Here is a 72,089-nt window from a genome sequence, read left to right on the forward strand (position 1 = left end):
TTTGCATGTACAGCTCCAATTTTCCCAATACCATTGATTAAAGAGACTGTCTTTACCCCATTATATGCTTTTACCTCCTTTGTCAAATATGAATTGACCAAAAGGCATAGATTTATTCCTGGGTTCTTTGTTCTGTTCTATTGATCTGTATACCTGTTGTTATGCCAGTACCAAGCTGTTATGATTATAATGTCCTTGTAGTATAACTTGATATCAGGAAGTGTGATACCTCCCACTTTATTGTTCATTTTCAAAATTGCTGAGGCTATTTGCGTTTTTTTTTTTTTTGATTCTATATAAATTTTTATAATGTTTGTTCTATATCCTTTAAGTATGCTATTGGTATTTTAATAGGAATTGCATTGAATTTATAGATTGCTTTGGGAAGTATAGAAATTGTAATGATGTTTATTCTTCCTATCCATGAACATGGTGTATACTTCCACTTGTTTGTATTTTTCTTGCTTTCTTTTTTTTTAATTATTTTTATTTATTTATTCATTTTAGAGGAGAGAGAAAGAGAGAGAGAGAGAGAGAGAGAGAGAGAGAGAAGGGGGGAGGAGCAGGAAGCCTCAACTCCCACATGTGCCCTGACAGGGCAAGCCCAGGGTTTTGAACCAGCAACCTCAGTATTCCAGGTCGATGCTTTATCCACTGTGCCACCACAGGTCAGGCCTTGCTTTCTTTTTTCAATGTCTCATAATTTTCCAAGTACAAGTCTTTTACCTCCTTGGTTGAATTTACTCCTAGGTACTTAATTTTTTTTTTCTGCAATAGTGAAGGAGATTGTTTCCTCAATTTGTCTTTTTGACAGTTTATTGTTTGTGTATAAAAATGCCAATAATTTCTGAATATTAATTTTATAGCCTGCCACCTTCCCTAATTCATTTATCAGGTCTAGTGGTTTTTTGACTGAGACTTTAGGATTTTCTATGTAAAGTATCATGTCATCAGCAAACAATGATTGTTTTACTTCTTCTTTTCCAATTTCAGTGCTTTTTCTTTTTTCTTTTTGTCTGATTGCTATGACTAGGACTTCCAGAACTATGTTGAATAAGAGCGGTGAAAAAGGACACCCCTGCCTTGTTCCTGATCTTAAGGCAATTGCTTTTAATTTTTGCCCATTGAGTATGATGTTGGCTGAAAGTTTGTCATAGATGGCTTTTATTATGTTGAGGTATGTTCCCTGTATTCCCACTTTGCTAATAGTTTTGATCATAAATGAGTGCTGGATTTTATCAAATGCTTTTTCTGCATCTAGTGATATAATCATGTGATGTTTATCTTTCCTTTTGTTTATGTGATGAATCACATTTATTGATATGCAAATATTGTACCAGCCTTGCCTCCCTGGAATAAATCCCATTTGATCGTAATGTATGATTTTTTAGATGTATTACAGGATCTGGTTTGCTAATATTTTGTTGATAATTTCAGCATCTATATTTATCAGAAATACTGGCTTATAGGGTTTTTTTTTTCTTTCTTTTTTTTTATTAAATTTAATGCAGTGACATTGATAAATCAGGGTACATATGTTGAGAGAAAATATCTCTAGATTATTTTGACATTTGATTGTGCTGTATACTCCTCCCGCAAAGTTAAATTGTCTTCTGTTACCTTCTATCTGGTTTTCTTTGTGCCCCTCCCCTCCCCTAACCCCTCTCTCCTTCTTCACCCCACCCCCCGTCCCTCAACCCCCCGCCCCTGTTGCCATCACATTCTTGTTCATGTCTCTGAGTCTCATTTTTATGTCCCTTCTATGTATGGATTCATCTCAGTTTTTTTTTTCTGATTTACTTATTTCACTCCGTATAATGTTATCAAGGTCCATCCATGTTATTGTAAATGATCCGATGTCATCATTTCTTATGGCTGAGTAGTATTCCATAGTATATATGTACCAAAGTTTTTTAATCCACTCATCCTCTGACGGACACTTGGGCTGTTTCCAGATCTTCGCTATTGTGAACAATGCTGCCACAAACATGGGGGTGCATTTCTCCTTTTCGAGCCGTTCTATGGTGTCCTTGGGGTATATTCCTAAAAGTGGGATAGCTGGGTCAAAAGGCAGTTCGATTTTCAGTTTTTTGAGGAATCTCCATACTGTTTTCCACAGTGGCTGCACCAGTCTGCATTCCCACCAGCAGTGCAGGAGGGTTCCCTTTTCTCCACATCCTCGCCAGCAATTATTCTGTGTTGTTTTGTTGATAAGCGCCATTCTGACTGGTGTAAGGTGATATCTCATTGTGGTTTTAATTTGCATTTCTCTAATGATTAGTGATGTTGAGCATTTTTTCATATGCCTATTGGCCATCTGTATGTCCTCTTTGGAGAAGTGCCTATTCATCTCTTTTGCCCATTTTTGGATTGGGTTATTTGTCTTCCTGGTGTTGAGTTTTACAAGTTCTTTATAAATTTTGGTTATTAACCCCTTATCAGACGTATTGTCAAATATGTTCTCCCATTGTGTAGTTTGTCTTTTTATTCTGTTCTTGTTGTCTTTAGCTGTGCAAAAGCTTTTTAGTTTAATATAGTCCCATTTGTTTATCCTGTCTTTTATTTCACTTCCCCGTGGAGATAAATCAGCAAATATATTGCTCCGAGAGATGTCGGAGAGCTTACTGCCTATGTTTTCTTCTAAGATGCTTATGGTTTCATGGCCTACATTCAAGTCTTTTATCCATTTTGAGTTTATTTTTGTGAGTGGTGTAAGCTGGTGATCTAGTTTCATTTTTTTGCAGGTAGCTGTCCAATTTTCCCAACACCATTTGTTAAAGAGGCTGTCTTTACTCCATTGTATTTCCTTACCTCCTTTGTCAAATATCAGTTGTCCATAGAACTGTGGGTTTATTTCTGAGTTCTCTGTTCTGTTCCATTGATCTATATGCCTGTTCTTATGCCAGTACCAGGCTGTTTTGAGTACAATGGCCTTGTAGTATAACTTGATATCAGGAAGTGTGATACCTCCCACTTTATTCTTCTTTTTTAAGATTGCTGAGGCTATTTGTGTCCTTTTTTGGTTCCATATAAATTTTTGGAATATGTGTTCTATATCTTTGAAGTATGTCATTGGTATTTTAATTGGTATTGCATTGAATTTATAAATTGCTTTGGGTAATATAGACATTTTAATGATGTTTATTCTTCCTAACCATGAGCACGGTATATGCTTCCACTTGTTTGTATCTTCCCTGATTTCTTTTATCAATGTTTTGTAATTTTCTGAGTACAAGTCTTTAGTCTCCTTGGTTAAGTTTACTCCTAGGTACTTTATTTTTTTGGTTGTAATTGTGAAGGGGATTGTGTCCTTAATTTCTCTTTCTGACTGTTCATTGTTGGTGTATAAAAATGCTTCTGATTTCTGAGTATTGATTTTATATCCTGCCACTTTGCTGAATTTATTTATCAGGTTCAGTAGTTTTTTGACTGAGACTTTAGGGTTTTCTATATACAATATCATATCATCTGCAAATAATGATAGTTTTACTTCTTCTTTTCCAACTTGAATGCCTTTTATTTCTTCTTCTTGTCTGATTGCTATGGCTAGGACTTCCAGGACTATGTTGCATAAGAGTGGTGAAAGGGGGCACCCCTGCCTTGTTCCTGATCTTAAGGGGATTGCTTTTAATTTTTTCCCATTGAGTATGATGTTGGCTGTGGGTTTCTCATAGATGGCTTTTATCATGTTGAGGTATGTTCCCTGTATTCCCACTTTGCTGAGAGTTTTGATCATGAATGGGTGCTGGATTTTGTCAAATGCTTTTTCTGCATCTATTGAAATTATCATATGGTTTTTCTCCTTCTTTTTGTTTATGTGATGAATCACATTGATTGATTTACGAATATTGTACCAGCCTTGCCTCCCAAGAATAAATCCCACTTGATCATGGTGTATGATTTTTTCCATATATTGTTGGATCCGGTTTGCTAATATTTTGTTGAGGATTTTAGCATCTATATTCATCAGAGATATTGGCCTATAATTTTCTTTTTTTGTGTTGTCTTTGCCTGGTTTTGGAATCAGAATTATGCTCGCCTCATAAAAGGAGTTTGGAAGTCTTCCTTCCTCTTGAATTTTTTGAAATAGTTTGAGAAGGATAGGAGTTAGTTCTTCTTTGAATATTTGGTAGAATTCTGTTGTGAAGCCGTTGGGCCCCGGACTTTTCTTTGTTGGGAGTTTTTTGATAACTGTTTCGATCTCCTTTGGTGTAATCGGTCTGTTTAGGTTTTCTGATTCTTCCAGATTGATTTTTGGAAGATTGTATGTTTCAAGGAATTTGTCCATTTCATCTAGGTTGTCTAGTTTTTTGGCATACAGTTCTTCATAGTATTTTCTTACAATATTTTGTATTTCTGTTGTGTCAGTTGTTATTTCTCCTCTCTCATTTCTAATTTTATTTATTTGAGTCCTCTCTCTCTTTTTCTTGGTGAGTCTACTTAAAGGTTCATCAATCTTGTTTACCTTTTCAAAGAACCAGCTCCTAGTTTCATTGATCCTCTGTATTGTTTCTTTACCCTCTATGTCATTTATTTCTGCTCTGATCTTTATTATTTCCTTCCTTCTACTACATTTGGGCTTTACTTGCTGTTCTTTTTCTAATTCTTTTAGATGCAGGGTTAAGTTGTTTATTTGAGCTTTTTCTAGCTTCTGAAAGTGTGCCTGTAGTGCTATGAACTTCCCTCTCAGCACTGCTTTCACTGTGTCCCATAAATTTTGAGTTGTTGTATGCTCATTGTCATTCGTTTCTAGGAATTTCTTTATTTCTTCTTTGATCTCATTCTTAATCCATTCATTATTTAACACCCTGCTATTTAGTTTCCATGTGTTTGAGAATTTTTGAGCTTTTCTGCTGTGATTCATTTCTAGTTTCATGCCGTTGTTATTGGAGAAAGTGCTTGATATGATTTCAGTCTTCTTAAATTTGTTGAGAGCACTTTTGTGCCCTAACATGTGGTCTATCCTAGAGAATGTACCATGAGCACTTGAAAAGAATGTATATTCTGCTGCTTTAGGATGAAAGGTTCTGAAGATATCTATTAAATCAAGTTGATCTAGTGTTTCCAATAAGTCTGCTGTTTCTTTGTTAATTTTCTTTCTTGAGGATCTATCTAGTGATGTTATTGGGGTATTGAAATCCCCTACTATTATAGTATTGCTGTTGATCTCGCCCTTTAAATCCAACAAAGTCTGTTTTATATATTTGGGTGCTCCTATATTAGGTGCATAGATATTTATAATAGTTATATCTTCCGGTTGGATTACTCCCTTTATCATTATGTAGTGGCCTTCTTTATCTCTTACTATAATGAGCTTGGAAGTCTTTCCTTTTAAATACTTCAAAATAGCTTGAGAAGGATAGGTGTTAGTTCTTCTTAGAATATTTGGTAAAATTTGCCTTTGAAGCCATCTGTTCTAGGACTTTTGTTTGCTCTGAGTTTTTTTTTTATAAATAAATTTTTATTTTAATAGGGTGACATCAATAAATCAGGGTACATATATTTAAAGAAAACATGTCCAGGTTATCTTGTCATTTAATTATGTTGCATACCCATCACCCAAAGTCAGATTGTCCTCCATCACCTTCTATCTAGTTTTCTTTGTGCCCCTCCCCCACCCCCTCCCCCCTCCCTCTTTCCCTTCCTCCGGCCTCTTGTCCATGTCTCTTAGTCTCGTCTTTATGTCCCACCAATGTATGGAATCCTGCAGTTCTTGTTTTTTTCTGGTTTACATATTTCACTCCGTATAATGTTATCAAGATCCCACCCTTCTGTTGTAAGTGATCCGATGTCATTATTTCTTATGGCTAAATAGTATACCATGATGTATATGCGCCACATCTTCTTTATCCAGTCTTTTGTGGGTTTTTTTTTTACAGTGATTAAAGCCTTTAAGCAAACTCTTGTCCAGTATAGCAAGAATCCATAAAAGAGTAGTGTCCTTAACATGTTCACCAAGTCCAAGTTGGCCCCAACACCATGCCAAATCCCTGAAAAATGCAACCCAACCACAGTTCAGTCTGTTAGGAGCTGTCACAAGGAGCAGGAGTCCAGGAAAAGTCCACATGGCACTGGAATTGTTGTCACAATTCTATACTTTGCAGCTCACGCCCAAGTCCCAGTGACCACTGCTTTTAGCTGGTAATAATTCAGGTAGACTGGAAAAGCCATCTGCAGCATGCATGGATATGGAGCTTCTGTTCTCTTCTGCCTGGAGAGATGAGATCAGGGTGCTTTTCCCTGGAGCTCTACAACTGTGGCATGGTAAAGAGAACCTTGGGATACACTAAGCTGGGTGGCAAAGGTAAATTCACAATAGAAGTTGGCAAAAGGGGGAGAGAGAGCTCTAAATTAGGAGTAGGTCCCAGCCTGAAATATGAGTAGGACATTGAGGTAGGAGGAATAAAGGAAACACTATATATTGAACAAAGTAGCAGAAAATAGGACTATCAACAGAAATCTTTGAGGGAAGAATAAATATCCTGACTATTCAGGCAAGACATAGTTAAGTGGCCCTTGTACAAATGAGATCAGTTAACCTGCTTCTTGGAAGAAATACCCTAGGCTCATCCACAGTGTCGTAGATGGGGCCAATGGCCCTGGGCATCTTCAGCCTTCAGTGGCAAACCCCAGCATTCTGGGCAAAGTTAGGTGGCTGGAGCAGGGCTGGAAGAGACTGAACCCTCCCTTAGAGGAGCAAGGGGTAAGCCTACCTTCCAGTATCCCTGTTTCCTCACAACAGAGGCATATAAGCCTGGCAGGCTTTAGCTCAATGACCTTCCTCTTCACTATTGAAGCAGGACCCAGATGGATTTCTATGAGACTTCTTTGGGGCATTGGAGCCTTTAAGGGCATATCCTAAAAGCTGGTAATTCACCTGATCTCTATTGGGCTTTCTCTGCCTCTTGGTACCTTAAAGCCATGCTCAGAAGATCTCGCTGAGGAGTTTGAGGGTCCCCATCTGCCTATATAAACCTTTTCCATATAACTGGAGCTATTTGGAAAAAGACAAAAAAGTGTTATTAGCTGGATCAAATAAAGGAAGGTAGAAGTTTGCAGAAGATTTGGCATTTCCTGTTCATCAGCATTCAAAAGAAATTTAAAAAATTTTAAGTAAAAAGCATAATATGGTAGACCTGTAGGAGTTCCAGGATATGACTCTCCCCTTTTAAATTTTTTTAAATTGACCTTAAAATATTTGCTGGGTACACTTTAATAATACCTTGACTTTAACGATTGTAAGAGCTACCCTTAATTCGAAAGGTTTGACAAAATACAGTAAATGCTTTTGCTATATATGCAGGAGCATTGTCAGTTTAACCAGTTTAGGAAATCCAGTAATAGAAAAATGCATACAGACAATGAGCTATAACATGCTTAGCAGCCTCTCCTGTTCTGACAGAGGTTACTATAAATTCAGAATAGGTATCCACTGTAACGTGGACATAGGACTGTTTGCCAAATGAAGGTATATGAGTAACATCCATTTGCCAAAGTTGTCCTGGCTGGAGTCCTTGAGGGTTAACTCCAAATGAAGGGACAGATTGTAGTATAGGACATCTTGACAGGATTTACCAATCTACCGTGCTGCTTCCCGAGAAAGTTGAAACAGTTTACACAGGGCTGCAGCATTCTGGTGATGAATAGTATGAGACTGAATTGCTCAATCTGTCATGGCTGCTCCAAATAATTTTATTTTGGGTTGCTTGATAAACAAGGGCATTCCCTTGTGCTAAAGCTCCAGGGAGCATGAAGTGAGCTTGAGTATGTCCTATAAAACATGGAGCTCTGTGTTGACATACAAGTCTTCGAAGAAGGAGGAACTGCTGAAATAGTTCATCAGCAGTTGTCCAGCAGTTGTCCCTAAGACAGCAGTCTTTATAGTGGAATCAACCCTAAGTAAATATTTGCTGTCTGTATAAAGATTAAAGGAGGAATATAGCAAATGCTGAAAAGCCATGATAATGGCATATAATTCCAGTCTTTGAGCTGATTTTAAGTTGACTGTTTCAGTATAAAGTTGTCCATTGATTTGCAAAAATGATTTGCCATTTAGTGGAAGTTTCCCAGAGCCATTGTTGTTGATCCTTTGAAAAAAAGAACAACAATAATTTTGAGGCTCAAAACCTATAAGCTGTAAGGATCGCCTATGCCCCTTGATAATCAAGGAGGCAACAAGATCAAAATATGGAAGTGTATTCCATGGGCTATTAGAAGGTTCAATGTGTCCAAGCTGTAGCTCCTCTTGTACCAATCGAGCAGCTGCCCTAAGTTTCTCCTGAGAAAGGGGCCATTGGTCTACCCATACAGGATCATCTGATTTCCAAGTAATTGGGTCTGCACAATGCATTATTGGAGTAGCAGGAGCTACCAAGGCCCCTATGCTAAATTTTGATATCCTAATCCACACCTTCTGGTATTGGGTGCCATTTCTATGGGGGTGAGAATTCCTCGCTATTCTTTCCCTAGTCCCTTAGTGGGCAGAAATCCCTGATCAAGCATCTGAGTACTGACTAAACCATTAGAACTGAGAAGCAATGCTCCCATGTTTTTCAAAATATCTCTGCCACAAATTAACTGGCCATCCAGGGAGCACATAAGGCTTAAAAAAATCCAGAATGACCATCTTAATCTTCCCAATGTAAAAAACTAAAACTTTGTTGAGGGGATTATTTCTGCCCTATACCTTGTAATTCTGTGGCTGCTGCATGAGTGGGCCAGGAAGGAGGCCAATGAAGCTTAGCAATAACAAATACATCAGCTCCAGTATCTAAAAGTCCTTTAAATTTATGCTCTTGTATTGTTAGTTCCATTTCAGAGCATTCCTGACCTATTTTTTTTAATCCAATTGACAAAGTCAGAAGAGCCAAATCACCAATTTTTGGGGGGCCCCTTTTGCAAGATGTGGCCTGAGAAGAAGGATTAGCATCCTTATACTATTCTTCTAACTGCCTGAATTAGTCCTGAGACAAATTTTTTTATTTTTTGATTAATTTTAGTGGGGTAACATTGATAAATCAGGGTACATATGTTCAGAGAAAACAGCTCTAGGTTATTTTGCCATTTGCTTATGCTGTATTCCCATCACCCAAAGTCCAATTGTCTTTTGTCACCTTCTAACTGTTTTTCTTTGTGCCCCTCACCTCCCAAATCCCCCTTCCACTCCTCCCCCCACCCCATAACCCCCACACTCTTGTCCATGTCTCTGAGTCTCATTTTTATGTCCCGCCAATATATGGAATCATATAGTTCATAGTTTTTTCTGATTTACTTATTTCGCTCAGTATAATGTTATCAAGGTTCATCCATGTTGTTGTAAATGATCTGATGTCATCATTTCTTATGGCTGAGTAGTATTCCATAGTGTATATGTACCAAAGCTTTTTAATCCGCTCGTCCTCTGATGGACACTTGGGCTGTTTCTTGATCTTCGCTATTGTGAACAATGCTGCAATAAATATGGGGGTGCATTTCTTCTTTTCATATAATTTTATAGTGTCTTGGGGTATATTCCTAACAGTAGGATAGCTGGGTCAAAAGGCAGTTCGATTTTTAATTTTTGGAGAAATCTCCATACTGTTTTCCACAGTGGCTGCACCAGTCTGCATTCCCACCAGCAGTGCAGAAGGGTTCCCTTTTTTCCACATCCTCGTCAGCATTTATTCTGTGTTGTTTTGTTGATGAGTGCCATTCTGACTAGTGCGAGGTGATATCTCATTGTGGTTTTAATTTGCATTTCTCTAATGATTAGTGATGTTGAACATTTTTTCATATGCCTATTGGCCATCTGTATGTCCTCTTTGAAGAAGTGTCTATTCATTTCTTTTTCCCATTTTTGGATTGGATTTTGTATTCCTGGTATAGACTTTTACAAGTTCTTTATAAATTTTGGTTATTAACTCATCAGATTGTTGAATATGTTCTCCCATTGTGCAGTTTGTCTTTTTATTCTGTTCTTATTGTCTTTAGCTGTGCAGAAGCTTTTTAGTTTGATATAGACCCATTTGTTTATCCTGTCTTTTATTTCATTTGCCTGTGGGGACAAATCGGCAAATATATTGCTGTGGGAAATGTCAGAGAGCATACTGTCTATGATTTTTTCTAAGATGCTTATGGTTTCACAGCTTACATTTAAGTCTTTTATCCATTTTGATTTGATTTTTGTGAATGGTGTAAGTTGGTGGTCTAGTTTCATTTTTTTGCAGGTAGCTGTCCAGTTTTTCCAACATCATTTGTTGAAGAGGCTGTTTTTACTCCAATGTATGCTCTTACCTCCTTTGTCAAATATCAGTTGTCCATAGAGCTGTGGGTTTATTTCTGGTTTCTCAGTTCTGTTCCATTGATCTATATGCCTGTTCTTATGCCAGTACCAGGCTGTTTTGAGTACAATGGCCTTATAGTATAACTTGATATCCGGAAGTGTGATATCTCCCACTTTATTCTTCCTTTTCAGGATTGCTGAGACTATTCATGTTCTCTTTTGGTTCCATATAAATTTTTGGAATATGTGTTCTATATCTTTGAAGTAAGTTATTGATATTTTAATCAGTATTGCATTGAATTTATAAATTGCTTTGGGAAATATAGACATTTTAATGATGTTTATTCTTCCTAACCATGAGTGTGGTATATGCTTCCACTTGTTTGTATCTTCCCTGATTTCTTTTATCAATGTTTTATAATTTTCCGAGAACAAATCTTTAATCTCCCTGGTACTTTATTTTTCTGGTTGCAATGGTAAAGGGGATTGATTCCTTAATTTTTTTTTCTGACAGTTCATTGTTAGTGTATAAAAATGCCTCTGATTTCTGAGTATTAATTTTATATCCTGCCACCTTGCCAAATTCATTTATCAGGTCTAGTAGTTTTTTGACTGAGACTTTAGGGTTTTCTATATATAATATCATATCATCTGCAAATAATGATAGTTTTACTTCTTTTCCAATTTGGATGCCTTTTATTTCTTTTTCTTGTCTGATTGCTGTGGCTAGGACTTCCAGAACTATGTTGCATAAGAGTGGTGAAAGGGGGCACCCCTGCCTTGTTCCTGATCTTAAGGGGATTGCTTTTAATTTTTGCCCATTGAGTATGATGTTGGCTGTGGGTTTCTCATAGATGGCCTTTATCATGTTGAGTTATGTTCCCTGTATTCCCACTTTGCTGAGAGTTTTGATCATGAATGGGTGCTGGATTTTATCAAATGCTTTTTCTGCATCTATTGAAATTATCATGTGGTTTTTCTCCTTCCTTTTGTTTATGTGATGAGTCACATTGATTGATTTGCAAATACTGTACCAGCCTTGCCTCCCAAGAATAAATCCCACTTGATCATGGTGTATGATTTTTTTCATATATTGCTGGATCCATTTTGCTAATATTTTGTTGAGGATTTTAGCATCTAAATTCATCAGGGATAGTGGTCTATAATTTTCTTTCTTTGTATTGTCCTTGCCTGGTTTTGGAATCAGAATTATGCTCGCCTCATAAAAGAAGCTTGGAAGTCTTCCTTCCTCTTGAATTTTTTGAAATAGCTTGAGAAAGATAGGAGTTAATTCTTATTTAAATATTTGGTAGAAATCACTTTTGAAGCCATCAGGTCCAGAACTTTTCTTTTTTGGGAGCTTTTTGATAACTTTTTCAATCTCATTTGTTGTAATTGTTCTGTTTAGGTTTTCTGATTCTTTCAGATTAATTTTTGGAAGATTATATGTTTGAAGGAATTTGTCCATTTCATCTAGGTTGTCTAGTTTTTTGGCATACAGTTCTTTATAGTATTTTCTTACAATATTTTGTATTTCTGTTGTGACAGTTGTTATTTCTCCACTCTCATTTCTAATTTTATTCATTTGAGTCCTCTCTCTTTTTTTCTTGGTGAGTCTGGTTAAAGGTTCATTGATCTTGTTTACCTTTTCAAAGAACCAGCTCCTGGTTTCATTGATCCTCTGTATTGCTTCTTTAGCCTCTATGTCATTTCTGCTATGATCTTTATTATTTCCTCCCTTCTACTAGCTCTGGGCTTTACTTGCTGTTCTTTTTCTAGTTCTTTTAGATGTAGGGTCAAGTTGTTTATTTGAGCTCTTTCTAGCTTCTTGAAGTATGCCTGTAATGCTATGAAATTCCCTCTCAAGACTGCTTTTGCTGTGTCCCATAAATTTTGAGTTGATATATGCTCATTATTATTCGTTTCTAGGAATTTTTTAATTTCTTCTTTGATCTTATTGTTTACCCATTCATTCTTTAATAATGTGCTATTTAGTTTCCAAGTGTTTGAGTATTTTTCAGTTTTTCTGTTGTGGCTGATTTCTAGTTTAATGCCATTGTGATCAGAGAAATTGCTCGATATGATTACAATCTTCTTAAATTTGTTGAGACCGCTTTTGTGTCCTAACATGTGGTCTATTCTAGAGAATGTACCATGAGCACTTGAAAAGAATGTATATTCTGCTGCTTTAGGGTGAAAGGTTCTGAAGATATCTATTAAATTGAGTTGATCTAGTATGTCCTTTTTTTTTTTTTTTTGTATTTCTCTGAAGCTGGAAATGGGGAGAGACAGTCAGACAGACTCCCGCATGCGCCTGACCGGGATTCACCCGGCACGCCCACCAGGGGGCGATGCTCTGCCCACCAGGGGGTGATGCTCTGCCCCTCTGGGGCATTGCTCTGTTGCGACCAGAGCCACTCTAGTGCCTGGGGCAGAGCCCAAGGAGCCATCCCCAGCGCCCGGGCCATTTTTGCTCCAATGGAGCCTCGGCTACAGGAGGGGAAGAGAGAGACAGAGAGGAAGGAGAGGGGGAGGGGTGGAGAAGCAGATGGGCTCTTCTCTTGTGTGTTCTGGCCAGGAATCAAACCCGGGACTTCTGCACACCAGGCCGCCGCTCTACCACTGAGCCAACCAGCCAGGGCCTCTAGTATGTCCTTTAAGTCTGTTGTTTCTTTGTTAATTTTCTTTCTTGAGGATCTATCTAGTGATGTTAGCAGGGTATTGAAATCCCCTACTATTATAGTATTGCTATTAATCTCGCCCTTTAAATCCATCAAAGTCTGCTTTATATATTTAGGTGCTCCTATATTAGTTGCATAGATATTTATAATGGTTATATCTTCCTGTTGGATTGCTCCCTTAATCATTATGTAGTGACCTTCTTTATCTCTTACTATATTCTTTGTTTTATAGTCCATTTTGTCTGATATAAGTATTGCTACCCCAACTTTTTTTTCATTTCCATTTGCATGAAATATTTTTTTCCATCCATTTACCTTTGTTTATGTGCATCTTTTTTTTAAGGTACTGTAGACAGCGTATGTATGGGTCCTGTTTTCTTATCCATGCAGCTACCTTATGTCTTTTGATTGGATCATTTAATCCATTTACATTTAAGGTTATTATTGATATGTAATTGTTTATTGCCATTTTATTCTTTAAAAGTGTATTCCTCTTTTGCTATAATCTTTTTTCTTTTGATCTCTTTACAACAGGCCTCTTAGCATTTCTTGCAGCCTTGGTTTGGTAGTAGTGAATTCCTTGAGTTTTTTTTTTTGTCTGTAAAGCTTTTTATTTCTCCTTCAATTTTAAATGATAGCCTTGCTGGATAAAGTAGTCTTGGTTGTAGGTTCTTGTTCTGCATTACTTTGAATATTTCTTGCCATTCTCTTCTGGCCTCAAGTGTTTCTGTTGAGAAGTCAGAAGTCATCCTTATGGGGGCTCCTTTGTAGGTGGCAGTCTTTTTTTTCCTAGCAGCTTTTAATATTTTCTCTTTATCACTTAGCTTTGGTATTTTAATTATGATGTGTCTTGGTGTTAATTTCTTTGGGTGTCTCTTTAATGGAGTTCTCTGTGCTTCCTGAACATGTGAGATGTTTTCCTGCCTTAATTGGGGAAAGTTTTCAACTATGATATGCTTGAACAAAGTCTCTATTCATTGTTCTTTCTCTTCTTCAGGAACCCCTATGATGAATATGTTATTTCTCTTCATGTTTGCATAGAGCTCTCTAAGAGTTTTCTCAGGCTTTTTGAGTCTCTTTTCTTTTTTCTGCTCTGCTTCCGTGCCTTTATTTATCGTATCCTCTATCTCGCTGATTTGATTCTCAGCTTCATCCTGCTTTTTTTTTTTTTTTTTGTATTTTTCTGAAGCTGAAAATGGGGAGAGACAGTCAGACAGACTCCCTCATGCGCCCGACTGGGATCCACCCGGCACGCCCACCAGGGGCGACGCTCTGCCCACCAGGGGGCGATGCTCTGCCCCTCTAGGGCATCGCTCTGCCATTACCAGAGCCACTCTAGCACCTGGGGCAGAGGCCAAGGAGCCATCCCCAGCACCTGGGCCATCTTTGCCCCAATGGAGCCTTGGCTGCGGGAGGGGAAGAGAGAGACAGAGATGAAGAAGGGGGTGGGGGTGGAGAAGCAAATGAGTGCTTCTCCTATGTGCCCTGGCTGGTAATCGAACCTGGGTTCCCCGCATGCCAGGCCGATGCTCTACCGCTGAGCCAACCGGCCAGGGCATCCATCCTGCTTTTAATTCCTTCCATTGTGTTCTTCATTTCTGGTATTGTATTTGTCATTTCTGATTGATTCTTTTTTATTATTTCATTGTTCGTTTTTATATCTACTATCTCTTTATTTAGGTGTTCGTAATGACCATCTATTGTTGTTCTAATATCTTTGAGCATCCTAATAATCGTTATTTTAAACTCTGCATTTGCTAATTTGGTTATATCTGTTTCATTCAGGTTTTTTTCTGGGGATTTCTCTTGACTCATTTGTGTTGCATTTCTCTGCCTTCTCATCTTCTCTGCGTAAAAGAAGGTCTTGGCCACTGGAGTCCACTGGGTGTGGCCTCTGCTCCCTAGGTGTGGTCTGTCTGCAGGCCCACCACCCCCTCTGCTGTTGCTGCATAGGGTGTTTGGGTATGGGCGTTGCCAGTGCCTGCCCACTGGGGTTGTTGCTCAGGTTTTTGCCTTTCCTTCACGGGGTGGCTGTGATCACGTGTTCGGGTGTACAAGCCTTGGTGGCCTTGGCCTTTGACCCACCCCCATGTGTGGTATTATGCTCGGCCCTGAGGGCAATGGTGAGCACCTTTGCTCAGTTGTGGGTCTCCGCCTGTTTCTGGGCTTCCGCCTCAACCTTGCAGGAGGAGCCCACTCATGGGAGGGCTGCAAGCCTTTGCTCCACAGGCCGGAAGGGACTGTGTGCCCACACTCAGTAGTGGGACTCTGCCTGTTCTGGGCTTTTGACTCCACCCTCACGGGAGGAGCCGGCTCCCACATCAGGCCTCATGTCTCAGTTCTGTGGCGAGGCAAGGCTGTGCTCCTGTGCCCTTACTCAAGGGACAGTCTCCACCCCTTCCGGGGTTCCTGCCATTCACCTGCAGACTGATTGCAGGCGGCCCACAGCTGGGCTTGACCACTTTTGTATGCCCCCTCCTCCCCAGCCGGGCAAGACTGAGCTCACACCTGGGCTCAGTGGTGGCCAGCGGCTTCCACCCTTGCCGACAGAACTGTGCTTCCCTGTCCCACCGCCGTCTGCCCTCAGGAGAGCCCTCAGCTGTGTGAGTGGGGGTGCTGCAGCTCAGACTCTAACACTCACTACTGTAGTCCCGGAAGCTCCCTCCTTCTAAGTGACTCTGCTCTGAGTGCCGCATGAGAGCTCGTTTGGCTGGTGTCCTGTTTCCCTTTGCTGGTATTGCTATTTCCAGGAGAAATATTCACTTCAGATTTGGGGAGTGACTCATCCCAGGGGTTAGGGTGGCTGTCTCCCAAAATGTTTCTCCCTTTGCCTCCTAGATTACACTCTCTTTCTGCTACTCCGGTTCTCTCCTCTCTCCCAGTTCCCTGGAGCCCCGGGGGAGTGGTTGTGAGAGAGGTTTTCTGCGCAGTCCCTTTAAGAAGAATCCTGGGTCTGAGAAATCAGTCTCTTTCTCACAGACAGTATCCTGTCTCGTTTCCAGCTAAATACTGTCCATACACCTCTTCTAGGCTCTGGGGCTGTGGGCTGGGACTTTGTTCCTGGGATTCAGGACCCTCCCCTCTCTGCTGAACTCACTTGCTGCCACACAAGTCTCTCCCCGCTGCTGTTCGCTTGGGGAGCTGGGCAGCCCTCTCCGCATTTCTGCTTTTCCTACCAGTCTCAGTGTGGCTTCTTCAGTGTTCCTTGGTTGAAGAGTCCTCTTAGTTTAGTCCAAAGTTGGTTTTTCCAGATGATAGTTCTTAAAATTAGTTTGTAATTCACTTTGGTTCTGGGAGGTGGGAGTTGGTACGTCCGCCTACTTCAGCGCCATCTTGTCTTCTGTAATGTATTTTTCATCAGTTAATGTAGTCTTCATTTTTGACTTTTTAAAAAATGTTTTCTAGTTCCACTTTTATATTTCCTATTTCTTTGTTAAAGTTCTCACTGAGTTCATCTATTCTTTCTGTAAGTTTATTTAGCATTCTTATAAACAGTGTTTTAAACATGTATCTTGTAAATTGCTTTTTTTCATGGTGTTTAGCTCTTTTTCTGGAGTTTTGTTCTGTTCTTTCATTTGGGATATTTTTCTTTGTTTCTTCATTTTGGCAGCTTCCCTTAGTTGGTTTCTATGTGTTAGGTAAAGCTGTGATGTCTCCTGGGTTTGGTAGAGAAGCATAATGTAGAAGGTGTTCTGTAGGGTCCAGAGGTACAGCATCCCTGATCACCTGAACTGGGCACTGCAAGTGTGCTTTCCATCTCCATGGGCTGGGCACACCCTTCTGTTGTAGTTGAGCCTTGATTGCTGTTGCCATATTAATAGGAGGAATTCATCCCCAAGCCCATCAGCTGCAAGGACTGACTGTGACCATCATGGAGGATCAGTGGTGCAGGGGACCACCCCATGGAGCAAGACCTACATCAGCAAGACTCTGTTGCCCACTGAGTTGACCTCTTGAGTGTGTCACTTGTAAGATGGTTCTGGGCCTCCCAGGAGATACAGGCCAAGGTCTGCCTCCACCTGTGTTCTGCCTGAAGCCATCTAGTATGAGCTACAAAGCAATCTACAGCTAAGGAGTACTTGTGTTGGGCTTAGAGGTGCCAAGACAGGTCAGGCTGTGAATCAGGGTCTGCTGCCACTAATGTTGGGTCACTTAGCAAGAGGTATGGGACCAACTGAGGCCCAATGCTACTTGTTTGAGAGATTTTAGGAAAGTGTAAAGCATTAGCCAAGACAAGCCATTTGCATGTAAAAACTGGAATAAGCTTGGATGAGCTTAAAAGTTGGGTCAGTCAGTGTCTCAAGGCATCACCAAGATGAGGCAAATAGTGTGAGCCAGGTTGATGGAGATTCAGTTATGGTGCTCACTTGCCCGTTGTGGGAGAAAGCTCAGAAAAGGAACAATGGCTTCTGCCAGCACTTCTGTCAGGGAGAAAGCTGTCCCCCTAGCTCTTATTCTGACGCTGCACAATTCAGTTCTTCTCTGTATGTTCCTTGTACTTTTCAAGGGGATGCCCAGTGCTGGAGCTCAGAGGGACAGAGCCTGTGTAAGTCCATGTACAGGCCCTTTAGGAGGAACTGCTTGGGACTCCAGCAGCCTCTTGTCTTACTCAGCCTCAATCTTCACTGCTTTTCACAGCCAGAAGTTATGGGGACTTCTCTTCCTAACACTGGAACCCTAGGCTCGTGGTTGTGGGGTGGGGTTGGGACCCTCAATACTTAGGAGGGATTTCCACAGCCACGATATCCCTCCTGATTTTTATCCACCACACATAGGTGTGGGGCCAATCTGCTTTGTGTCTCCACCTCTCCTACCAGTCTCGACATAGTTTCTTCTTTATATCCTTAGTAGTAGGACTTCTGCTCAGCTAGATTTCAGATGGTTTTGAATGATGATTGTTCTATAATGGAGTTGTAATTTAGATGTGATTGTGGGAGGGTTAAACAAATGTGTCTACCTTGCCATCTTGACTAGAACCCCTAAGTATACTTTCGAACCAGCAATTCCAATTTTCAAACTATACTAAATAAATTATGTGCAGAAAAATATATATGCATAAGAATATTGATTTTATATTGTCAATCAAATAGAGTACTTAAAAACAGCTTAATCATCAATGAATGAATGAATAAATAAATAATTGTGCACTACTTGGTTTTTAAAAAGAGTAAGAAAAAATGTATATATTTAATTTTCAAGTTATTTTAGCCATATTGCCTATGAGACTTTCTAAATGACCCTTTATTACCTTGTCAACCTCTGCCATATTGCTGTCTGCCACCCTGTCCACCTCCCCTTTCTGCCACTCTCCTCTGACTAATCAAAATATGAAGTCAAAACAATAAAAACACATATCAAATTCTTCTCTCACTTACATTAGCTTGAACTTTCTTCTTTTTTGATTTATGTCTTACACATACCTCAGATTTCACTTTTCAATTAAACAGGAAATCTCAAGAAATTTTCTTTAAAATATTTTGGCACCAAATATTAACTTGGTACTTCTTTTACCTTATAAGAACTGGCACGAATCCACTGAATGATTTATGTACAGGTGTTGTCTTTTTGATAAGAGCAGCTTCAGTGGGAGGGAAAGTCACAGAAGCTGAATTGCAATGACTGCAAAAGTTGGAGGTGAGAAAATTGAGATTATGTGTGAACCTAGTTTTTTCAAGATGGCTGTTTGAAAGGAAGAGGATGGCCCTGGCCAGTTGGCTCAGTGGTAGAGTCTCAACCTGGCATGTGGAAGTCTTAGTCCTAGTCAGGGCACACAGAAGAAGTGACCATCTGCTTCTTCTCCCATCCTCTGCTCTTTCTTTCTTTCTTTCTTTCTTTCTTTCTTTCTTTCTTTCTTTCTTTCTTTCTTTCTTTCTCTTTCTTTCTCTCTCTCTCTTCCTCTCTTGCAGCCATGGCTTAATTAATTTGCTTTGGCCACAGGCACTGAGGATGGCTCCATGGAGCCTCTGCCTCAGGTGCTAAAAATAGCTCAGGTGTGAGCACTTGCCCAGATGGGCAGAGCATCAGCCCCAGAATGGGGTTGCTGGGTGAATCCTGGTTGGGCCCAGGTGGGATTCTGTCTCTCTATCTCTCTTCTTCTCACTTAAATTTAAAAAGAAATAAATGTCAAAGGAACTTTTTTAATGATTCAATTGACTCAATTATGCTTAAATGCTGAGGCAAAGGCGTCAATAGAGCAAGAGGAGGATAGAAGAGACCCTCTGAGGTAGTGAAAGAAGGACATATGGGGATGAGAGGAGCAGGTCTGTTGTCACAGGAAGGAAAAGATGCAGGTCCACCTATATATGATGTGCAGAAATTTGAGAAAGTTTTCATCTGATTCACATCCTTCTCTGCCTTCTCTCATTGTCCTCTTTCTTTGCTTTCTTTTCTATAAATTAAAAGTTAAATTTTTCTATTCAGTAGGAGTTTTTAAAAAGTGGAAAATAGGACTAAGAGTTCAGCAAAAAAACTTGAAAAGGTTCCTAATAGTTTAGAGGAAATTTCTGAGGTTGGAAGACATGTATTTTATTATAGTGATAGCATTTTGAACATTTGTGTGATCTTTGACCAGCAGTGTTAAGCAGCCTAAATGTGGGCATGGAGAAGATGCTTTTCCAGGGCCAGTTTTTGGCCAGATATGTCAGATAAAAGGGTGAGAACTCGAAGGGAAGAATACAGTGACCAGAGACTGGTTGAAGTGTGAGATTGTTAGTTGGAGAAAGATGCAAGAGCAAGAAGAAGATGATAATTTGGGTAAAAGGATTTTCTTCTAAAACCTGGTTTAAAATCTTTGTCTCTTTAGTTGTTTCATGCTTACTTCATTGATTTAGAGTTCATATGTAAGTTTTAAGTATATCACCATAAAGTTTAGGGTTCTAAATAAATATATTTTCTCAAAACTGCATGAGATCATTTGGGTATACACATCCCAACCTCATATTTTTCCGGTTTGTTGATGAGCATGTTATACTAGAGGTAACCAAGTTTTGTTGAAACCAATGTAAATATTTGTGGCATGATAAAAGTGATTTGGAGCTAGAAACTGTTAGTTGTAGGCCTAATTCTGCCAACAGTGAGCTGTGTGACCTGAGAAGTCTTTTTTAATCCTCTGGACCTCAGGATTTTCCTTTTAAATGAAGGATTTGATATAGATTCTCTACATTTTTTTCTAACTCTAAAATGTGTGAAATTCATGGGTGCATAACATTATTTGACTCAGTTTATAGTTTTCCCACAAAAGGAGAACAACTGTTTTTTAAAATATAAAAAAAATTACAATTGGTTTTTTAAAAAAATAGTATTTTGGCCCTGGCCGGTTGGCTCAGTGGTAGAGTGTCGGCCTGGCGTGCAGGGGTCCTGGGTTCGATTCCCGGCCAGGGCACACAGGAGAAGCACCCATCTGCTTCTCCACCCCTTCCCCTCTCCTTCCTCTCTGTCTCTCTCTTCCCCTCCCGCAGCGAGGCTCCATTGGAACAAAGATGGCCTGGGTTCTGGGGATGGCTCCTTGGCTTCTGCCCCAGGCGCTAGAGTGGCTCTGGTTGCAACACAGCGACGCCCGGGAGGGGCAGAGCATTGCCCCTGGTGGGCGTGCCGGGTGAATCCCGGTTGGGCGCATGCGGGAGTCTGTCTGACTGTCTCTCCCCGTTTTCAGCTTCAGAAAAATAAAAAAAAATTAAAAAATAGTATTTTGTATCCTTTTGTAGTGATATTTCCAGATGACGGCCAGTAGAGCTCAGTGGTCTCTTGGCTGCCCCACTCCTTGGGTCAGGCTCCTGCCTCTCATTGCTAGCTTAGCAGGTGAGAGTGATAAACATCACTTAGGTCTAAAGCGAAGAACTGAAAATTTCCAGAGACAGAAAAAAATGATACGAACAATTACACATCTTAGTGATTCAATTTATTTTTATTTAAAAGTGAAAAGCAGATTTATTGATTTTGTTTTTCCTGCAGCTCCAATTCAATTCTAATTTACTAACTGATAGAAAATCGGTTGAAATTTTGGTCTGGGAAATCTTAGTTCCAAACCTTAAATTCAGTACAGAGATTTTAAGGTTTGTGCTTTTGTTAGTCAAAAAATTGACCATCTATTTAGATTAGTGAGCTTTCAAATACTTGATATCATAATGTAAATGACAATTAAAACCAACTAAAATCCTTTGAGGCAAGAAAAAGAAGCAATATGAACCTTGTCTGGTAGACTAGTCTCTCCTGTTCTGTTGTTCAATCTCTCATGAATGTGCATTCATAGATGAAAATTGCAGGGAGGGATATGAACTGATGCCTCTGTTTTGACATAACATATCTAATCTGCTTCAGAAGATGCTCACAGGGTTTGATGGAAAATCCAAATACATATTCATAGCCAATATGCTTTGTAACCAAGGGAAATCGAAGCAAGTGCAACACAATGAGGCATAAGAAAGCAGCATCTTAATTTCAAATTTAATTACAGAGATGGGGAAAGAATGCATTTTGATAGTGCATACTAATTCAGCTGTCACAAAACATTACCCAAAGTCATGCCAAATATTTGGCAGAAGAAATATTACTTATAATGAAATGCTTGATAAATCTAGCACTTTTTAAGGTTTGGGAGAAAACAAGGTTCTGAGATCCTAGTAGAAACTATATTTCATGTAGAAAAGAAGAAACATTGTTAAATTCTAATGACCTGAAGTAAAAGTAGAAAAATAAAATAACTTTCAAATTAAGAAAGAGTTTCTGGGTCATACTAGATTTCTTTTTATGGAATATTTCTAATGTGGTTAAAGGTTCAATTCAGTTGGAAATTGGAAAAAACAACAATGAGTACGATTCTTGTGATCTTACTGCTTTTGATACCTAAAACCATGTGTCATTTATTGTGACCAGCACTCCTACCCTTCCCACTTAAGTAAAAATATTTAAAGAATGTAGTCCTTGTCTGTCTTTTTCAAAGTTTAGAATGATTTCTGACACAAAGCAAGCATTTAATAAATGAATAAATTAACCTATCCCATTCTAACTTATGTGGTGTACATGCTCAATACACACCTTATAATGAATAGATCAATGGCTGGATCTATAGATGGACTGATGAATGGTTGGAAATATTTCTCTATATGGCTTATAACCTCATTAGACATTAATTTTCAGGATCTGGAAGAAAATACTAAACAATGGATGGAGTAGTGATCCTTGGATCAGTGATAGGCAACACACTGTTAGCTTTGACAGAGCAGGAAATACCAAAATTTCTGACCAAATTGAATTGTTCTCTTTATATAGTTTATAAATGTATTTCTTGTCTTGGGCAAGTACTTATTTACAGAGTAAGTGAAAAGAAGAAATTTTTTCTTTTCTCATTTCATCATAAAATATTGCTATAGGAAAAAGCTAAGGGGAAAAACACATTTTTAAGAGTTGGCAGAATTTTGAAAAACTTAAGTGTGTTCTTTGGGAATGTGTTGCTCTGTGTTACTAGAAAGTGTATAAATATTCAGGCTTATGAGAACTACTTAGCAACCAATTGATGAGTCATATAAAGAATGAGAATACCTCAAATTAATCAGCTTTTGAGCAATGTAAGCAGTCTCATACTTTGTTGGTGGAAAAGTAAATTTGTTAAAGTGTCTCCAGAGGAGAGTTTAGCAAGATATGTTAAAAACTTTAAAAATGTGCAAATTCTTTTACTCAGAAATTCTGCTTCTAGGAAATTTCCCTCAGGAAGCAATTGGGCAGCTGAGCAAAGATGCATATGTAAGGAGTTTGTCACTGAGTTGTTTATATAAAACAACAAAGAATGGGAAATAATCAAAAATAATAGGGTTAATAAATTGTATATCTTCTCCATAGAATATTGAGCAGCCATTAAAAATGATGACAAAAACTAGTATGTATTGTAAAAGGCAAAGCTTCATGACATGACCTAACATGGAAAAAGCAACAATCAAAAAGATATGTATATCATGACACCATTTGGTAAATAATATTCAGCTATTTTAATTTCTGCTTAGAAAAAAGTCTGAAAGGCTGATGGCATTATGAGGAATTTTAATTTTTGGTTTATTTATATCTTTTATTTTCTATAGTAAAATCAGATTATTTTATGCAAAAATAAATTATTTTAAAATGCATTGGCACACAGATATTGCTAATTGAAAGCACATGATTTCTTCTTAGAGAAGAAACGGCTGTCAAGTGTCTTATAAAGGGTATACTTTTGAGATTTGTGCTTAGGTGTAGTGTTCAGTCTTCCTACAAGTTACAGTTAAATCCAAAGTTTACAAAGCTCAGAAGCTGAGGTAGTTCATTTTTTTCCCCAAATAGATAGCTCACTAGAACTGACTATAGCTGCAGAGAAGCCTTTCTAGGCAGCAGGAAATGATTTTTAGGATATTCTTTGAAAGGGATTCTAGCCGACAGGAAACTATTCTATAGCTCTAAAGTTGTGCCCACTGAGATGATCAACCAGACACTCTGAGCATAGTACCTTTCTTTCAAGAAAAGATAGAGGAAATAATTGATTTTTTTTCTTAATAGTTAAATAGACAGCAAAATAAATTTACAAACATTACTTTAGGAAGGGCTGAAAGAATATGTTTTCTAAAGAATCATACACTTTTCACTTAATCAGAAAATGAGTTTTAAGAGACACAGGATACTAAATTTTACCTCTAAAAGACCAGAAAGGAGTAAAAGGTATAGTTTAAAACCTTATCAGGTTACTCAATACTGCTTTCCACAGTGGCTGCATCAATTGGCCAACCACTTATGACACAGCAATTTCACTTCTGGGAATTTATCCAAAGAAACACAAAACACTAATTCAAAAGAATATATGCACCCCTATATTCATTGCAACATTACTTACAATAGATAAGATTTAGAAGCCACCCAAGTGTCCATCAGGAGACAAATGGCTACAAAAGCTGTGATACATTGATACTACTCAGCTATAAAAAAAATCTAACCCTTTGTGACAAAATAGATGGACATGGTAAACATTATGCTAAATAAAATAAGCCAGTCAGAGAGAGAAAAACAAGTACTGTATGATTTCACTCATATTTGGAATCTAATGAACAAAATGAACTAACAAGCAAAATAAAGACATGCTGCGGACCAGCGTGGCTCCTAATAACGGCGTGGAATTGTGGAAACAGACTTATTAAGAAAATAGGATGGTGCCCCATAGCCCCAGTTTGCTTTATTATATAGCCATATGTAAATCAAGGAAGTCTTTGTTACAAAGTTACACATCTGAGGCTAAAACAGGAACTCTCCCAAGGCATAAACAGGAATCCCCTCACCATGCATAAGCCAAGTCAACCAACATCTGAACAAACAAAGAATAAGAGGAAGGGCATGTAAATTGCTTCCAGCAACTTAAGCCAGCAAGTGAAGTGTGTGCAAATACTCAGCATCAAAGCCAATATGAAGGTGAGGGGGAGAACTTAGCCTTTTGTTAAGCCTCGAATCTACAATGGCTTTTTGCCATTTACGGTCCACAAAAAAGACAGACTCACAGATAGAGAGCAGGTTGACAGCTGTTGGGGGGAGTTAAGGTGCTGGGTGTTGGGATGGAGGAATTGAGCAGAAAAACCCCACTCATGGACATAAATAACAACATGATGATTTCCAGGGGAGTGGCGGATGTAGGGAGGACGATATGGGAGGATAAATGATAATGGAAAGAGATTTGACTAGGGGTGGTGAAAACACAATTCAGTGTGCAGATGATGTGTTGTGGAATCGTGTACTTGAAACCTATATAATTTTGTTAACCAGTGTTACTCCAATAAATTCGATAAAAGGAAAAAAAACAGTTTTAGGTGGTTTCTATTTGGTAGATCTGCATCAAATGAGAACAAATTGGGAGAAAATTTTATTAAAGCCCCCTGAATTAAATTTTCAATTGAAAGGACTGAGAATTAATTATTTTGTGCTCTATATTTTATAATAAAGTCAAATTTTCTAAATTCTTAATATTTCCCCTAATTATACTAAATATATATTTGTGAATTTAGCTTGATATGGATGTACCTTCAATGATGATAATTGTTTAAATAGAATCATTTAATGTAAGGATAGTTTTATATACAGATTATCTTATTGGACACTCTGACAAACCCTGAGACAGGTTACACCTGGCCTGTGGTCACACAAATATTATATAACAAACTCATGCATAAAACCCAGATGCTAACTAAATTAGTACTAATTTATATATATATCACATACATATACATATTTATGTATACATACATATACACATACAAAAATATGTATTCAATGATAGCTCAAAGAAGTTATTTTGCCACTCACTACTGAATCTAATATACGTTGAGAGTTTGTAACAACTAAACCACAGTATATGCAAGTTCATTTTTAGATTAAGTTGAAGACAGAAATCTCTGGCTCACCTAGAGTTTGTAGAGCAAGGGGTTACTTGGTCTGCTGTAGCCCCACAGTCAAGGCACATATGAGAAAGCAATCAATAAACAACTAAGGTGTCACAACAAAAAACTAATAATTGATGCTTCTCATCTCTCTCCATTCCTGTCTGTTCCAATCTATCCCTCTCTCTGACTCTCTTTCTGACTCTGTAAAAAAGAAAAAGAAAAAGAAAGTTTGTAAAGTAGCAATACACATGGCTCAGGGCAAGATGGAAGCTATAATTATTCAATGACAAAATGTAGGTCTTTATTATGTGAAATAATAGCATTGGTTTCTTGGAACAGGTAAACTTGACTCTCACCAGGCTAACTTAGGATAGTTTATATTTCTGCCTCTGAGGAAGAGCAGCTGAAACAGTGTGTACACAGTTTCTGTTTTATGTTATGCCAGAAACTAGTAACTATCCGTATGGCAATGATCACAGAAATAGGGCTTCACATAATCCTGTTGTAGAGTCTCTTATACATACTTTTCTGACCCACTGAGAAGTCTCGTAAAACCAGCTAGGTAGCATCTACTGACCCCTGATAGATAGGATCATTTTATTAAAATTAGCAATTCTGTACAATGCCAGAGGCCTTACACACACACATACACACGCAGACAGACACACACACACACGAGTGCACAATCAGCAAATGAATGTAGCTAAATCCTCAGAGAAGAGTCATTGCTGTCATAATGTCTTAATTTACAGTCTTATTCTTTAAAAGCTTTAGCAGGGAATTAACCTTTGTTGAGTATAAATGCACTATACATACTTTAAATTATCCCATGTGGTATACATATACTGAATTATCAACTAATCTTGATTCCAGTTCTAAGCACTAGTTATTATGATTTCTTTTTTAGATGCACAATAACTGAGGCTGAGACAACTCTAAACCACTTAACCTCCTCACCACAGCTTGCAATATATATAATACAATAGAATGAATGTATGGGAGACTGCAAGCTGACAAAGTCCTGGCGGTTTAAGCCTTAAACTAAAGGCTGAGCTCTTCCCCACACCTCCATGTTGGCTGTGAAGCTGAGTGTTTCTACTTGTCCCATTCCCCCACCTCACTTGCTTGATTAAGGTGCTAGAGGCATTTTACGTGCCCTTCCTCTCACCCATTTTTATTCGACTACTGATTTCAGTTATGTATAGTGGGGGATTCCTGCTTATGCCTTAAAAGAATTTCTGTTTATACCTTGGGAGAATTCCTGTTTATGCTTCAGATATGTGACTTTGTATCAGAAACTTCCTTATTTTGGATACAGCTCTGGACTATATAATAAAGCAGACCAGGGGTTTTTCTTTGCTCCAACTTGCTATCAGTTTGCAGAGACCTCCTGTTGGGCAGATAAAATATATTATGCTCACCTTGTTAAAGATGGCACTTTCCACGTGGAAGCCTGTCACTCAGGTGATAATATTAGTTGCCTTTCTTGCTTGGGATAGGCATGATTATAATAATGTGTGTTGGGGGCGGGTTGTGGGCAGGCAGGATCCTTGTAGCCTGGGGCTTGGTTTTGGGACTAAGCCTCCCCCACCCTTTTTGATGTGGGGTGGTGTACTCCCATGAGGAATCACATTATGCCTCAGATAAGTGACTTTGTATCAGAGACTTCCTTGTTTGTATATTGGATTAAAGGTTTTGGTTTCTACACTATAAAGTGGGGAAGACCTGGAGCTTGCTTTGTCTTGCTTCCTGAGATTAGCACTAGAGGAGAGAGCTGAGAGGAGAGCAGAGAAAGGCCACATGGAGGAGAGAGGCAGCCAAGATGGTGGAGTGCTGAAGGAGAAGCCAGTTTGTGCAGAGAGAAGAAGATGGAGAACAGAAGTGAATAAGGCTGGTGAGCTAGAAACCTTAGATTCTAGGTGTTGGGCAGATAAAATGTATTATGCTCACTTTGTTAAAAATGTCGCTGCCCATGCGAGGCCGTCACCCAGGTGATATTAATGTGTGTTGAGAATCCTTGTAGCCTGGGGCTTGGTTTTGGGATTAAGCCTTTCCCACCCTTTTTGATGTGGGGCAGTACAATCCAATCATGCCTCAGAGAAGTGACTTTGTATTAGAGACTTCCCTATTATGTATATTGGATTAAAGGTTTGGATTTCTACACTATAAAATGGGGGCAGAACGAGAGTTTGCTCTCTTGGTTCCTGGGATGATTAGCATGAGAGAGCAGAGGGAGCAGAGCAGAGAGCAGAAAGAGGCCATGTGGCCAGGAGAAGCAGCCAAGATGGTGGAGTGCTGAGTGAAAAGCCAGTTTGTGCAGAGTTTGTATCTGGGATAAGGAAAGAGATGGGGAACTGAGGAGAATAAGGCTGGTGAGCTAGGAGCCTTTGATTCTAGGAAACTCGGATAAGTCAGTGGCTTTGTGAGCACTGAATGTGAGTGGGTTTTGGAGCCCAGTGTGTGTTTTTACTTGCCCGCCGGGTGCAAGTGGCTCTACACTAGGAAACTCAGATAAGTCAGTAGCTTTGTGAGCACTGAATGAGTAGATATTGGAGCCCATTGTGTGTTTTTACTTGCCCGCCGGGTGCAAGCTAGGATTAAAGCTAATGGTCCACCAGTTCTTGGCTCCATTGTTTCATTACTGACTGTCTGAATCTAATGTGAACCTGCATGGGCCAGGCAGCTGTGATGGTGGCCGTGGCTACTGGCTTTTCACCTCCCAATCCCATACTTCTTTCTCTGAGTTTATTTCTTCATTCTGCACTGTTCTCACTCAGGATCTGGACAATTATTAGTTGTGCTGGTTTGAATGAAGTAATTCTAGTCCCAGAATATAAATGGGAGCCAGTGACAATATAAGAACTAATCATGTGGTGTAGTACTCCAGCCTACTGGTAACTACCAGAATAATGTGGAAAAAACCTATTTAAGACACAAACTGATGTCAAGAAGGAGGGGGGGGGGTCTACCGAGGGAGGCAAAGACCTCCTGAATTTCCTTCTCCCTTAGATTTTATTGATTAGAAGCAGAACAGAGGTAACAGGATTATAAAGGGAAAGAATGACTAATAGCCAATTTGCTGACATGGAGAAAGGGCTAATTTGGGTCAATACATTCTTTTTCTTTTGGTAAATACCAAGGAGTGTAATTGCTGGATCTATATATGATAAGAGTATGTTTAATTTTATAAGAAACTGCCAAACTGTCTTCCAATGTGGCTGAACTATTTTGAATTTCTACCAGCAATTTATGAGAGTTCCTGTTGCTTTATATCCTTGCTAGCATTTGGTATTTTCAGTGTTCCAGATTTTGCCTATTCTAATAAGTGTGTAGTGATATCTCATTGTTGTTTTCATTTACATTTCCCTGATGACATAAGATGTGGAACATCTCTTCATATGCATATTTGCCATTTGTATATCTTCTTTGCTAAGAAGATATATTAAAGTCTTTGGCTTTTTATTTGGATTGTTTATCTTTTTATTGCTGAATTTAAAGAATTCTTTGTATACTTTGGATGAGTTCTTTATTAGATGTATCTTTTGAAAACATTTTTTCTTAGTGTAAAGCCAGGAGCCGCCATCATGGCCATTCACATGCAGGCTCGCATTGGATTCGGACAGTCGGCAAAGAAACAGCGGAGCCACAAACTGGTGGGCCATAGTCTTTAATTCTAGCTTGCACCCGGCGGGCAAGTAAAAATACACACTGGGCTCCAAAACCCAGTCACATTCAGTGCTCACAAAGCTACTGACTTATCCGAGTTTTCTAGAATCAAAGGTTTCTAGCTCATCAGACTTATTCACCTCTGTTCCCCATCTCCTTCCTTATCCCAAATACAAACTCTACACAAACTGGCATCTCACTCAGCACTCCACCATCTTGGCTGCTTCTCCTGGCCTCCTCCACGTGGCCTTTCTCTGCTCTCCTCTGCTCTCTATTATTTTTTTTTTTTTTTTTTTTTTTTTTTTAATTTTTAATTTTATTTATTAATTTTTAGAGAAGAGAGAGAGAGAAAGACAGAGAGGGAGAGAGAGAGAGAGAAGGTGGGGAGGAGCTAGAAGCATCAACTCCCACATGTGCCTTGACCAGGCAAGCCCAGGGTTTCGAACCGGCGACCTCAGCATTTCCAGGTCGACGCTTTATCCACTGCGCCACCACAGGTCAGGCTGCTCTCTCTTCTAATGATAATCTCAGGAACCAAGAGCCAGCTCCTGCTCCGACCCCATTTTATAGTGTAGAAATCCAAACCCTTAATCCAATATACATAATAGGGAAGTCTCTAATACAAAGTCACTTCTCTGAGGCATGATTGGATTGTACCACCCCACATCAAAAAAGGGTGGGAAAGGCTTAATCCCAAAACCAAGCCCCAGGCTACAAGGATTCTCAATACACATTAATATCACCTGGGCGACGGCCTCCTCGTGGGCAGCGTAATCTTTAACAAAGTGAGCTAAATACATTTTTTCCGCCCAACACTTAGTCTATACTCATTGTCTCATTCTGTTGACATTATTGTTGGAATCCATGGGAGTCCGAAAGACTAGAGTTACACACTTTATTGAAAGGAAGAAAGGAACCCTGCTGGGCACTTCTCAGGGAGAAGAGTGCTGGTTACAGACTAGGGGCAAATTATATAGTGTTTGGGAGAGCCTGAGGGGATACTGAGGCAAAAGTCCTGGTATGTTCTCTTTTATGGTTTGAGGATTTCAGCTTTCTGGAATGTTCCTCCTTGGGGCAGGTTGACCAGCTTCTTGGAATTCTTCTGTCTCAGGGGCAATAGTCCAGTAAGGGTGAGGTCTGACAGATAAGTGGAACATCAGGAAGGCAGTTTGAAATACATGCATCTATCATTTCTCAATTCTGTGGTTACATATAAAAGAAAGGCAGTTATTAATTTTATAATACACAGTGAGGGGTGATGAGGAGAAAGAGGAGAAAAAATTGGAAAATTATTGCTTCTTCTGGAGAGAACTCAAGAAAAGAACCTTGCCAAGCCAAGTCCCCCATCTAGTTAAGGAGGTCATCAATTTCCATGCTGTAAGGTCTGAACCAGGTGATGTCTTCAAAAACCTGATTGAGGAAGTAAAAAAATTTTGTGAAGCAATAATTGTGAATTGCTTGCTGTGAGTGCTGAATGGACAGAGTGACATGGTGATACATGGTTTCCTGGATGAGCCTCATGAGATGTGCTGGTCTGGTTCCTCTTGAATGGGAGGACATGTGGAGATTTTTAGAGACTGGGAACCTGTTGGTATAAGTTTTTAGAAGGATTGAATATGTGTGGTTAAAAAAGAAGAGGGTTTGGAGAACATTCAGGAGGAAACTTCTCAGACTGAGGGGTAGCTTCTTCCTGCTGTCATCTCTACCTATTTGATATTTCCCTTGTGAAGTTCTCCTTGGGATATTGGAGAATAGGAGTGTAGGAGCATTTGATTGTAGCTAATCCTAGGGATTTCTCCATCCAGGCCTGTAGGAACTTGATAAAGAAGGGGGCAAGTATTTCAAGATCAGGAATGCAGAGATAAGGAGGGTTGTATAGCAGGGGGTGAAAGTTCTTCCATGGTAAAGTTAGAGATATTTTTTCCTGGCAGCCCTATAGAGAGCAGTTAGCTTGAGCTAAAAGAAATGTTTCATGTCTGTTTGTAGGCTCTTCTTCAGCCAAGAAGACCCAGCAATCTTATCCCCTTACTATGTGAAGGGTAAAAAGACTGAGAAGCGTTAAGAGTAGAGTGCTATCCATTATCCTAGTTCTTCAGGGATATGTGAGAGCTTTAGGGTTAGGGTGTTGAAAGATAGGATTTAGGAGGTTTGCTGATACAGGGTTTCAGATTTTTCTGTTTTGCGAGGGCAGGTTTCAGGGTTGATGTGTAGGGTTAGGTAGATTTTCCAATTTTCTGATTAGTGAAGGTCTGCATGTGGTTCTGTAGGGTTTAAAAGTTAGATAAATAAGCCCGGGCCGGTTAGCTCAGCGGTAGAGCATTGGCCTGGCATGCGGGGGACCCGGGTTTGATTCCCGGCCAGGGCACATAGGAGAAGCACCCATTTGCTTCTCCACCCCCCCCTCCTTCTTCTCTGTCTCTCTCTCTTCCCCTCCCACAGCCAAGGCTCCATTGGAGCAAAGATGGCCCGGGCGCTGGGGATGGCTCCTTGGCCTCTGCCCCAGGCGCTAGAGTGGCTCTGGTCACGGCAGAGCGACGCCCCAGAGGGGCAGAGCATCGCCCCCTGGTGGGCAGAGCGTCGCCCCTGGTGGGCGTGCTGGGTGGATCCTGGTCTGGCGCATGCGGGAGTCTGTCTGACTGTCTCTCTCCATTTCCAGCTTCAGAAAAAAAAAAAGTTAGATAAATAAATAAGAGAGTGAGTGGACTAATGAAAAGCAATAGTCAAGACACCCAGTTTGTATAAAACCAGATTCCATGTTTATGAATTCACTGGGCTTCAGAGAGAGAGAGAGAGAGAGAGAGAGAGAGAGAGAGAGTAGGAATAAAACAGGGAAGTGGCCAGTCCCCCTGCCTCTAGACCTACTTTTGTAGAGATTTCTAAAGCAATAAGAAGAGGGATTACCTGTACAGCTCGTTTGGTTCTTAGATTGATGGGTAGTGTACTAGAAATTGAAAGAGGCTCATGGGGTTAGATTAGGTTGATATTTGGGGTAAGATAAATTAAGGTACAGGTTTCTGTCCAATTAGTAAGGAGACACATATAGGTGTTGGTCCCACATAAGTAGAAAGCCCCTGATTGGTTGATACAAGATGAGAGGTGAATAGAGAATAGAAGGACAAAGGGTCAGTTTTGTTTCTCTATTTCTGAGCTCCAGATGGTCAGGGTGGAGGAAAGAGTCACCCTTAGCAGCAGTGGGAGTTGTCAGGATCACAGTGTATGGACCTGTCCACATGAAAGTCAGTCCTTGGGTGATGTACTGCTGGAAGCCCCTCTTGGACAGTCTCTGAACAGTTTGCTGAGTAACCTGTAAATCCTGCAAGTACTTAGGGAAAGGGTGGTTATATTTCTACACTTTGTAGTTAGACTTTCAGTCCTAGTGACTACTGCTTCTAGCTGGAATTAGCAGCAGGTCCCAGCCTACAATAGGCATGGGGCATTGAGACAAGAGGAATAAAGGAGATACTATCCATTAAATAAAGTAACAAAATCAGACTGTCAATACCCACAGTAGAGATCTTCGAGGGATAAATAAAACTCAAATATTCAGGCAAAGCATAGTAGATGGCCCTTGTGTTTATGAGAAATGAGATCAGTTTATCTGCTACTTGGAAGAAATACTTTAGGCTCGTGAATGATATCCTTGGGCCTTCAGTGGCAATTCCCAGCATGCTGGGCAAGGTCAGGTCACAGGTGGCTGGAGCAGGGCTAGAAGAGACTGAACCCTCCCTCCATGGAGCAAAGGGGCAGCTTACTTTCTCATGTCCCTCTTTCCACAGCAGAGGTGTGTCCCTTGATGGAGCCAGGAAGCCTGGCAGGCTTCAGTTCAATGACCTTTCTTTCCATTCTGGAGCAGGGCCTTGATAGAATGCTATGAAACCCCTTAGGGTGCTGGAGCCAAAAGCTGGTATTTCCTGACTTCTTTTGGGCCTTATTTGCTTTTTCTGTTATTTCCTTGGCCATTATAGACCTTAAAAGCCATGCTCAGAAGATCTCACTGAGGGGCTTGACTAAGAGAGCAAAATTGGGAATCCAGTGTCTAAAGATCCCTATTAGACTGAGGAGAGAAAGTATTTTATTTGTGGTGGTAGGTGGTTGGAGACTGAGGAGGGTCTGAGTTTGATCTAGGGTGAGACCTCAGGTGGTGGGGGTTAAGGTGATGCCCTGATAGACTGAGAATGAAGTTGAGCCTTAGCATAGAAGACATGATACCCCTTCACAGTGAGGAAGTTAACAAGGGTGGAGATGTGTCTCCTTGAAGCAGGCAGGGCGGTGCTGCAGAGGAATAGGTTATTTACATATTGTAAGAGAGTACTAGTTTTGAGATTGCATGCTGTTAAATCCTGAGCTAGTGCCTGCCGAAACAGGTGTGGGCTGTTTTTGATCCCCTGGGGTAAAACAGTCTATGTAAGTTGCTGTGCTGTATTAGTGACCGGGTCAGTCCAGGTGAATGCAAACAGAAAATAAGAGTCAGGGTGTAGAGCAGGAGTCCCCAAACATTTTACACAGGGGGCCAGTTCACTGTCTCTCAAACCATTGGAGGGCCGCCACATACAGTACTCCTCTTACTGATCACCAATGAAAGAGATGCTCCTTTTGGAAGTGCGGCGGGGGCCCAATAAATGGCCTCAGGGGGCCGCATGTGGCCCGCGGGCTGTAGTTTGGGGATGCCTGGTGTAGAGAAATGGTGAAGAAGGCATTCTTGGGGTCTAGGACCATGAAGTGAGTGGTGTTTGAGGGAATGTGTGACAGTAACTTGTAGAGATTAGGGACTACTGGAAGGAGGGGAATTTCTGACTCATTGATTAGGTGTAAGGCTTGTACGAGGTGATAAGCCCCTGAAGGTTTTCAAATAGGAAGGATGGGGGTATTGCAGAGAGAGTCCTTGGGGATGAGTAAGCCTGGTTTAAGAGGTGGGTAATTATTGGTTTAAGGCCTTAGAAAAGGACACAGTTACACATTAAACAAAGACTTTACATAACAGTTATGAATTAAGCAATTTAAATGAGCGTGCTTTACTTGTTTCAATTCAAATTATACTAGAGATATTTTATGCAAACAAAGAGACAAGACAGATTACTTACTCACATAGCTTAATAGACAATTATGTTTTTTTTAAGTTTTTTTTAAGATGGCAGGGAGTTGCCAGCATAGAGGGGAGGAAGAGAGAAAGCAGATGGATGGACAGTGTGAGCAGCTGGATGGAAAAGAATGAGGGTCAGAATCTGCAGGAGGAGGAGATTAAAGTATTGGTGTGGCGCCATGTGGTCAGAGGAGTCAAAAGGATTTAGAGTTCTGAGGAGAGGGGAGAGGACGAGGGGTATTGGAAAGCACAATCAGTCTCTGAGGAGGGGTAAGGATGCGTTGAAGAAGAAAAAAAGACAGCCAAAGGTGGTGGGGTGGGGGAATGGGTCAAAGAAGAAAAAGAGACAGAGCTGTCCATCTGTAAGGAGGGAGGATGGGTTTAAGAACACTGTGGAGAAGGGAGGGGCCCCCAGCCAGCAGGGGAGGAAAAAGAGAGACTGGATTTGAGGTTGAATGAGAAACAGGTTTCTGCAAAGGGAGGGGGCTCCTGGAGGGAAGAGACTCGAGTGGAAAGATTTGCATAGAGATCAGAGAGGAGTACCCTCAGGGGTCAGGCAGGAGGGAGAGAATTGGGAGTCTGTGCAGAAAGAAAAATTAGGAGCGGAGGTTTTGGGTGAGGTTTCCCTGGCCAAAAATGGCCTGTGTGCAGAACAGAGTTTAAGGACAGGAGCGAAGGGAGAAGAAAAGCCTGCACCTAAGGAATTTCTGATGCCCTCCCCGTCCGGTGGCAAAAGTTATCAAGATATCTTAAGATATTGTAATGGTAGTAGAAAGCAACCTGGCTAGGTGCCTAGACTTTTAAGGTAGTCTGTAGAAACAGGCCGCTCGGAGTAGAAACCTCCCAAACTGTGAACCTCAGAGAGTAGGGTGAGTCCCAAGGGAGTAGAGGAGTAGTCTCTGAGACCTGAGATTGGGAGGAGCCCATGTTCTGAGGGGAGCCTGCTGGATGGTTTGGACTGGGAGGAGCCCACAGTAGAGGAGACTGGTGAGAGAAGGGGGTGTCCCCGCCTTCAGTCACAGTTCCTAGAGGAGAAAATCTCCGTAGAAAGAGAGTCTCAGACAAGAGGTCATCATCCCAAGGCTGAGATCCCGGGACATAGGAGAGGGGCCTGGCTAGGCGTGCCTCGACTTTCGTTGAAGTCCATAAAGGAGTAGAGGCAGACCACCCATAGATATGGGGTCCGAAGTCAAAGCCCTCCGACCAGGAAGGGGTGTTTTTAGAGAGAAATTTGGAGGCCAACCGGAGAAGAGGAAGAAAGAAACTCCTTACCTGTAAAGCCAGGAGCTATGGCCAGGGCCACCATCAGAGCAGCCTGGCCCATGCAGGTTCGCTTTGGATTCGGACAGTCGGTAAAGAAACAGCAGAGCCAAAAACTGATGGGCCATAGTCTTTAATTCTAGCTTGCACCCGGCGGGCAAGTAAAAAATACACACTGGGCTCCAAAATCCAGTCACATTCAGTGCTCACAAAGCCACTGACTTATCTGAGTTTCCTAGAATCAAAGGTTTCTAGCTCACCAGACTTATTCACCTCTGTTCCCCATCTCCTTCCTTATCCCAAATACAAACTCTACACAAACTGGCATCTCACTCAGCACTCCACCATCTTGGCTGCTTCTCCTGGCCTCCTCCACGTGGCCTTTCTCTGCTCTCCTCTGCTCTCTCTTCTAGTGATAATCTCAGGAACCAAGAGCCCAAGCTCCCGCTCTGACCCCATTTTATAGTGTAGAAATCCAAACCCTTAATCCAATATACATAATAGGGAAGTCTCTAATACAAAGTCACTTCTCTGAGGCATGATTGGATTGTACCACCCCACATCAAAAAAGGGTGGGAAAGGTTTAACCCCAAAACCAAGCCCCAGGCTACAAGGATTCTCAATACACATTAATATCACCTGGGCAACAGCCTCCAGTGAGCAGCATTATCTTTTACAAAGTGAGCATAATACATTTTATCTGCCCAACATTACCTTTCTGGTCCAGCAGGGGTTCGGGACAGGGTTAGACTGCCGGCCAATCGACCTGCAATTACACATCCAAACAGAACCAGGGAGTAAGCCCGGGATGAGCTGCTGCTGCCCATTGCTTCCCTGGTTGTAAGTTTGGACGGCAAAGAGGGATGTTCAGGCAGTTAGTACCCTGTCCCGGGTTTCGGCACCAAATGTTGGAATCCATGGGAGTTCGAAAGACCAGAGTAACAGGCTTTATTGAAAGGAAGAAAGGAACCCTGCTGGGCACTTCTCCCAGGGAGAAGAGCACCAGTTATAGACTAGGGGCAGATTACATAGTGTTTGGGAGAGCCTGAGGGGATACTGAGGCAAAAGTCCTGGTATGTTCCCTTTTACAGTTTGAGGATTTCAGCTTTCTGGAATGCTCCTCCTTGGGGCAGGTTGACCAGCTTCTTGGAATTCCTCTGCCTCAGGGGCGATAGTCCACTAAGGGTGACATCTGACAGATAAACAGAACATCAAGAGGGCAGTTTGGAATTCATGTATTTATCAATTATATTTTACAGAGTGGGAGTTTGTAATTTTAATGATGTCCAGGTTATAAATTCTTTTTTTCATGAGTCATGCCTTTTGGTATATTGAATCTAAAAAGTCATTACCAAACTCAAGATCACATCTTCACCTACATTTGGTATGATCAGGTTTTTTGTTTTCCTAATTTGAGTCATTTAAATAGGTTTATATTTTATTGTATTGTGGTTTTAATTCACATTTTCTTAATGGCTAATAATATTGAGTATATTTTCATATATTGATTTGCTACCTATATAGTCTATATGGTGAATTATCTGTTCAAATCTCTTATTAATTTTTAATTGAGTTAACTTTGTTATTATTAAGCTTGAGGCATTTCTTATATATTCTGGATATATTCTGGATATATACATTTATCAAACAAATACCTCACAAATATTGTATCCCAGTCTGTGTTTTATGTTTTAATTCTTCCAACACTACTTTGGTAATTTCATTTTCAGGTTGGTCATAGCTAGTATATAAAATACAGTAGTTTTTTTGTTTTCTTTTGTATTTTTCTGAAGTGAGAAGTGGGGAGGCAGAGAGACAGACTCCCACATATGCCCAATCAGGATCCACCCAGCAAGCCCACTAGAGGGCGATGCTCTGCCCATCTGGGGTATTGCTCCCATGCAACTGGAGCCATTCTAGTGCCTGAAACGGAGGCCAGGTAGCCATCCTCAGCACACGGGTCAACTTTGCTCTAATGGAACCTTGGCTGTGGGAGGGGGGGGAGGGGGAGGGCAGAGAAGCATATGGGTGCTTCTCCTATTTGCCCTGGCCGGGAATTGAACCCAGGACATCCACACCCTGGGCCAATGCTCTACCACTGAGCCAACCGGCCAGGGCCTAAAATACAGCAGATTTTTAAAAAATGACCTCATGTCCTGATTCTTAGTTGAAGTCATTTATTAGTTTTAATATTTGTTGTTGTTATCGTCATTGTTGTTAGTTGTTGATTCATTAGGATTTCATATATATAAGATCATGCTATCTACTAGTAGAAATAGTTTAAGATTTTCTTTTCTAATCTGAATACTTTTATTAATTTTTCTTGCCTAATTACCCCAGGTAGAAACTTTAGTACAATGTTGAATAGAAGTGGTAAGAATGAACATTCTCATTTTGTTCCTGAGGTTAAGGAGAATATATTCAGATTTTCACCATTAAAAATTATATCACCTGTGGGTTTTTTCTTTTGTACATGCTTTTTATTAGATTTAAAAAATTCCATTCTATTACTGGTTTATTGAGTATTTTTATTATGAAAATGTGTTGGATTTCTGTTAAGTGCTTTTTTGTATCTATTAAAAATGATTATACAGTTTTTGTTCTTTATTCTATTAATATTGATTGTATTGATATGCTAAACTCACCTTTCATTCCTAGTGTATATTTCACTCATTTATGGTTGTTAGATTCTCTTTGCTAATATTTAGTAGAATATTTTTATATCTATAGTCATTAGGGATATTGATCTTTAGCTTTTTTGTGATGTCACTATGGTTTGGTATCAGAATAACATTGGTTTTATAAAATGATTTAGAAAGTGTTTCTTCCATTCTTCTTATTTTTTTTCAAGAGTTTTAGAAGGATTGGTGTTAATTCTTTAAATGTTTGGTCTAATTTATTAGTGAAAATATTTATTTGTGGGAATTCTTTGATTACTAATTTAGTCTCTTTATTTATTAAATGTCTACTGAATTTTCCAATGCCTTTTTTTCTCTTTTTATAATTGATTTTAATTTATTGGTTTAAATAGATTCTAGTGTCCCCTAAATGCATCCCTCCTCCCTTGTGTTCCCCTCAACATCTCCCATGTCCCCCTCCTCCCAATACCCTTCCCCCTACCCTTTAGGATTTGCTCTTCTGCTCTCTATAATGCTGTGTCATATGTATATAATCACCAATCTCTTTCCCTTCTCTGATCCCATCCTCTCATCCTTTTTCCCTCTGTCCACTTTCCCTCTGGTCCCTTTGATCCCCCTTCTATCTCTATTCTGTTCCTCAGTTCACATTGTTCATTGGATTCCTCAAATGAGTGAAGTTGTATGATTTTTTTCTTTCTCTACCTGGCTTATTTCACTTAACATAATAGTTTCCAATGCCTTTTGTAGAGCCAGGAGCCAAGGCCAGGGCCACCATCAGAGCAGCCTGGTGGTCCATGCAGGTTCGCATTGGATTCGGACAGTCGGTAAAGAAACCATGGAGCCAAAAACTGGTGGGCCATAGTCTTTAATCTAGCTTGCACCCGGCGGGCAAGTAAAAATACACACTGGGCTCCAAAACCCCAGTCACATTCAGTGCTCACAAAGCTACTGATTTATCCGAGTTTCCTAGAATCAAAGGTTTCTAGCTCAACAGCCTTATTCTCCTCAGTTCCCCATTTCCTTCCTTATCCCAGATACAAACTCTGTACAAACTGGCATCTCACTCAGTACTCCGCCATCTTGGCTGCTTTTCCTGGCCTTCTCCACGTGGCCTCCTCCCGCTGCTGGCTCTATTCTCTCTGCTCTCTCATGCTAACCTCAGGAACCAAGAGAGCAAACTCCTGCTCCGTTCCCATTTTATAGTGTAGAAATCCAAACCCTTAATCCAATATACATAATGGGGAAGTCTCTAATACAAAATCACTTCTATGAGGCATGATAGGATTGTACCACCTCACACCAAAAAGGGTGGGACAGGCTTAATCCCAAAACCAAGCCTCAGGCTACAACAATTCTCAACACACATTAATATCACCTGGGCAACGGCCTCTTTAACAAAGTGAGCATAATACATTTTATCTGCCCAACACCTTTAGAGTTAGCTTAGGTAATTTTCATGTTTCTATAAATTGGTTCATTTCATCAAAGTTATTTGTTGACATAATTGTTTGTGGCATTATCTTAAACTATCTTTTTTATTTCTATAAAGTTGATAGCAATGTTACTTTTTTATTTATGATATTAGTAATGTGTATCTTTTTAATTCTTGGGTTAGTTTAGACAAATTTTGTCAATTACTTTATTTTATTTATTTTTAATGAGTTTATTGGAATGATATTGGTTCACAAAACCATACAGGTTTCAAGTGCACATCTCAACAAACCACTGTCTCCCCACTAAATCATGTCCTCTAGCAACATGTCTTTCTGTCCTCATTCCCTCTCTTTGTTAATAAATTTTATTGAAAAATTTATTTACTATTTTAATATATATTTTAAGATATTCTCTGAATTAGGAAGGCTACTTACCAACTTTTTATCAGTTGATTTTTGTGAAAGCTCCTACTTGCTTTGTAAAACATGGTTTATAAAGTTTCTCGTATGACTACACAGTTGTAGCTCTCTGTGTCTTTGCTTTTCTTTTGTAATTGGTCATCTGTTCTCTCTGGATAGAAGTTGGTGGGTTTGTAAAGTGAGGATAGACAAGAAAGTATGTTCAAATAACTCCAATGGGAAATATTTTTTCTTGGTTAGTGTCCAAAATTAGAATAAGGCACATTTTTGACACCATGGTATACTTCCATAATGCTCTTAAAAACCTTCAGGGAACAGTGGTTGATTTGGTGTTAAGATTTGCATGTTTGCATGTTGATTTCACTAAACCCATCAGACATGCTTGCTGACTTTCTACTTTAGATAGCGGTGGCTTTTACAAGTAAAGAGATTTGTTTCTATGATCTGTCCAAAGAATTTCTCTGTCAGTATAAACTCCAAGGCCTGAAAGTAATACCAATTTGCATGGATTACTGGTATGACCCTCTTTATGCCAATGAATCAATTCTGTCTTTTGCAGATGTAACTGAAAAGGTAAGTAAGGGAACAATAAGGTTAAACACTGGATTTAATCTTCAAACAGTAGCTAAAAATAGAAATAGAATGTAATGAATGTGACCTATTTGAACTACATTGTAGATTATAGTCTTCATATGGATTTTCTTGACTATGTATAATCTCAATTTTCATATTTAGAAAATTTTTTTTTGCTTTTTCACCATAGGAAGCTTATAATCTATTAAAGCTTAATATTAATAAATATTAAATATCAAATGTCTAAAGTTGGTTTTCATAACTCTTTCAAATTAATTATTCTGAATTTTACTCATAAAGTTCCAGGCTTCTCAGTACCAGCCTCTTGGAAAGTGATTATTTTCTGTATCATGTAACAAAGGCTAGATACATTAGAGAGAGCAGCCCAGACACTCAAACATGGATGCAATGATTTCTTTCTTTCTATCAAATTCCACCTGACTTTTTAGGATTATTACTTACTGAATGACACTAGAATATGCCTATGAACTCTTAAATGTTTAATTTAAACAATTTTCTTTCATAATTGTGAAATATTTTTATTCTTACTGTTTTTAATGACAAGTGGATCATAAAAGCAAATGAACTGCCCTTGATAATTGCCTTACTAACATTGAAGTTACTCGTCTTTTAATATAACTGCTTGCATCACTTAAATAATATTGAAGAACTTCCTATTACTTGAATATCATTTTTTTATTAATTTTAAAAAATGTAGACTTTTCTTGCAACAATTTTTTTCCTGATGTTTGTTTTTCTTTCAAGATTCAAGCAGTTGTTTTACGATGGCCTTGATTTCCTAGTTTGAGCATTCTGCTAGTGCATGGGGAGATGAAGAAGCCGCCATGACCATTACTTGGGCAGAACGGCTTTCCGACTATCACAAATGTTGCTATACATTAGAGTACAAACTTCATTGTGAAGACTGGATCAGGCAAGATACTGAATTTCTACAGTAGTGAATGAAACTGTCATCTTTTATTTCTACATCTATATTTTTTGATGAAAATGTTTCATACAAAATGTTCAAGTCTAGCAACCAGTAATTGGTTCTCTGGAGATTTTGTACTAGACTCTGATGTCCCCTGCATAATAGCAGAAATTATTTCTTTCTTTTATTTCCTTCTAAATTATGTCTCATATAATTAGTTCAGATGGACTGTGCACTCAAAACATCTCGAGAGAAGGGGAAAATTGTCATAGAGTCTGTTTACAACTTCCATCCAACTCTGATCCTAACTAGTCTCATCTAATCATTTCAGGGCTGCTTAATAAAAGAATTTAACAAGTTTTCTCAAAATCCACACCTTTGTTTTCTTTATGTTAGCATGGGAAATATATTTGTTTGACTGCCTTCAAAATGCAATCTTTTTAATTATCTTTCTACTTTTTCTCTTTTTTAGTATAATGCTGAGTTCCTCTGATCTGTTGAGCAGCATTTTTCTTTGTGATAAGATTGTGATGTAAAACAGAATTTATAGAAAGCCAGAACTCTCATCAACCTAGTTACCAATGAGTTTATTAATTTTAAATGTCTAATTTTTAGCAAATTTGCATCTGATGGTTCCAGATCTAAATGTGTAATATCTGCTCTAATATCTCCTTTGGTCTAGATACTGAGGACTATTTTCATTTCCTCATTTCTAAATTGCTACATTATAAAAGGTTCACCTAAAGAAATGGAAGACTACAATCTCTTGATGGTTATATTATAGGTTTATTTCTAATATACTTTAAAGAATAGACAGTCCAAATGGACCCAACTGTTAGATTTTATGGTAGTTTTACCCCTTTTGAATTTTAGCAAGTTGATAATTCTTTTATATATGTAGGTAACTACAATAATAATATTCCACATGATAACCTATAGATCCTGTATTTTCCCCTTTACTATAAATTATACCATGTCTTTGGTACCTTCTACCCAGCTTTTAATTCTGGCATGATATTAATAGTGGGAAAAACAAAAACAAAAGGTGATAGTAGTCAATTTTGTATGACAGGCACACACTAATAAGTTTCATGAAATTTAGTGTGATGAGTTACATGACCTTGAATTAATATAGATAAAGACGAAAGAAATAGCTAATAGAAATGTGTTTTTGATAAGGTTGACGATGTAACAAATTTTTAATATTGAGATTGTTTTATCTGAAAATGAGTAATGTTTAAATACTCTTTTATACTCAGGGAAAAAATGAAAACTTTTCACTCTAGTCACAATTTTATTTAAACCATTCAAAAACCAACCTTATTGGTGAAGTAAACTGCTGATGAGCACTTGTCTCTTAAGTTGGAGGACAAGAACTTTTCTCTTGGTCAGTGTGAATTCATTGCTCATCACATTTCTGACATATCATTCTGATTTGTGATTTTCTGGTTTACTGACAAGAGATCATCAGAACTTAGTTAAGTATCAACAGTAGAGATTTGTGTTTATAACCCGAAGAATCCAACTTTGGAATATAGCCTCATAATCATTATAATTAGGAATTGGTTACAGAAAAGTTTTATATGTAAAAATAATTAATGATTTTTGATATCTAACTTGGATTACAAATTTATTTGCTTTTTAAATCAAAATTCATTGTAACTAAGTGGATAATCCTTAACAGAATAGCTGAGAAAATATGCTTACTTTGGCCAGTTTATTTAAATTGTAGACTCGATATGTCAATCAGTCAACAATTATTTATCTTTAATGTGTTTTAAAACTGCCTTGAGCATTGGAGACTGTAGAACAAAGATTAATTATAGGTTTAATCTTCCAGAAACTTAATCTATGAATAAGAATTAAAGACGAATACAGAAGAATTTATTAGAACATTGCACCATGACACAAGAAATTAACAACTCAATCATATAAAGATGATTTTGACTCCTATGGTAATTCTTAAGCTGGAAAAACCATGAACAAAAGCTTCAAGGGTAGATCATGGTCCTTGAAGGATACATCGATAGAGAGAAAAAAGGAGAAAGCATGGTGAACATGAGTAAAGGTAGACAAGCAGGCATAATAATGATGGAGAAGAGATGGACATGAATAGATCAGAGACTGAGTATTGAAGAAATAAAAGTAAATAAGTCTAATGAGACAGATGTTAGATGATCTTGTAACTAGATCAATTAACATTTGATAGAAAATGAAACAGTGGAGCACTGAGGGCTTTGAGGAAGCTTCGACAGATCTGATGCAGACGGCATTTAAGAAAGGGTTATTGGGTAGTTTTGTCCAGGATAGGTTGGAGGACAAAGAAAGAAGGCTTTTGATTATGAGAAAATGGAAATGACAAAGCCTGAGAAAAATAAGCAATCTTCTGAAACAGAAATCTTCAGGATTTGAGATCTCAAAATGTACCATGATATCTTACAAAGACTTCAGTCTCCAGGTGGGGAATGTTCTTCCTGCAGATTACAGATGCCCTTTCGGCCCAATGATCAGTTTCTTCCCAGCTTGCCTTCCCCATGTTGATTGGGATGCTCTCTTTATTCTGTGATACTCCATAGCTGCCAACAAAGAAGAGATTTCTTGCCAGTATTGTTCCTGAGACTTCCCTTTTACTGTTGCCAAGCTCCTAATTTAACCTCTTCGTCCATTTAATTCAGATGAACTCTTTCTTGCATGATTCACAAGGTTTTTAATTTTGGCATTTCTCTTGGGTTTCTTTCTAAAATCTAGATTTCAGATGCTGCTCACTCTGAACCATTCTTACAAATTTCTGTACCCATACCCAAATTTTGGTCCTGTCTGTCATAACCTTCCCAATCCCAGAAATAATTGTGGATGCCTGACATGCAAATCACAATTATACATAAACTGGAAATTAAGACCATCTGAGAGCAGGCAGTTGTTCTCCTCAGTGTCCACTATGACACATAGTATAATGTTTTCTGTTATTTTTCCTTACTCACTGAGTTTAAGTGATTTGATTTTGATGCACCTTACTTTTCTTGGCTGTGTGTGTGTATGTGTTTATGTGTTTATGTGCTTGCAATTTATTGAGGTTTTTGGATATGTAGATCCATAATTTTCATTAAATTTGAAAAATTTTCTAATGTTATTTTTTCCAGAATTTTGTCCTCCCCCCTTCTTTTTTTCTTACTGGGACTTCCTTTATGTGTATGTTAGATTTTTTCCTACAAGTTATGGAGGTTTTTAAATTTTTTATTCAGTCATTCTGATTTTTTAATCCCCATGATTTAATTTCTTGAGATTCTATATCTATGTCTTCAAGTTATTGGATATTTTCTTCTAAGATATTGCAGAGAGGTTTCAAAGGGTGAAGCTACCTCTGATTCAGGTGGGCCAGGATACCCTGGCTTAGTGCCTTAGTGGAATTGGTGATGAGTGGGCTTCAGAGACCTGTGGCATGGCATACACCCATTGGAGACATGACCAGAGAGGGGCCACTTCAGAGAGCTCCATCATGGGTGGGGTCATCGCCATAGCATAAATATTTCCCATGGAGTGATATTGCTATCTCAGTGGGTCTAAATGACAGAGCATCAAATCAAAGAAAAAACTTGAGCTTTAAGGTTTAATTGAGTTTTCTCTGTTATGTTCTGTATTTACTGGGGACCTATTACACCTTTCTTCTTTCATATTTCTTTTTAGAATAAGAATGCCTATCACATGCCTGTTGCATCATATATTTGAAAGCACATACTTTATTTGGTTTTACAAGTTCACAATTTCGAGAGGAATTTGCCTCAGGGTGAATTGTATCCTGAGTCTTACCATTATCGTTTTTTGTTTGTTTGTTTGTTTGTTTTTAAGTGAGAGGAGGGAAGTTAGAGAGACAGACTCCCACATGTGCCCTGACTGGGATCCATTGGCAACTTCAGTCTGGACCGATGCTCAAATCTACTGACCTATCCTCACTGATTGAGGTTGATGCTCTGAGCAACAGAACTACCCTCAGTTCCAGGGCTGATGCTCGAACCTATTGAGCCACTATCTGCGAGAGGGGAAGAGGAAGAGAAGGGGAAGAAGGAGGAGAATGAAACAAATAGTCACTTCCCATGTATGCCCTGATCAGGGATCAAACCTGAGATGTCTGCATATTGGGCCAACAATCTATCCACTGCACCAACTGGCCAGGATGCCATATCAGATTTAAAAGATGTTTAGATGAGACCTGAATTTAAGCTTTAGAGTTGATACTGTAATGAGTTAACATTCTTGGGGCTGCTGGGATGTACTTGCATGCAAGAAAGACATGAATTTAGGGGCCGTTCAGGGACAGAATACTATGGATCAAATTTCTGTGTCCTCCCAAAATTCACATGTTGAAATCCTACCCCCCCCCCCAATATAATGATATTAGGAAGTAGTGCCTTTGGGAGGTGGTTAGGTCATGAAGGTGTAACTCTCATTAATGAAACTAGTGTTCTCATTAAAGAGACACCAGAGAGCTCTGTCACCTCTTCTCCATGTGAGGATGCAGCAGAAGGTAGGCCATTTACGAATCAGAAAATGTGCCCTGACCAGACATCAAATTTATCAGTGCCTTAACCTTGAACTTCCCAGTCTCTAGAACTGTGAGAAATAAATCTTTATTGTTTAACCCTCTGAGTCTATGTATTTTGTTATAACAAATGCTCTAAGACATTGGGTAAACGTTATTGAAACATATTTCAAAAGAAAAGAGAAAAACCAAATTTAAAAATCTTTCTAAGTATTTATAGAATGCTTTAAAAATTAAATTGAGAGTTAAAAAAATGGTTGAGTCAGAAAACATATTTATAAATCAAGTGTAGTTTAATAGTATATGAATGTATGTTCAGGAAAATTCAGGAAGAGAGAACTCAGAAAGGACAAAGTAAAGAGTATAGAAAAGTGAAGTGTCCATATAAGATCCTCTCTACTTCCAACTTAAGATATGAAGCTCAAGTAACCATGAAGGAGGAGTTTATTACAGTTCTAACCAATTAATGAGTGCTTTTTCTCAGGTTTAGCAATAGTGTTTGTAGCTCAGTTATTTGAATAGGAGGAGAAGAGACGAAGGTAGAAATGGGAGGCAAAAAGGAGAAAGGAGAGCTGGAGTCAAATATAAGACAACGGGCTGGGCTTCATAGTGACTATGCCCATTGGTCTGCATGACCTACTATATCAGAGTAAGCAACCAATGGCTGCTTTCACTTGATATTCTTTTTACCCCTGCAGCATTCATTGATATTTTTAGAACTTCTCAAGAAACATTTTTGCTGATTTTCTTCTCAGTACAAAGAGAGAATATACAATTAAAAAAAAAAAAAAAAGGAAATAGCCTGACCAGGTGGTGGCGCAATGGATAGAGCATCAGACTGGGATGCGAAGGACCCAGGTTCGAGACCCCAAGGTTGCCAGCTTGAGTGCGGGCTCATCTGGTTTGAGCAAAAAGCTCACCAGCTTGGACCCAAGGTTGCTGGCTCGAGCAAGGGGTTACTCAGTCTGCTGTAGCCCCATGGTCAAGGCACATATGAGAAAGCAATCAATGAACAACTAACATGTCACAACGAAAAAACTGATGATTGATGTTTTTCATGTCTCTCCGTTCCTGTCTGTCTGTCCATATCTATCCCTCTCTTTGTTTCTCTGTCTCTATAAAAAATAAATAAATAAAAATAAATAAAAAAGAGGAAATACATGAGCACAATTGCCAATAATATTTCATCGAAGCTAAGGATAAAATATCTGTAAAACTAAAATGTCAAAGGAAAAACTCAGTTTCAGACATGAGAGTATATTAGCTTCTTTAAGATAAGGTTCAGACTCCTTATTTAACACTTTGAAGGAAGAAATGTTTTTATCTTGTCTGAGAGGTTCTGTGTCATATTTTAATAAAAAAATAATTACATTCCAAAATGCTTGTAAAGTAAGCATGGAGATTTTGGGCAATAGTGACAAGATGTAAATGTTCTAAATCTCAGGGAATTTTCTTTTCTTTTGGTCCCAAATAATTGCCTTCTCATCTAGACAATATCATTGGAAACCCTGGAAACCACAGAATGGAGGTGCAACTATTTTAAGACTGAGCACTCAATAGCCAACAATAAAAACGATTGATTTTTCTATTACTCTGAAATGTGTTTTGTCCTCTTTGTTTGACTATGGCCATGAGAAGGTAGGTACAAAATAGTGTGAACTGCTAACAACACCCCTAATTGCTGTGCTAGTTAGTGGAGCTGTGCCATAGAACCTAAGAGTACAGATGCCGGGTTGTTTCCTTGGAGAACCTTCACAGTTGATGGGACTAGTTTTGGAAGAGATGCCAGATTTAATGTCTTGCTTGTGTGTTGTTCCATTCTGCTGTGTCTAAATCTGTCCTCCAGACAAAAAGATGGTGCACCACTGAGTTAGCTAGAACACCTGCCTTTCCTTCTAGTTCCCTCACTGTTGAAAGTAGTTGGAACCAGTAGTAAGCTTGTCGCCTAGGTTTGAGGAAAGAGGTCTCTCCCTGCGGCTTCTTTTATAGCATGATGGTTAGGAAAGATCTATTTGTATTATGAACCTGAGTCTAATCAGCATTTTGAAAAGTGATTCTATTAATTGCATTATGTTTTAAATTGCTTAGCATGCTGAATTAGATGCGTTTTGATTTTTTAAAAAAAATTAGTATTTTTCTTTTTTATTATTTATTCATTTTAGACAGGAGAGAGAGTGAGAGAAGAAGAAGAAGATGATGATGAAGAAGAAGAAGAAGAAGAAGAAGAAGAAGAAGAAGAAGAAGAAGAAGAAGAAGAAAAGAAGAAGAAGAAGGAGGAGGAAGAGGAGCCTTGTGCCTTGACCCAGCAAGCCCAGGGTTTTGAACCAGTGACCTCAGCATTCCAGATCAACACTTTACCCACTGCACCACCACAGGTCAGGCTGCATTTTGACTTTTAAAAATGAAATAGAATTGTTTCTATCTTTCCTCTTTCAAGTGGTCCTTGCTCACAATATAGAGAGCCCTGTGGCAGTCTCAGAAAAATGGTACTCCAACTTCAAAATAATAAATGCAACTGAAAATGAACTGTCTCAAATAAGAAAACATCAAGGGAAGCTCAAAACAGGGTATTTTCCTAAGTCACATGACTCATGAAATAAGGGCCTGAAAAATGATAAGAATTCTTAGTTAAGAAATGGCCCAGATCTATCTGTTGACAAATAATATAAAATTATATTATTCTAGCTTATCCTAAGTGCACTTAATAATATTATTTAGTGTTCAGGTATAAGTTTTCATTTTCAGTTACTTTTTCCACATTACCTAATGGCTACTAGACAGGGTCATTTTGACACACATGAAGACAAGGATTGCCAGCAGGTTTCCTAATGCCTTTGCTATGCATCTCCCCGTGCATAAGATGCTCCCAGGTATAAGCCGCACCTTAATTTTGGGGCCCAAAATTTGAAAAAAAGACAAGTGTGAAAAAGAGGGAAATACAAGTTAAAAACTACAACCACTGTATAAGATGCACCCAGTTTTTAGACCTCAAATTTTTCAGAAAAGGGTGCGTCTTATACATGGGGAAATATGGTAAATGACAAGAGAGCAGAAAAGTTGAAAGCTATTATCTTAATGGATAGACATGATCAAGTTGTTCTTTTCTTTCTCAAAATATTATGTAACAAATTCATCTTTCATGCATTTCTTTTTTATTTTTACCACATGAATTTTTATCCATAAGTGCTATATAATATCATTTGGTGCATTTTATTTGTTTTTAAGCCTTACATAAATGTATCATCTTGTTTTTATTCTCCTGCCAGTTGAATCACTGTACATTGTGAGATAAATCTGTGTTGATTTAGATGGCTTCCCTCTGTTATTTCTCAGGCTGTAGATTTTTCCACCCTTAATCTAGTCTCCTACTGATGGTCATGCAGGGAGCTCCCATTTTTTTGCGACTACAAATTGTGCTTCTTGGACATTCTTTATATACTTTCTTGTGCACATGCCTGAAGTCTTTTCAGCTCACATGCTTAGAAGTGAAATTGCTGAGTGGTGGGTTTGGGTTTTCCTGCCTTGAGCTGCCAGGGCTGCCACACACAGTTATGCACAATTTTGCCATTTGTTTTCCAGACTTTTTTCCAAACTTGTATCAGTTCCCATTCTCACCAGCAGGGCAGAAGAGATCCTCGTTGTCCACATGCTCATCAACATTTGGCCTTGTTAGATGCTTAAATCTTGTCCATCTGATAAATGTACTATACACTCATCAATTATGGTTTTAATTTGCCTTCCCCTGATTACTGGTGAGAATAATACATTTTTATATGAGTTTATTGGCCATTAGGATGTGTCTTCTGTGAATTACCTGAGCCTATTTCTTTGTTGAATTCTTTTTTCTTATTGATTTGTACTTCTCTCTATATTATAGCTGGTAATTTTTTGCAAATTGTCTTTGTTACAAACATTCTCTCCCAGTGTGAGGCTTATTTTTCATTTTGCTTTATTGTATTTTTTCATGAAAACATGTTTTCAGTTTTAGTGCCAAATCTATCATTTTTTTTATAGTTCATGCTTCTTTTGGTATATTGTCTTTTTAAAATTATTTTATTATTATTATTTTTTGTATTTTTTGTATTTTTCTGAAGCTGGAAATGGGGAGACAGTCAGACAGACTCCCGCATGTGCCCTACCGGGATCCACCCGGCACGCCCACCAGGGGGCCATGCTCTGCCCCTCCGGGCATCGCTCTGTCGCAACCAGAGCCACTCCAGCGCCTGGGGCAGAGGCCAAGGAACCATCCCCAGTGCCTGGGCCATCTTTTGCTCCAATGGAGCCTCGGCTGAGGGAGGGGAAGAGAGAGACAGAGAGGAAGGAGAGGGGGAGGGGTGGAGAAGCAGATGGGCGCCTCTCCTGTGTGCCCTGGCCGGGAATCGAACCCGGGACTCCTGCACGCCAGGCCGACGCTCTACCACTGAGCCAACCGGCCAGGGCTAAAATTATTTTATTTTTTAAATTACAGTTGACATACAATATTGTATTAGTTGTAGGTTTATACCTTAGTGATTAGACATTATAAAACTTAGTGATCATCTCAGTAAATCTCTTACCCATCTGCCACCATACAGAGTTACAATTTTTTTTTTTTTTTTTTTGCAGAGACAGAGAGAGTCACAGAGAGGGACAGATAGGGACAGACAGACAGAAAGGAGAGAGATAAGAAACATCAATTCTTCTTTGTGGTTTCTTAGTTGTCCATTGATTGATTTCTCATTTGTGCCTTGACCAGGCTATATATGGCTACAGCAGACTGAGTGACCCCTTGCTCGAGCCAGCGACCTTGGGTTCAAGCTGGTGAGCCTTGCTCAAACCAGATGAGCCCACACTCAAACTGGCAACCTCGGGGTCTCAAACCTGGGTCCTCCGGGATTCCAACGCTTTATCCACTGCACCACCGCCTGGTCAGATGGAGTTACTACAATATTATTGACTATATTCCCTATGCTGTACTTTACATCCCCATGACTACTCTGTAACTACCAATTTGTACTTTTTAATCTCTTCACCTTTTTAACCCATCTCCCCGTTACCTTTGCCATCTGACAATCTTCAAAATGTGCTCTGTTTCTGAGTCTGTTCTGTTCTGTTTCCTAACAGAAATTAAATTTTTTTCCTCTGCCAATCCCCAAACTCAGCAAGAATATTAAAAAAAAATTATTTATTTTATCAGCTCATCTTATTCTCTAGCTTGATACTTTAAAAACATCTTAACCTATCATTTTCTTACCTATCTTTAAGAAGTGAGGAAAACAATGTTACCAATCAGATAATTTGATTTCAATGAAATGGCTTTACTCTCACTTTTTATTCAGGCATTCTGAGGACTTCTGGCATTCTACAATTTAATCAGAGACAAGTTAGATTTTGCTTTAGAAATGAAGTGCGAATTGTTGAGCCTCTAATATGTAAAACTACACACAGGCCCATAAATGCCACTTGGTAACCTGCAGATTCAAATCTTAAAGCCACACATTGAATACCAGAGCAGAATGTAGTTTCTAATACATCTTTCTTCATAGCCCCCAAACTGAAGATGATGCTTGCAGATAATGTGGGGCACATGTGAAGAGGTAATTTTCTGGGTAGAAATAACTTATTTTGATTATACTACAGTGATATTATGGGAAGTTCTATGAATTTGAAGATGTAATTATGGTGTTTGTTTCATACTTTGAATTTTATAATATTGCTTCACTGAGCCAAGTTATAATAACCCTTAGCATTTTCTGTAAACAAAGGGAATATTTTCAGTGAAGTTGCTTCCTAATGAGAACAATTGTCATCAGATTTTATACTTTTGGTACTTATAGTAAATTAGCAACAGTGATGTAGCAGTGGTCGGGAACCTTTCTGCCCCTAAAATTAATGCTCCCCAGTAAGGCTGAAAGGACCCACCTTTACAGGAAATGATCGTTTCTTGGGTTCTGGCCCTCCTTTCATCTTTATCACCTCCCTTCCTCCCTTCTTCCCTCCCTCCTTCACTTCCTTCCTTTTAATCTCTTCACCTTTTTAAAATCCCTTCCTTCCTTCCTCCCTCTCTCCCTCCCTTCCTCCCCTCCCTCCCTCCTTCCTTCCTTCCTTCCTTCCTTCCTTCCTTCCTTCCTTCCTTCCTTCCTTCCTTCCTTCCTTCCTTCCTTCTTCCTTTCCTTCCTTCCTTCCTTCCTTCCTTCCTTTCATCTTTCTTTGCTTTTTCTCTTTTTTTATTCTGCTATTTTTCTTTTTTTTCTTAAGAAGGAAAACCGCCCTGGCCAGTTGGCTCAGTGATAGAGCTTCGGCCTGGCGTGCAGAAGTTCCAGGTTCAATTCCCGGCCAGGGCACACAGAAGAAGTGCCCATCTGCTTCCCCACCCCTCCCCCTCTCCTTCCTCTCTGTCTCTCTCTTCCCCTACTGCAGCCAGGGCTCCATTGGAGCAAAGTAGGCCCGAGCACTGGGGATGGCTCCTTGGCCTCTGCCCCAGGTGCTAGAGTGGCTCTGGTCGCTACAGAGCGACGCCCTGGAGGGGCAGAGCAATGCCCCCTGGTGAGCGTGCCAGGTGGATCCCGGTTGGGCGCATGCGGGAGTCTGTCTGACTGTCTCTCCCCATTTCCAGCTTCAGAAAAATACCAAAAAAAAAAAAAAAAGAAGGAAAACCAGCAGATACAAGAAAAAAAAATGGATCAAGAACAGAGGACATAAAAATAAACAGGGGGATAATGGGCAATTAAAAAGTGATGAGTCTGGAAAGGGAAAGACCCAAGATAAAATAGGGCCTTGGTCTGGGATTGAGTGTATAGGGAACAGAAATGTAGTTGGTAATAGAAAGAACCTCAGATCTGCATACATGTGGTAGTGTGGCTTACTGGGAAAGAGTGACACAGTAATGCAAAACAGCGAGCTCACAATCAAACAGGAGTAGGTTCAGTCTCATGTCCACTCCAATGAGCTGCCTGCCCTTGGGTGAATTGGCTTTGGACTACCTATTTCCTCATCAGTAATCTACCTGCTGAAGACGACTGTGGATGAAAGCATCTGGCATGAAGCCTAGTACCTGGGAGAGATACAATAAACTGTCCTAATAGTTATTACAAGTAATTCGTAGGTTGAGGGAGATTAGATAATGAGAGATGAGCAAGAAACATACCATCCAGGCAAATTACAGGCAGAGCAGAGAAATAAACCATTTCGGTGGTTAGTAGTGCTTTGTGCTCCTGACACACTTCACGGTGAGTTATCGGTATACCCAATGCTCAGAGAGGCAGCTCTGTTTGGTTCCCTTTCTGAAAATCTCCTCTGCATCATCCCAGTTTTGCATTGATTAGGACAACCTCAGCATCAAAGGCCAGTTAAACTCATTCACTTTAAATAGGTAGAAGCTTAAAAAAAAGGAGCCCAAAATAAGCATTGATAAATACAAAGGGTGAACATCATTAGCAAGAGAAATGTTAAGGATCACTTGAGAAAACCAATGAAGTGTTTTAACAATTCAAAATTCCCTTGTAGCTGGAGATTCATTACATGAGTTGCTCAGATCTATCATGGCTGGGTAGGAAGGTTCCTAAAATCCTGGTGTTTTACACAAAATTTTGCGTGCACATACATCTTTCTGGTGGAGAAGGTGTATAGCTTTCATCAGATTTCCAAAGGGACATCTGGCCTCCTAAATTTTAAGAACTAGGGAATAATTCTCTGGAGTATAAAATAATGGCAATTCTCTGTAGAATATATTCTAGGGCTTGCTACTTAAAATGTAGTGCTTAGCAGGCATCAGCAGCAACAACTGGGCATTTGGTAGAAATGCATAATTTTAGGGTTACTGAATAACAACCAATATTTTTACACCAATCTGATCTCCAGGTGATTCATATACATGTTGAAATTTGAAAAGCCCTTTTCTAGTGGTCTAGAGGTCATGGCTTGTATTCTGAATTTGTACTCTGCCTCTGCCAAATGTTATGTAATATTAAACTGTACCAAAGTCAGAATGCTTGAGCTCCAGTCCAGAGTCTGACAATAATCAGTTGCTTACTGGCCCAGTCATTGAACTTGCAAGGGTTTCTATTGCTTCATCTGTTAAATAAAGATTAGCCCTCTGTCCACTCTAAATTCTGGAGTTTACCTGTTTTCTCCATGTGTTTAACCACCCCTTCTCATCTATTGAAATGGTATGTTTTTGTCAATGCTCACCGATTATCTTTAAACCCTGAAGCCCACACTGTTTCATTCTTCCTTGAACTTTTATTATACTTTCTGTACTACTCAATAGATCACTTTAGTTTTGTTTAGTTGTTTGATTTACATCTTTTATTTCAGGTTTGGGAGTACCCAGACTATGTTTATTTCTTCTCTTATGCATCTCATCATTAGACAGGGCACATAGTAGATGCCCAATCAACCTTTGAAGATTGGATGCCTTATTTTGAAACAGGGTGTCTTTAGATGACACACTATATACTCTCAATCTTATTAATTTAGTTTTAGTTAAATAATTAACTAATTCATTAATTTAATTTAGTTTGGTCATGTTAAGCCATATATTTCATTGTGAGATAAATACAAGTCTGTTAAATTAAGCTATTCATATAATGTCAATATGTGGTCTTAAATAAATAAAACCTAGTTGTCATTAACTCAGTAAAATAGGCTGGAAGAAAAGAAATGTATTGAGCTATGCTGCCTCTCAAAATTTTCTTGCCTTTAGTAATTATTTGGAAATGTGTGTGTGTGTGTGCGTGTGTGTGTGCGCGTGCGCACTCATGCGCACATATACAGTATATTATGTGAGCTTCAGGGTTTAGAAGAGATTTAGTGAATGTTGACAAAAGATATTTCAATAGATGAGAGTGCTGGTAAATATGTATATCTGGGTATATCTGTATAGGTATATATGTTAGGTTGCCATGTCTAGAACAACCAAAAATACAAAACCAATACTTGGAGAAAGAAATGTTTTTAAATCATAAAATGACAGAGGATATGAGACTCCTTGTTAATGAAAAAAAGGACTTTTTTTACTTACAGCACAGCAAGCACCATGTGCATTAGCACACACATGTCAGTTCCCCTGTCCCAGAAGTCCCACAGAGGCAAAATGATGGTCTCGACGAGTACTGGCAAATGCAGCACACTGTGTTCCAGGACGGAAACCCCAAGTTTAGAGCATCTGCGTCTTTTAGACTAGAATGGATGCACGTCTGCCTTTCACTCCAGAAGAAGATATTATTTGTTCTTATTCTGGGTAGTAAGTTTGTCTACATTTTGCTGCAAAGAGAGACACCATCTTTACATTCCAAGGTTGTTTTCTTTGCAAACATTCTTGAAAAGATAGTAGAGAGCAAAGGGAGTGGTTAGTTTTCAAAAGAAGTGCAGGAATTCTAGATAGCCATTGAGAATTGTCATCCAACAGTGTTACTTTTTTTAGAGAGAGAGAGAGACAGAAAGGGAGAGAAGGAGAAGAGAGATGAGAAGCATCAGTTTTTTGTTGCGGAAACTTAATTGTTCTTTGATTGCTTCTCATATGTGCCTTGACGAAGCCAGTGACCCCTTGCTCAAGCCAGTGACCTTGGGCTCAAGCCAGTGACCTTGGGATTATGTTGATGATCCTGTGTTCAAGCCAGTGACCCCACACTCAAGCTGGCAAGCCTCTATTCAAACCAATGAGCCCACACTACAGCTCATTGGTTTGAATGTTGTTTCTTGGTGTTTCACACCAGGGCTGCCACATCCTGGGTTGACATTCTATCCACTGTGCTACCACCAGTCAGGCCAGCAGTGTCACTCAATTCTATATAATATGTAGAGCAGAATATTTCTAAGGGCTGTTTTATTAAAGCAACTTTCCTGAAGCTATGTAAAGTTACATCTTCCTCCTCATTGTGTAAGGCAGGAATTTAATTTTGAGATTAAATCAGAAATACTTCAAATTTAGGCACAAATCATTGAGCAAAATGTATAACAGAACTTCCACCTGAACACAGAGGCAACAGTGGTTGAATTTAGGAGAAGATCAGCTACAGTTCTTTGCCTTCGGAGCCTGAGTATGAAAGAATGGAAAGGCTCTTCTAACAAATGAGGCCTCCATTTCCTTGCTTGGGAAATAGAACTTTGCTCCACATTATCTGGTACTGGGTCATCAAGAATGTATGAACAGCCATTTGCAGGAGTCTCTAGCTGTGTTTGTGAGTCTTGGCAGAGCATTAACTCCTGGCCACCCCACTCTCAAACATCACAGACCAGGCACAACTGAAATAAACCATGGTCTGGGCATAAACTGGTCCTTTGAGAGCAGCAGATGGCTGCTAAGCTCTTGCTTGCCTGCTTCAGACCTAGGAGGAAGAACCCAGTAATTTGGCCAATTACTTATTGTAGGTATCCGGAATTTTATATAATTATAGTGATTAATGTTTTTTCCTGCTATGTGTTCCAATTAAAAAAATAAATTCATGGTAGCCTTAAAAAGTTTGTTGTAACTTCACTGTAAGTTCTTTACTAGGAAATGGGGTAAGGATCAGTGAGGTGTTTTCTCAAGTGTCAGCTTGTGTTATCATAATTTGAGTTTAATTTTTAACTTTACATATTAAAATGGTTCTATTTTGCCCATGTGTTGTGAGAAGTCAAAGATCTTTCTTTTCTTTCTCTTTCTTTCTTTCTTTCTTTCTTTCTTTCTTTCTTTCTTTCTTTCTTTCTTTCTTCTTTTCTGTCTTTCTTTTTTTCTTTCTCTTCTCTTCTTTTTCTTTCTTTATCAGTTACTTACAATGCATCTTTAGATGCTATCATTTTCAGCACAACCAACAATACAAATAGTGTGGTGCTGGCTTGGAGAGAGAAATAAAAAAAGCATCTTCAAATGACATCTTTCAACATTGCTCAGGGCATTCATGCTTTTGATTACCACTCTGGGCTCAATTTAATTGGTACATAAAATAAATCATGATAACTATGAGGGCCTTATAAATAGTCTGGCTGCCTATTTGTATACACAGAGTCTCTCCACCTTGTTGCTTTATTGCCAGAGAGATCAAGTTGAGCAGCTTACATTGTATTGCCTGAGAATGTCTGATAATTACGCATTATGGTGCATGGTGTATATGAACTACATGGGAGTAGAACTAGGAGAAAGTGCCCTGATGCTTTAATTAGTGTTGTTATTAGCAGTGGTAGGTCAGTAAACGGATACACAGAAAGAAGAGAGTTTGTGTAGTGTCTGCCATTCTACCATCGTTCTAATGCCACCAAAAGCTTGACTCTCAAAATACATCATTTTCCTTGTTACTCACCCCCCCAACACACACACACACACATACACATGTGAACTGCAAAATGTGGAATGTTTTCACTTTCTAGAATACAACTTCTAATGCTTTTGCAAAATTTCAGATTATCCTAGCTTTAGTTTATTAAAAGAGAGTCTTTCCTTTGATGTAAAAGATTATATTTTACCTGAGGAAATAAGGTATAAGTATTTAGATATGTAAACATATTGAAAGCTGACAATTTGAGATGTTCAAACATTGTAAAAAAAAGTGAGGTACTATTGAAAAATTAATAAGGTAGTTACAGAGAATGAACATATGGTCTACAAGATGGATTCATATTAACCCTCATTCAACAATTATTATTCATACAAAGAGTACTGATAGCCTGACCAGGCAGTGGTGCAGTGGATAGAGCGTAGGACTGGGACACAGAGGACCCAGGTTCAAAGCCCCGAGGTCACCAGCTTGAGTGTTGGCTCATTTCATTTGAGCACAGCTCACCAGCTTGAACCCAAGGTCGCTGGCTAGAGCAAGGGGTCACTCTGTCTGCTATGGCTCCCTGGTTAAGACACATATGAGAAATCAATCAATGAACAACTAAGGTGCTGCAGTGCAAAATTAATGCTTCTCATATCTCTCCCTTCCTCTCTGTCTGTCCCTCTCTCTGTCTCTGTCACACACACACACACACACACATACACACACACACACGAGTACTGATAGACTCTAAGCTAGAGGGCTGGGTCTCTAAAATTTCCAACAATAAGTGACGTCACGGAAATGGCGCCGTGAGCAGCGCGTCCGACAGATCTCCCCAAAATCACAACAAATTTATCAACTAGAAACAGAAAAATTTATCCTCGGAGCATTCCGGAGTTCCACACAAACTGAAAGTGAAAGGACTGTTATCACTTGAATCTGAGAAACGAGGGTGTAGAGGAAGCTACCGCAGGGACGTTCACTCAAGCTGCGGAGGGAGTGCGCCTGCGGTGAGTCGGCCCACACTCAGGAGCGGTGAGCAGCCGCTGGCGCGCACCCAGTCCGGTTGCAGAGCGAGTACCGCCCACACTCGGGAGCAGCGAGCAGCCGCTGGCGCGCGCCTGGTCCAGTTGCAGAGCGAGCACCGCTAACGTTCCCAGCGGCCCGCGCACTGCGAGTGAGAGACCCCAGCCACCGGTGCCCGGAGCACCCCATTCGCACGCGTGCCCTGGGCAATCCACGTGCCCAGAGCGCCCTACTGGCCCGCACACCCAGGGTGCCCCATTATCCTGCGCCCGGTGCGCCCCAGCCGCCAGCAGCGGGGCAAGCGGGAGAGGTGCCAAGGTGGTCTTCCCTACTTGGGAGATTCTCTCCGTGGGCGGGGCACCTCACCCAGCCATTCAAGCTAACAATCAAGCGTTGGGGGAGGGGCGCGCAGGCAGCCTGAAATACCTTCGGGAGCACAGCTGCGGACCCAATCACTGAAATTAGCTTAACCCATGAAATCTGTGCACCCACGGGTTCTAATTGATAAGATCTCTCTCAGTTCAGCGATCCAAGACAAGAGGCGTGATATTTTTTACTGCCTCTCGCTAAAGGGGCGGGGGCAACTTCTGATTGATAGAGCCTCCATATTCAGGGATAAACGCTAACAAGAGGGACTTGGCAGATAATAAGATCTATACTACACTAGTCGCAAGCAGAGACTAGTGCCTCTTCTTCCCAGCCAAAACAGGCTACAAAGTGTGGAAAGCCTGGGTTGAGTGGTCCAACTGAATGCTAGGCACTAAACAGTCACCTTGACAACAATTGACTCCCACCCCTGCCTGATTACACTGGAGGTTCTGACTGCCAGAGCCTTTCCCAAAACCTTGCGCTGAGTGGGGATAGAGTGGGGATTTCCCAGCTCTTTGAGCCTCTTACTCCCCAGGCAGAAGCAGTTGCAGCCTTATAGCTGGATCACCAGGCTGCTAATTCAGGAAGGGGGGACTAAGAGAGAGACTCCAGGAAAGCAAACTCTCTCATCGTTGGACCCTGCAAACGCCAACAAGCCTTGACTACCAGCAAGACTAAAGCCAATTATATGACATTGCCATAGAATCCCATCAACTGCAAATCCCTATCTAAGTGTGACACAGGGGCAGAGCCTGGGGTACAGAGTCACCGACCAGGAAGAGGGAGAGAAAAGAAAAAGGAAGAAGTTAACCTCTCAAAATCAAGAAAAATCCACAGACTTTACAACTTGTTCCACTAATTTTTTTGTTGTTTGTTTCTTCAATCTTATTGCCTTTATTATTATTATTTCTATTTCCTCCACCTCGGGCCTTCTATTCTCTGCCCATCTTATGCTTCCCTTTTTCTTGAACTACACTACCCATGAGTGTTACATTTTATTTCTCTTCTTCATCCTCACCCTCCTTTAAGGTTATACTCCAAAACACTTAACTCTCACTCTCTCCTCTTTTGTTTTTTTTTGTTTTGCTTTATTTTGTTTTTTTCTCTTCCTTTTTTTTTCTTCCTTCGTTTTTCTCTTTTTCTTATTTTTTCCTTTCTATTCGTTTTTTCTTTTCTCGTTTTACTTTCCTCCCATTTAATCCTCAATCACGAACAAATTAGTTAATTTGGGACTCAAGGTTTTTTTTTGGCTTTATTTTTCTTTTTCGCTTTTGTTTTTGTTTTTTTCTTGTTTGTTTGTTTATTTTTGTGGAATTTTGGGTACTTTTTACGTTGCTTTTTAACTCACTGACATTCCTCCCAACCCAAGGTCTCCATTGTATTTAGTCTTCGCTCCACTTAATACAACAGATTTTTACTTATTATTTTTATTTTTTTCTTCTTTATTATTCTTTATTTTTGCTCCTTTTTTCTGGTTCCCTCTTATCCCTCTCATTATATCTCTTAGTCGACCATCACTTACAAGCAAATCATCTTATGCTTGTCTAAGATTTTCTTCCTTTTCCTAATATAATTCACAGGTCATCACGGTATTTCCCTGAGGAGGGGAGAGGAGGGAAAGAGAAGAAAGAAAAAAGGGGGAAATAATAAATTATTACTGTTTTTTTTTTGTGTGGGGTGTTTTACCTTTTTTTTTTTTACTTTTTACTCTTTATTAATTCTAATTAGTGCTATCAACAAGACCACCCTCAGATGCCAATAAGAAAGAGGAAATTGAATATTATGGATACAAAAGAAACAGAGGTAACACAAAGAGATGTGGAAAAATCTATGGAGAAAAGACAACATATTGGAAGCCTTGGAGCTAAATGACAGAGAATTTAAAATAGAAATCTTAAAAATACTCAGAGATATACAAGAAAACACAGAAAGGCAATTTAGGGAGATCAGAAAACAACTCAATGAACACAAAGAATATATTACCAAGGAAATTGAAACTATAAAAACAAATCAAACAGAAATGAAAAACTCAATTCACGAGCTGAAAAACAAGGTAACAAGCTTAGCTAACAGAACAGCCCAGATTGAAGATAGGATTAGTGAAATAGAAGACAAACAACGTGAGGCACAACAGAGAGAAGAAGAAAGAGACTTAAAAATAATAAAAAACGAGAAAGCCCTACAGGAATTGTCTGACTCCATCAGAAAGAATAACATAAGAATAATAGGTATATCAGAGGGAAAAGAGAAAGAAAATGGAATGGAGAATATACTCAAACAAATAATAGACGAGAACTTCCCAAGCCTGTGGAAAGATCTAAAGCCTCAAATTCAAGAAGCAAACAGAACTCCGAGTTTTCTTTTTTTTTTCTTTCATTTTTCTGAAGCTGGAAACAGGGAGAGACAGTCAGACAGACTCCCGCATGCACCCGACCGGGATCCACCCGGCACGCCCACCAAGGGCGACGCTCTGCCCACCAGGGGGCGATGCTCTGCCCATCCTGGGCGTCGCCATGTTGCGACCAGAGCCACTCTAGCGCCTGAGGCAGAGGCCACAGAGCCATCCCCAGTGCCCGGGCCATCTTTGCTCCAATGGAGCCTTGGCTGCAGGAGGGGAAGAGAGAGACAGAGAGGAAAGCATGGCGGAGGGGTGGAGAAGCAAATGGGCACTTCTCCTGTGTGCCCTGGCTGGGAACTCCGAGTTTTCTTAACCCCAACAAACCCACTCCAAGGCACATCATAATAAAGATGACAGAAACCAATGACAAACAAAAAAATTCTCAAGGCAGCCAGGGAAAAGAAGAGTACAACATATAAAGGAAGGCCTATTAGATTATCATCAGATTTCTCAGCAGAAACTCTACAAGCTAGAAGAGAGTGGACCCCAATATTTAAAGCCCTGAAAGAGAGAAACTTTCAGCCAAGAATACTATACCCATCAAAGCTATCCTTCAAGTATGAAGGAGATATAAAAACATTCACAAATACAGAAAAGATGAGAGAATTTATCATCAGAAAGCCCCCACTCCAGGAAATACTAAAGGGGGTTTTCCAACCAGATTCAAAGAACAAAAGAAAACAACACTACAAGTAACAGCTCCACCAAGAACACAATAAAACCAAACTTAAACTGTGATAACAAAAAAAAAAAAGGGGGGAGAGGATGGAGATTAACAGTAGCAAAGGACGATGAAGTGCAGAAATACTCATAAGATAGGGTACTACAATGAATATGGTAGGTACCCTTTTCATTACTTAATGGTAACCACCCTTGAAAAAACCACCACAAAAATACTTGACTTAAAAAAGGTAGCAACAGAGGAAAGAAGTATGGAACACAAACAAACAAAAACAAATGATAGAAAAACAAAAGAGAAGAATCAAACAAGATACAAAACTAACAGAAAGCAATTTATAAAATGGCAGTAGGGAACCCACAAGTGTCAATAACTACACTAAATGTAAATGGATTAACCTTACCAATAAAAAGACACAGAGTAGCAAAATGGATTAAAAAAGAAAATCCAACTATATGCTGCCTACAAGAAACACATCTAAGCAACCAGGATAAAAACAAATTCAAAGTGAAAGGCTGGGAAACAATACTCCAAGCAAACAACACCCAAAAAAAAGCAGGGGTAGCAATACTCATATCTAATAATGCTGACTACAAGACAGAAAAAGTACTCAGAGACAAAAATGGTCATTTCATAATGATTAAGGGGAATTAGAATCAAGAAGACATAACAATCCTTAATATATATGCACCAAACCAAGGAGCACCAAAATATATAAGACAGCTACTTATTGACCTTAAAACAAAAACTAACAAAAATAAAATCATACTTGGAGACCTCAATACACCGCTGACAGCTCTAGATCGGTCATCCAAACAAAGAATCAATAAAGATATAGTGGCCTTAAACGAAATACTAGAACACCTGGATATGATAGACATCTACAGGACACTTCATCCCAAAGCGACAGAGTATACATATTTCTCTAGTGTACATGGAACATTCTCAAAAATTGACCATATGTTGGGCCACAAAGACAATATCAGCAAATTTAGAAAAATTGAAATTGTACCAAGCATATTTTCTGATCATAAAGTCTTGAAACTAGAATTCAACTGCAAAAAAGAGGGGGGAAAACCCACAAAAATGTGGAAACTAAATAACATACTTCTAAAAAATGAATGGGTCAAAGAAGAAATAAGTGCAGAGATCAAAAGATATATACAGACAAATGAAAATGAAAATACGACATATCAGAATCTCTGGGATGCAGCAAAAAAGCAGTAATAAGAGGAAAGTTCATATCACTTCAGGCCTATATGAACAAACAAGAGAGAGCCCAAGTAAACCACTTAACTTCACACCTTAAGGAACTAGAAAAAGAAGAACAAAGACAACCCAAAACCAGCCGAAGAAAGGAGATAATAAAAATCAGAGCAGAAATAAATGAAATAGAGAACAGAAAAACTATAGAAAAAATCAATAAAACAAGGAGCTGGTTCTTTGAAAAGATCAACAAAATTGACAAACCCTTGGCAAGACTCATCAAGGAAAAAAGGCACAGGACTCAAATAAATAAAATCCAAAATGAAAGAGGAGAGATCACCACAGACATCATAGATATACAAAGAATTATTGTAGAATACTATGAAAAATTATATGCCACCAAATACAACAATCTAGAAGAAATGGATAAATTCCTAGAACAATACAACCTTCCTAGACTGAGTCATGAAGAAGCAGAAAGCCTAAACAGACCAATCAGCAGGGAGGAAATAGAAAAAACTATTAAAAACCTCCCCAAAAATTAAAGTCCAGGCCCAGACGGTTATACTAGTGAATTCTATCAAACATTCAAAGAAGACTTGGTTCCTATTCTACTCAAAGTCTTCCAAAAAATTGAAGAAGAAGCAATACTTCCAAACACATTTTATGAGGCCAACATAACCCTCATACCAAAACCTGGCAAGGATGGCACAAAGAAAGAAAACTACAGACCAATATCTCTAATGAATACAGATGCTAAAATACTAAACAAAATACTGGCAAACCGAATACAACAACATATTAAAAAAATAATACATCATGATCAAGTGGGATTCATCCCAGAATCTCAAGGATGGTTCAACATACGCAAAATGGTTAACGTAATACACCATATCAACAAAACAAAGAACAAAAACCACATGATCTTATCAATAGACGCAGAAAAGGCTTTCGATAAAATACAACACAATTTTATGTTTAAGACTCTCAACAAAATGGGTATAGAAGGAGAATATCTCAACATGATAAAGGCCATATATGATAAACCATCAGCCAACATCCTATTAAACGGCATAGAACTGAGGACTTTCTACCTTAAATCAGGAACAAGACAGGGTTGTCCACTCTCTCCACTCTTATTTAACGTGGTGTTAGAAGTAATGGCCAGAGCAATCAGACAAGACAAAGAAATAAAAGGCATCCATATCGGAAAAGAAGAAGTAAAGGTATCACGTTTTGCTGATGATATGATCCTATACATCGAAAACCCGAAGGACTCCACAAAAAGATTATTAGAAACAATAAACCAATACAGTAAGGTCGCAGGATACAAAATTAACATACAAAAGTCCATAGCCTTTTTATATGCCAACAATGAAATATTAGAAAACGAACTCAAAAAAATAATCCCCTTCACGATTGCAACAACAAAAAAAAAATACCTAGGAATAAACATAACAAAGAATGTAAAGGACCTTTATAATGAAAATTACAAAGCATTGTTAAGGGAAATTGAAAAAGATACAATAAGATGGAAAAATATTCCTTGTTCTTGAATAGGAAGAATAAATATAATCAAAATGGCCATATTACCCAAAGCAATATACAAATTTAATGCAATTCCCATCAAAATTCCTATGAGATTTTTTAAAGAAATGGAACAAAAAATCATCAGATTTATATGGAAGTATAAAAAACCCCGAATAGCCAAAACAATCCTAAGGAAAAAGAATGAAGTTGGGGGCATTACAATACCTGACTTTAAACTATATTATAGGGCCACGATAATCAAAACAGAATGGTATTGGCAGAAAAATAGACACTCAGACCAATGGAACAGAATAGAAAACCCAGAAATAAAACCACATATATATGGTCAAATAATCTTTGATAAAGGGGCCAACAACACACAATGGAGAAAAGAAAGCCTCTTCAACAAATGGTGTTGGGAAAACTGGAAAGCCACATGCAAAAGAATGAATCTCGACTACAGCCTGTCCCCGTGTACTAAAATTAATTCAAAATGGATTAAAGACCTAAATATAAGACCTGAAACAATAAAGTACATAGAAGAAGACATAGGTACTAAAATCATGGACCTGGGTTTTAAAGAACATTTTATGAACTTGACTCCAATGGCAAGAGAAGTGAAGGCAAAGATAAATGAATCGGACTACATCAGAATAAAAAGTTTTTGCTCAGCAAGAGAAACTGATATCAAAATAAACAGACAGCCAACTAAATGGGAAATGATATTTTCAAACAACAGCTCAGATAAGGGCCTAATTTCCAAAATTTACAAAGAACTCATAAAACTCAACAACAAACAAACAAACAATCCAATAAAAAAATGGGAAGAGGACATGAATAGACACTTCTCCCAGGAAGAGATACAAATGGCCAACAGATATATGAAAAGATGCTCAGCTTCATTAGTTATTAGAGAAATGCAAATCAAAACTACAATGAGATACCACCTCACCCCTGTTAGATTAGCTATTATCAACAAGACGGGTAATAGCAAATGTTGGAGAGGCTGTGGAGAAAAAGGAACCCTCATTCACTGTTGGTGGGACTGTAAAGTAGTAAAACCATTATGGAGGAAAGTATGGTGGTTCCTCAAAAAACTGCAAATAGAACTACCTTATGACCCAGCAATCCCTCTACTGGGTATATACCCCAAAACCTCAGAAACATTGATATGTGAAGACACATGTAGCCCCATGTTCATTGCAGCACTGTTCACAGTGGTCAAGACATGGAAACAACCAAAAAGCCCTTCAATAGAAGACTGGATAAAGAAGATGTGGCACATATACACTATGGAATACTACTCAGCCATAAGAAATGATGACATCAGATCATTTACAGCAAAATGGTGGGAACTTGATAACATTATACGGAGTGAAATAAGCAAATCAGAAAAAAACAAGAACTACATGATTCCATACATTGGTGGAACATAAAAACGAGACTAAGAGACATGGACAAGAGTGTGGTGGTTACCAGGGGTGGGGGGAGGGAGGACATGGGAGGGAGGGAGGGAGAGAGTTAGGGGGAGGGGGAGGGGCACAGAGAACTAGATAGAGGGTGGCGGAGGACAATCTGACTTTGGGTGAGGGGTATGCAACATAATTTAATGACAAAATAACCTAGACATGTTTTCTTTGAATATATGTACCCTGATTTATTAATGTCATCCCATTACCATTAATAAAAATTTATTTAAAATTTCCAACAATAATAACTGAAAACTATGGTAAAAGATACCTTGAACATAAACTCAGAAATACGCCAACATTAAACTCTTCAGGATTATTGTAGATTTATCAGAGAATATTGGAAGTGTTGGTGAATTGGCTTTAGAGGGACTCAAATACCAGCCATTTTATTGATTGAGTGATTGATTATTCTGGGCCCTTTCCACTTACTACTACTTTATACCTGGCACAGTGTTAAAAAACTAAGGGTAAATAAGCTTAGCTTCAGTGGGCCTTAAACAAGGGCGCAACGAAGAATGCTCTTTGGTTTCCCCTTGGACCTAACGAAGCACTGTACTTCTCGCTCTTGATATGCTGAGTGTAAACGATTTCTGGTCAAAAAGACCATATTCTTTCAACAAAACAACACAGAAATATATTTGTTATTCTTGTTTGTTTGTAAATACTCAATTATTTTACATGGCAGAAAAAATAACCCTGGGGAACAATTTATTTTTCATATTCTGTTGCATGAGGTTTTAGAACTGTTTATATATTTCTGCATTGCTGATTCCAAATCTGAAATTTATATTTTGGTGCATGCTCTAGTTTTTATGCAATTTTAATTTCTTTTTGTTACAGTTAATGGCATGCATTGGTTTTTAAATTGGAGTTAAAGGGCAATGACTCTTGGATTGAACATAACCACAAGGCAATTAATATTTTAAAAACATCACTTTTACATAATTATAGTTGTTTTTAAATGTAAAAAATTATTATCTGATAAAAAATATATATATCTGAAAAAAAGGCATATGATTGCATACCCTAATATTCCTTTAGCAATACCTATCCTACACTCTGAGACACTCCTGGTTCCAGTTTCCAATGGTTTTATTTCTTCTAAGGACGAAGAAAGTGAACATGGTGATCAAGTGTATTTTGATAAGATGCATGAGGAAATGGTTGTAGAATCTGAAGGGTCTTCTTCTGATGCCAAGCAGTCATTAACCCCTCAGCAGTTTAGCCAACCCAAATTGAATGACTTAGTAAGAGATCTGGGCCTATCAACAAAAGCAGCTGTGTTATTAGCCTCCAGGCTTTAAGAAAAGAATGTATAGTATCCCATTTCAGAAAGCGTGAACAAATTTTTGTGGACTTTTTTCCGAAGACAAACACTTTTGTTTACTGTCATGATATCAGTAGTCTTCTCAGCCAGTTAGGTGTTACCACTTACAGTCCAATGGCTATTTCTTGACAGCTCTAAATGGAGTCTGAAATGTGTTCTACACAATGGTAATGTTTATGCAGCAGTTCCAATTGGTTATTCAACTCATCTGTGAGAAGATTATAATGACACAAAAATTGTCCTCGACACTCTGATGTATGAGGAGCATAACTGGATAATTTGTGTGAATCTTAAAATGGTAAATTTCCTGCTAGGACAACAGAGAGGTTTTACAAAGTATCCTTGCTTTCTGTGATTGTGGTACAGTCGAGCTGGGGAGAAACACTGGACACAGAAGGAGTAGCCGAAACCTGAAGCTCTGGAAGTAGGGATGCAAAATATTGTGAATGAACCTGTAGTAAATCGAGACAGGATCATTTTTCCCCCACTTCACATCAAACTTAGCTTAATGAAGCAGTTTGTTCAGGCTTTGAATAGAGAAAGTGAATGCTTTCAACATATTATTTCTGCTTTTCCTGCCTTGTCTTTTGAGAAGATAAAAGCTGGTGTATTCGATGGACCTCAAATTTGAACTCTCATACGTGATGAAGAATTTGCCAGGAAGATGAATAAGGAGGAGAAAGCAGCATGGTAGTCTTTTGTCAAAGAACTTCCTTGGCAACAAGAAATCAGAAAACTATGGACTTCTGGTTCAAAGGATGCTGTTGGCTTTCCATGACATTGGATGTAACATGAACTGTAAGATTCACTTCCTGAACAGTCACCTTGATAAGTTTCCTGAAAATCTTGGAGCTGTTAGTGATGAGCAGACTGCTGCTGGAGCATCAAATGAGATTGTCCTCAACAAGTACCCAAACACAAATTTTTACCTGAATAGAATTTTAATAAGTTTTGCACAAATCTTATGATTAAAATAACTGTTTTAATGTGTTCTATTTTAAAATTGTAGACAAATTCTGATGCACTCATATCTTTTAGTGTATTTACTGCATTATGTAAATTATTATATTTTCACAAAGATGATGCCCAAGAAGACATTCTACTTCATTATGTTAAACTAAATTTTGAAAATTTTACAATAAGATGAAAACCTAAAGTCTTAAATTGCAAAAAAACTGTAGCATACAGAGAAAAACTAATGTCAGATTTGAGATCAGCACACTCGAATTAGGTAAGAACAAGTGTTTTTGTGGATGCAACAAAAGTTTTGTTCCCCAGTGTAATTTATTTCCTTATACTTTTCAATCAGTTTGAAAAATAAATATTGTTTCTGTTCTTTTTCACTCCTGGCATGACTTCCGCATGTCTGCATTCCTAGGCTCGGCTGGCTGGAGAGCAGAATAAAGGACTGGGATGCAGACTTGGGCCCTGCAGGCTGGACAGCTGGTTGCTTCCTAAGTGAGACCGACTGTCCTGTCGCCTGTGAGCACCCTTCCTCCCTACTCCATTTCCATTATTTCCTACAATAGAGCTCATGCCCTTTTAGTCTGGCTGTTGGGCAATAACACGACTTTCTGTCTTTTAAGACAAGGTACATTAGTGCTCAGAAGGCATTTGTCTACAGATATGCAATAAACTCATTTTAAAAAAAATGTGGGCTATTCATGTTATTAAAAATATTTTTTCTTTCTGATTCTGATTAGCAGCTGCTGGAGTTAGTAACACAGTTGGCCTTTGGGACCCCTATGTTGTTCCTAAGCCAGCTGGTGTTTTTGGGGGTCACTCAGCCAGTGTGATAGCAGTCCAATTCTTTGCTGCAAGAAACAGCTTTTCAGCTTCTTCAAAGATAAGTAACATTGTGTGTTTATTTAGTTCTGCTTCCCCAGTTCTAACCAATTCTATCTTTAATCCTGAATCATTCTGAGAGATGTTTTAGATTTTATAATATAGTGACTAACTACTATTTCTTTGGAAATCTATATTTGGAAAAGATAGTTATGGTCACTTAATAGTTCTGGGTGATGGGGCAAATTATTTGATTAAAATTTTTTTTCAAACCATGTACTCATGAATTTAATTGTTATATTGAGCTCTTAATTGGGCATATCTTGAGAGTTTGAAAATGTCTCACTAATTCAACAGAAAAAAACAGAAATGAAGATGAGAAAAGGTTACTTTGGTAAGACACAATCTTATTGTGTCTTTAATATTGTTGCTTTAATATTAAAGAGATTTAGTAAATAAGAATTTAAAGTTAACCCAAAGAATATCAAGTATATTAACAACAATTCATTTAAGTATATAGTTTATTTCTATTTTATATTGATGGGATATTTTAAATATGATGTAGAAAACCTGGCATTGGCATGAGATAGTACCGTTGAATTCTGACCACTTTATTACTCCTTATTTCCCCAGTTAGGAAATGTTCTTAATACCTAAGAATCTTATCATTTGTTCATCTGTAAAATTTCCATTTTCTCTTGTTATAGTAATATAATGTTATAATAATTAAATATATAGGAATATATTAAAATATAGAAGATATATAGAAATAAGTTAGGATATAACATTAAAAGCCATTAAGGCAAGTGAATAAGGCTACGCCCTCTGGATGGGAGCTAATCTAGTGTGTCCAGATGTGATGGGCAGACTATAGCTTTTGTGCAGGGCACAGTTAGTGTGTGTGTGAAGTTATCTATATATACTGCTCACAGAAATTAGGAGATATTTTATAGCTTCATATTCATTTTAAAATATCTCCTAATTTTTGTGAGCAGTATAGATAAAAAGTGGCATGATGTGATATTTCAGTAGATTAACATAAAAAGGGGCTCCCTCCTAGTAACTCTCAAAAAAGTGGTTTGATGTGATAATCCTATAGATTTAACACCTGTTAGAAGGCTTTTGCCAGAAAAAGTATTAAAACCAAGGCGCCACCCCCCCCTTCAATTAGTCGCCCAGACTCCAGTGTTCAATGTGGACTGTCTCCACGCCGCTCTGACCAAGGACAGCCAAGAGGAGCTTGCTGATGGGGGGGCCCCCTTAAGCTGTACCCAGACACACCAAAAGGATTTGTGAATAATAAACTCATGTGTGGTTCTTGCAACTAACTTGTGTGTCAGTCGTGTCTTTCCTCCAGTGGCAACTGGTCTCAGTATCAATAAGTAGTGCCGGGGTCCAGCCCCGGAGGGAATCCAGGGGTCCCACAGGAAGAGACCGCGTCGGCGCAAATCGAGTGAGAGAGCCAAATTCTTTATTTTCTCTTTATTCTCTCGTTAGCATTTACTGCCAGGCATCTCTGCCAAATGCTGGTCTAGCTTTCTTTTTATGCACACACACTAAGTTACAATCACATGGTATTTTGTTTCACTATGGTTACATATTTCCAGATAACAGTTAATTCACATCTATAAGCTATAAATCAGGTGGTAAGTCATTCAAAGTACAGTTATACAATAGCAATAACAATATTGGTACAAACTTCTAAAAGATTAGTACTAATTAATAACTCTACTTTACTGTTGTTGTGAGTCAAGGGTGCAGAGAGAGAGATTAACAGACGAAATCATCAAGGACTAGCAAAGGACCACCTCTTGCTCAGGCAAATGGCCTTGAGTTCATGCAGTGTCCTAATTTTTCTCACAAGACTTCAAAAGGCTTGCTTATTAAGAAATTGGCATGACATCAAGAGTAACTTTTGCTTAAAGATACATAGAGTGCACCTGCAAGATAGCTTAGTAGCAACATAATTTCAGAAGGCATTAATTGCTATTGCTTCTATGGATCCCCCCACATTCCTCTCATTATCTGAAGGGAAAACCTTGGAAAGTACATAAATCTCATGAGAATGTCTCACTGAGAAAAGCCCAGCAACTGCCTTCAGTCACAAAACAAGTCTCTTAGCAAAACATTCTTTTCTTGCCAGCTGCGCTCCCATCCAAGGCCACGCAACGGGCCACACCACTACACCTTACCTAAGATTTTATTGTCTAGTCAAATTTTATTTATTTACTATATTCATACACTAGTTAAGTTTTAACTTTATTCTTTCTAACATGATTAATAAGAAGAAATTCTCCTACAAACTTAACCTTTTATGAGGGATATCATAGCCAGCCTCTTATGTTTATGAGCCCAGTTCAAGGGGCTTACAGGCTTTTCTGTGGAACTTACACCTTCTGTCTCATTTCCAAAGAAATTACTACGAATCTACAGGGAAAGCACGGTACTATTATCCCTGTGCCATAAATAATAGCACACACCCAGAAAAGGGGGGATATAAGGCCAGATTAATTCAAAAGGTCAAAGGGGGAAGTATCATTGTGCCTTTCCTTTGAGGTGACTTTGTCAACACACAGCCATTGGTCTTCACTGCGGTGACTTTGTCACCCCGCAGCTATTGGTCTTCTCTGCTGTGATTTAGTCAATTAGCAGTTTTTGATCTTCTTCTGCTGTGACTTTGTCAGCCAGCAGTTGTGGATCTTCTCTGCTGTGACCTTGTCAGCCAGCAGTTGTTGTTTGGCTCCCGACAAAGTAGCATCCTCATAGCTACCACAAGAGTAGTCTCCAAGAGGCTGCCAGCCCTGCTGATAAGCAGGATTGTCTCACTGCACAGGGAAGTCGAATCAGGGATGCCTGATCAACGTAGAGCTCAGGCTCTACTGGGACATCCCTGATGCCTGACTTCTAGATCCAGTTAACATGTGATAAATTTCAAGACACCTGGTTGTGAAGAGAAGGGTGAGCAATAGGCTTATTGGGGACAGCTTTGAAAACTCTTTCAGTGAATCTGACATTTTGATTTATTTTAAAGTGATATATAAAAACTGGAAATTCATCTTCAACTCTGGACCTCACCCCAACCATAAGTCCTGCTAAATGTGCATATTCAACTGAGTACCTATCACATAAATCCTCTCCCTTTCCTTTAAACTTCACCAGTCAAGTGCCAATTCCTGCTGATTGTACCATCAAAATATGTTTGTCAGCCTCACTTCTC

General features: G+C 39.0%; 1 non-coding gene across 1 annotated transcript; it reads right to left on the reverse strand.

Annotated features, from left to right (window-relative positions):
• Positions 1 to 37,373: 37,373 nt before the first annotated feature.
• TRNAP-AGG (transfer RNA proline (anticodon AGG)) lies at positions 37,374 to 37,449 on the reverse strand. The gene has a single exon. It is a non-coding gene; the product is annotated as a tRNA-Pro (tRNA).
• Between the last annotated feature and the right edge of the window lie 34,640 nt (positions 37,450 to 72,089).

Source organism: Saccopteryx bilineata, chromosome 8 (genome assembly GCF_036850765.1).
Source record: "Saccopteryx bilineata isolate mSacBil1 chromosome 8, mSacBil1_pri_phased_curated, whole genome shotgun sequence".
Classification (NCBI taxonomy): domain Eukaryota; kingdom Metazoa; phylum Chordata; class Mammalia; order Chiroptera; family Emballonuridae; genus Saccopteryx; species Saccopteryx bilineata.